Source organism: Benincasa hispida, chromosome 10, assembly GCF_027475165.1.
Source record: "Benincasa hispida cultivar pf3 chromosome 10, pf3_genome.v1.1, whole genome shotgun sequence".
Classification (NCBI taxonomy): domain Eukaryota; kingdom Viridiplantae; phylum Streptophyta; class Magnoliopsida; order Cucurbitales; family Cucurbitaceae; genus Benincasa; species Benincasa hispida.
In genome coordinates this window covers 11743209-11815297 of record NC_143487.1, presented here as the reverse complement: position 1 = coordinate 11815297, position 72089 = coordinate 11743209, and the positions used below count along the sequence as shown (strand labels likewise).

At 35.4% G+C, this 72089-nt stretch overlaps 5 protein-coding genes and 1 long non-coding RNA gene across 10 annotated transcripts; 2 read left to right on the top strand and 4 right to left on the bottom strand.

The window, feature by feature from the left end:
- Nucleotides 1-18551: 18551 nt before the first annotated feature.
- Nucleotides 18552-24482, top strand: PDIL5-1 (PDI-like 5-1). Of its 3 annotated transcripts, none has more exons than XM_039044697.2 (5): nt 18591-18935; nt 19922-19980; nt 20083-20258; nt 20783-20883; nt 24131-24482. In XM_039044697.2, the coding sequence occupies exons 1-4, from the start codon at nt 18813-18815 to the stop codon at nt 20875-20877; spliced, it is 453 nt and encodes a 150-aa protein (XP_038900625.1). In that variant the 5' UTR covers nt 18591-18812; the 3' UTR covers nt 20878-20883; nt 24131-24482. The 3 variants fall into 3 exon arrangements, with proteins under 3 accessions (XP_038900624.1, XP_038900625.1, XP_038900626.1); XM_039044698.2 differs by lacking the exon at nt 24131-24482 and adding an exon at nt 21012-21337; XM_039044696.2 differs by lacking the exon at nt 24131-24482 and having other exon boundaries at nt 18552-18935; nt 20783-21337.
- A 1151-nt stretch (nt 24483-25633) lies between these two features.
- LOC120087624 (GTP binding Elongation factor Tu family protein) lies at nt 25634-28139 on the top strand. Of its 2 annotated transcripts, none has more exons than XM_039044459.2 (3): nt 25634-25778; nt 26320-26795; nt 26896-28139. In XM_039044459.2, exons 2-3 carry the CDS (start codon nt 26334-26336, stop codon nt 27781-27783), a joined length of 1350 nt encoding a protein of 449 aa, XP_038900387.1. In that variant the 5' UTR covers nt 25634-25778; nt 26320-26333; the 3' UTR covers nt 27784-28139. The 2 variants fall into 2 exon arrangements, with proteins under 2 accessions (XP_038900387.1, XP_090162264.1); XM_090306138.1 differs by lacking the exon at nt 25634-25778 and adding an exon at nt 25988-26091.
- Nucleotides 28140-29017: 878 nt separating this feature from the next.
- On the bottom strand, nt 29018-29731 carry LOC120088666 (uncharacterized). Its single transcript, XR_005485000.2, has 2 exons — nt 29457-29731; nt 29018-29368 (listed from the first exon to the last, which is right to left on the bottom strand). It is a non-coding gene; the product is annotated as an uncharacterized LOC120088666 (long non-coding RNA).
- Nucleotides 29732-39464: 9733 nt separating this feature from the next.
- Nucleotides 39465-41740, bottom strand: PBG1 (20S proteasome beta subunit G1). Of its 2 annotated transcripts, none has more exons than XM_039044759.2 (7): nt 41491-41740; nt 41342-41406; nt 41082-41158; nt 40735-40864; nt 40414-40573; nt 40146-40331; nt 39465-39810 (listed from the first exon to the last, which is right to left on the bottom strand). In XM_039044759.2, exons 1-7 carry the CDS (start codon nt 41494-41496, stop codon nt 39697-39699), a joined length of 738 nt encoding a protein of 245 aa, XP_038900687.1. In that variant the 5' UTR covers nt 41497-41740; the 3' UTR covers nt 39465-39696. The 2 variants fall into 2 exon arrangements, with proteins under 2 accessions (XP_038900687.1, XP_090162239.1); XM_090306113.1 differs by having other exon boundaries at nt 39465-39860; nt 41491-41679.
- Nucleotides 41741-49587: 7847 nt separating this feature from the next.
- Nucleotides 49588-50067, bottom strand: LOC120088927 (uncharacterized). The gene has a single exon (XM_039046366.1). The coding sequence runs from the start codon at nt 50065-50067 to the stop codon at nt 49588-49590; it is 480 nt and encodes a 159-aa protein (XP_038902294.1).
- Nucleotides 50068-52726: 2659 nt separating this feature from the next.
- Nucleotides 52727-53167, bottom strand: LOC120088926 (uncharacterized). The gene has a single exon (XM_039046365.1). The coding sequence runs from the start codon at nt 53165-53167 to the stop codon at nt 52727-52729; it is 441 nt and encodes a 146-aa protein (XP_038902293.1).
- Between the last annotated feature and the right edge of the window lie 18922 nt (nt 53168-72089).

Below are 72089 nucleotides of genomic sequence, written 5' to 3'. Positions count from 1 at the left end.
ATTTCAGGGCTTGAACATAGTGGCCACAGCTTCTCTTTGGAAGAGAGGACTCAATCATAATAGGACTATGACTTATGTTCATTAGAGGGATCAGTGGTACTTAAGAAGTTATATGTAACTACAGAGGCATAGCAATTATTGGTCGAGCTGTATTTACGAGCGATCTGTGAAGGGTTATCACACTGTTGATTGGTTAAAATGGACACATAATATATCTGTAGTAAGGAGAGTTCAGCTATCGGTTTTTAGTAGAGTGCCTGGCGGTTAAGGAATGGTGGATCCCGTGACTAAAGAGTTTAATCAGTTATTCACGTACCGTTGAAGCTTCGAGCTATAGGTCCATAAGGTCCCATTGGTAGCTCAATGGATTCAAGCTAAGGATCAATTCTTGGTATTGATTTGAAATGTTCAAATTGACAAGAGGTAATTCAATTATATATGATATGACCGGTATGGTGTATGACATCCATCTAGTGGAGGACTAATGTAAATGAGATTTACATTAAGTGTCATAAAATAGAAAAAGAGTTATGGTTTGTATGTTTCATGAGATGAAATATTAAAACTATAGGTTATAAATATATTATGATAAGTTGGTTATCGTTTATATTTATAATAATATTAATTATTGGATAATTATCTCTTTTTCTCTAATAACCAATTGAGTAGGAGATTATTGGTGGTTTCATGGTAACCATGAGATAAAAGGAAAAATATTTTCCTAATTTTGGTAAGTTGTTAATTTGAGATTTCCAATCTCGGAAATTACTCATGGATAGTTGTCAAGTAAATCAAATTTACTAAACGACAACTTGGAGAGACTAGACGGTTGTGGAGTGTTCTTACATGATAGGTAATCAGCTAGACAATCACATAGCTTTTGATACGATTGGGCATCAACCTATATGATAGGTTGTTTCATCTCCCACTTACTCAATCGTTTACACGATTGTCCTCCTCCGATTTCTGCCTTTAACCAAGTCCACACAGAGCCCACCCTCTGCCCTCTGGATTCTCATGCAGAGAATACCGAGGTAACCTTCTTGGTGGTTCATACTCAACTCGACACAGTCGAGGTTCTGTGGAGGCCGTTCGTCGTGTTCAGGGTGTTCTTGACATTGGCGATCGATTAGTTCAAGTTCGTTGTGATCGTGTAGTGTAACGGTCGTGTTGGACGAACGTTCGTGTGTTATTGTGTTGCTGTGATCGAGCATTCGTGATTAAGGAACTTAAAGATGAGTCTTCCAAGGTTTGTTAATTCCTTCACTTGATCATGTAGTAAAGCATGTTGTAATTTCTGTTTTATGTATAACCGTATGTTTCTATTTGTGATTGTTATTGTTTCTGTTCATATTCGATTGAAATTTGAAAGATCCTTCCGCTGCTCATGGAATTTCTCATGCTGATTTCCTTCAAATGTAGGCCCATATAACCTATCTAATGATAGTTTTTTTTTGTTTATCCATACAATCCCAAGGATAATGATCCATCATCCTCAATGTACGGTAAGGAGGATAATGTTTATGCAGATGGGGTTTTTGGGAATAATGTAAGTGAGGAGAATGAGATAGAAGATGAAGAAGTATGTGTTGAAGGGGTTTTTTAGCACAGTGTAGGAGAGGATAACGTGAACCAAAAAGAGAACATAGCTGAAGCGATTCACACTATGAATGGGAATTACCAAAGAAATTGGATGATGAGTCTTATGAGTCTGATGATCTGGCTGAAGAGGATGACAGAGACGCTCGAATGAAGGGTGAGATTGTTAACCATCAATGGGAAGATACCAATCTGTACGTGGGAAATACTCATGCGGAACCTGATGCGTTATTTTATGTGATGAAATAATAGAATGAAATGCGATGATGAAAATGCGTTGAGCATCAAGTTTTCTCAGCAGAATCTAAGTATAAATTCCACTGAGTTTCTTGGTAAGTCCAGGGTCGAACTCAGGGACTAGGGAAAACGGTATGCGGTGATAATTTCTAAGAAGACTTTATGGTAACCAATCAATCAAAGAGTTGTTTTTGAGTTGTTGTTTGCGGTATAAAAAGTATGCAGCGGATTTGAGAAAAGATCGATTATACAGTAGATACACTGAGTATATGGAGGAACGGGTTGAGAAGGTCTTTAGCTAGCATTTCTCGGGAATGCGTCAAACTATGCGATCATGCTACACTCATGCTACAGTAAATCATTTTCCAATGCAAATGTGTTGCTTCTAGTTCTAGGACGCATGTGTTGAATGCAATAATGTCCATACAGCTTATTCCTAAGTCTCTACTTTTTTTCTATGCGATGATGTAAGATGCACACAAAGACAAAGTGATCACACACAATCATATCCTATCTCTAGGATGCATACGATGCGTTAATAGCAAACAGTGCTTATTCCTAAGCTTTTATCTCTTGATTATGCATTCTAATCTAACTCTCCCGAGCCTAGATTCTAACCTAACTTTTCCAAGCCTAGATTCTGCCCTTGGACTACCCTTTCGAGTATCTCTAATGGATGAATGATGCACACATAATACAAGATAATTGCATAGAATGAAGATCCCCAGTTATACTAGCTAAGTGCTTCTCAACCCATTCGACAGATTTAGCTACTTATGCATAATAAATAGAGAGTGAACAAATATAAAGAAGTAAATTCCATTTCTATAGATAAGTTTAAGTACAAAATGACAATGGAAGATAAGGATAGAGAGTCTGGTAGCAATCCCTTGCTTCCTAAGGCTTTTACACTGTCAACTCTATTTTGCTCAAAAGATATTCTTGCTTCCGCAGGAGCTAGCCCTCACTCTGATCTTGACGCTTCCGACACTCTTCTAAGTTCACCGGAACGATCTCTCAGCATAATCTCTCTTCTCTCGTTTCCGCCTTCAATAAAAAAAAACTAAGAACAAGGCTATTCTATCTAAGGAAAAATTCTCTAACTATCCGAACTTCTTTTCTGAAGGTTTCCTTCGGTATTTATAGAGCTTCGGGGTGAAAGGCGTCTTCTCTCTTATGATTGCATTGATGAGATGACATTAATTCTCTGTCTGATGTGCCGAATATTTGTCACCGAAAAGCTAAGTGTACTTGCTACAGTTGTTCGTTAGCGGCTTGTCAACTTAATTCTTACTCGACCATCATTAGTTTTCTGTCCCATCGTGATTTATTATGCTTTTCACCCAGATGCGCCCACCAAGTTGCATTGGCTCTATGTGGCAATCCTTCTTGAGCAAATGTTTGTGGGCACAAATCACCGTAAAGCCTTACGGTAACTCTGCGCTCAACCGTTGCTTTCTTGTGATCACATTTTACGCTTTGCGTCAATGCATATTCTGCACAACAATAAAAAAGTTAACTATTTTTATGCGATGAACGCATGCGACCGAAATGTTATAAACTTATTGCTTTTTGGACACAATCTTATACATTTTATCAACACAATCATGCATTGTTTAATAACTTAGTAATGTAATAACATGCATTTCTGCCCGTTATCACACCCCCAAATTTAAACAATGCTTGTCCTCAAGCATAAGCTGAAGATTTCTTTTAGAAAGTCGACCACATTTTCTTTTCCTAGATTTCTCAAGGATACTTCATTCAAATTCTATACGCCAAAATTTCCTTAATTCTTATTCAAGTCTCTTCTTAAAATATTTCTAAGACCTAGGGACCGAAAGTTTAACCTTCAAAAAGACTTTACTATATTCCATGACATCGCATGATTTATTTAAAAAAAAAAAATCACTAGGGTGTTAAATGATTTTTATCCTTGCATATTTTTTACATTATTATGCGCTGATCCAAGTGCCTCACCTTCGTTTTGGCTGGCCCCCACGTGTGTCATGCAGACATCCAACTACGAGCAAGGCGCTCTTTCTCAGACTAAACTCATACCTACTCAGCAATGGAGTTGTGTCATTTATTTATGCGTTGATCACGATTCCTACCTTCGTTTTGGCTTGCCCCCATGTGTGTCATGCAGACATCCAACTACGAGTAAGATCCGATCGCAACGTTATGATGATGATTTTTTTTAGAGGTAAAAACAGCAAGGTCGAAAATAAATACCTCACCCCCAAATTTAAAATGCAGCAATGTCCTCATTGCCAAAGGATTGAAAAAAGTCATGTGATGTTCTTAGGAAGTTTGTTAAAAGGACAGTTTGAAAGAAAACTAGCAGACCACAGACTTTTAAAAATATTTCATGAGGTTATTGTCCTAAGATTAAGTTGACTCTAATGTACATGAAAAAAATAGAAGCATGTGTTTCATCATTGAAATCATAATTGGCAAAGAGAAAGCATGCAGTGACTTACAAAATTTATCAATGTTAAATGATTGCGGTAATCAAAGAGGATGCAATGATAAAATTCTCAAAATTGCAGAATTTGTAATAAAGTCAAGGAAAAATACAATCCCCAAATTTGCGCTATCACCCGCATTATTTGTTGACGCATCCTGCTTTGGGGCGATCTTCTTTCTTTGCAATGCGGTGACGAAATGAAGTAGTTGCGTCTTCGTGTAGCGCCTCTGGAATCGTGTACCTTGATCGTTTGCGAAGAAAACATTGAGAGAGTCAAATAATAAGAAGAAGAAGTTAACAAAAAATTTTCTTGCTTTTTTTTTTTAAAGACGTATAAAAACAAAGATATGATAGCAACTAAAAGACAGGATAAAAATTCATGAAGCATTGATATAAAACAAAAAGGATATTCAAAAGAATTGCGTCCCTGATGAGGTTGAGTCGCATAGTAACTCAGGGACTGCTTATTTCAAGCTGAGCTTTTCACGTCCACGGTGGTTTTTTCTTTTTTTCTCAATCTTCCAGAATCTTAACTGCCTTAATCCGAAGCCTTTCCCCATTAATGTTCATCGCAATCTCCCTTTTGCGCATATAAGTTTAAGCGCGACCAGTTAAGAGGAATGGTCGTTCCAATATGATTGGCTCATCTTCGTCCGCTTTATAATCCAAAATGATGAAGTCTGCCGGCAAGATGAATTTATCAATCGAGATTGCAGAATCTTTCAACTCTCTCTCAGGTTGGATTCGGGATCTGTTCGCAAGTAGGAGAGTCTCCATCGTGGGCATGAGGTTGCCCATATTCAATCATTTGAAGATTGATAGCGGCATTACGTTTATACTCACCCCAAGATCGCATAGCTCTTGGCCACTGTAGACCCCTCCAATGAAGCATGGTATCATGAAGATTCTTGGGTAGCACATTTTTTGTAGGATTACCGCATTTTGCGTTACTGCCACTGTCGCGATCTTTTCTTCATCATTTTGTTTCTCTTTCAATTTTTGCGAGACTGGTGGTAGCTGGACTTCTTCTGTCTCATGTTCTAAAGGCTTGAGGGTGGACGCAACTTCGAGATTCATTTTCTCGGGCTTTTTCGAATTACAAGTCAACGAGTCCTTGGTTGTTACCGCATTCAAGTTGGTTGTGATGGGTTCCTCCCCTATTTCCGCAGTCATTTTGTCGCTTAGCAAGAAGATTGCTAAGCATTGTTCTTTCCCTGTACCCCCAGCATTGCAAGGGAGCTCCGTTGAGCTCGGCAAAGCTCCTTGCAGTCCATTTTTTAGCTCGCCCACAATTTATCCTGGCTAAATTTCGAGATTTCGGATGAACATGGCTTGATTTTGAAGCACTGATTCGTTCTTCTCAATGTATTGCTTCAGCAAGCACTCTAAGGACGAAGATTGTGGTGTCTACAAACTGCTAGCTTGGTTATGTGTTGGACCATTGGTTTGCGGGAAACATTTGGGTGGCCCTTCTTTTTGCGCCACTGGTTGAAAGCTTTGTTGTTGATTTTTCCACGCGAAATTTGGGTGGTTTTTTCACCCGGGGTTGTATGTATCAGAATAGGGATTATTCTTTATGAAGCATACTGAGTGCGGATTTTCTGGGCATCCTTCCATCGGATGGGCGTCTCCACAGATGACACAACTTGCGGTCGTTTGAACAATTGCATTGACCTGCCCCTTTTTTGCTCCCGTACTATTAATTGTGATGCCTTGAATCAAACTCATCATTGCAGTCATTTGGTTCTGAAGGGATGCGATGGCCCCGTTGTTTACGTCACTGTCTTTAATTCTTAATCTTTGATCGCTTTCTCGTTAGTCCTCGTGATTTTTGGAAATGCGATCATGTATATTTTTGGCCTCCTCATACGTTTTGTCCAGTAGACCTACTGTTGTTGCCGCATTGGCAGTGGTCTGCAAAGCAGGGTTCAGTCCTTGGTAAAAGATCTCCATCTGTAAGCAGTTTGGTAAGCTGTTATGTGGGCAGTCTCTTACCAGCCTCTTAAACCTTGTCTAAGCATCGCTGAGCGATTTGTCAGTTTCTTGTTCAAAATTGATTATTAATTTTCTTCACCTGGCATTCTTAGTTGGTGGGAAATATTTCTTCATAAACTTCTCCACCACTTGTTCCCAAGAAGTAATCTCCCCAGGTTTGAGAGAATACCCCATTTTTGTGCCTAATCACACTGAGAAAATGGAAACACAGTTAGTCGAACTTCTTCGATCGAAATATTCAGGAACACGAAAATGTTGCAGATTTCTATGAAGCTCCGGAGGTGGGCGTGCAGGTCCTCGCCACGCCTTCCTCCGAACTACCTAGCAGTCTGGATCATCTGCAGCATCACCGGTTTCATTTCGAATCGGGATCCATCAAGAGTAGGCCTCATGATTCCTAAGGAGAAATCGTAGAGGTTGGGCGATGCATAGTCCCGAATGGGCCTATTGTGATCGTTTGCCAATAGGATTGAATTTTCCATGACATTGTTTTCATTTGGTGCTCTGTTTCCAGGCTGCTCCGCCATATTATCTTTATATGGTTGTTATTGTTGTTGGCGGCTGTTTCTTAATCTTCATCGGAACATCCTCTCAATCTCTGGATTGTAATTTGCCAGAGATTGAGAGCTACAAACAAATCAGAAAAATTACCATTAGCACACTAAATTGTCGAAGTCCTCGGCAACGACGCCAAAAACTTTATGAGTTATTTTATGTGATGAAATAATGGAATGAAATGTGGTGATGAAAATGCATTGAGCAACAAGTTTTCTTAGCAGAATCCAAATATAAATTCCACTGAGTTTCCTGGTAAGTCCAGGGTCGAACTCAGGGACTAAGGAAAACAGTATGCGGTGATAATTTCTAAGAAGACTTTACAGTAACCAATCAATCAAAGAGTTATTTTTGGGTTGTTGTCTGCGGTATAAAAAGTACACGACGGATTTGAGAAAAGATTGATTATGCGGTAGATACACTGAGTATGCGGAGGAACGGGTTGAGAAGGTCTTTAGCTAGCGTTTCCCGAGAATGCGTCAAACTATGCAATCATGCTACACTTATGCGATAGCAAATCATTTTCCAATGTAAATGCGGTGCTCCTAGTTCTAGGACATATGTGTTGAATGCAATAATGTCTATAGAGCTTATTCCTAAGTCTCTACTTTTTTTCCTATGTGATGATGCAAAATGCACACAAAGACAAGGTGACCGCACACAATCATATCCCATCTTTAGGATGCATGCGATGCGTTAATAGAAAACAGTGCTTATTCATAAGCTCCTATCTCTTAACTATGCATTCTAATCTAACTCTCCCGAGACTAGATTCTAACCTGACTTTTTCAAGCCTAGATTCTGCCTTTAAACTCCCCTCCCGAGTATCTCTAATGGACGAATGATGCACATAATACAAGATAATCGCATAGAATGAAGATCCCTAGTTATACTAGTTAAGTGTTTCTCAACCCATTCGACAGATTTAGCTACTCATGCGTAATAAACAGAGAGTGAACAGATATAAAGAAGTAAATTCCATTTCTATAGATAAGTTTAAGTACAAAATGACAATGGAAGATAAGGATAGAGAGCCTGGTAGCAATCCCTTGCTTCTCAAGGCTTTTACACTGTCAACTCTATTCTATTCAAAAGATATTCCTGCTTCCGCAGGAGCTAGCCCTCTCTCTAATCTCAACGCTTCTGACAGTCTTCCAAGTACACCGGAACGATCTCTCAGCACAATCTCGCTTCTCTCGCTTTCGCCTTCAATAAAAGAAAAACTAAGAACAATGCTATTCTATCTAAAGGAAAATTCTCTAACTATCCGAACTCATTTTCTGAAGGTTGCCTTCGGTATTTATAGAGCTTCGGGGTGAAAGGCGTCTTCTCTCTCATGATTGCACTGATAGAATGACATTAATTCTCTGTCTGATGCGCCGAATATTTGTCACCGAAAAGTTGAGTGTATTTGCTACAGTAGTTCGTTAGCGGCTTATCAACTTAATTCGGACTCGACCGTCATCAGCTTTCTGTCCCATCATGATTTATTATGCTTTTCACCCAAATGCGCCCACCAAGTTGTGCTGGCTCTATGCGGAAATCCTTCTTGAGTAGATGTTTGTGGGCACAAATCACTACAAAGCCTTGCGGTAACGCTGCGCTCGACCGTTGCTTTCTTGTGATCGCATTTTACGCTTTAAGTTAACGCATATTCTGCACAATAACACAAAAGTTAACTGTTTTTATGCGATGAATGCATGCGATCGCAATGTTATAAACTTAATGCTTTTTGGACGCAATCTTATACATTTTATTAACGCAAACCTGCATTGTTTAATAACTTAGTAATATAATAACGTGTATTTCTGCCCGTTATCAGAACCTCCAAGTTCATGTCCTGAAATAACAATGTTTATATGAGGTCAGATGTTTATGTGACTTATATATTGTACACCCCACTAGCATTAGGACAAGGGAGATTGTTGGGTTAATGCCCTAAATCTCGTAGGGTTCTATAGTTTGTAATTGTACTGTACAAATATTTTATTTCTTTAATAAAATATGAGATGTTATATTTGATATTTTGTAGCATTAAAACTCACAAACCAATAAACTAACATCCAAGGTTATCCTCTGTAGCTTAAACATGTATGTGGAGACATACAGGTGGATCATGTTTAAGTTATAACCTAAATGGTCTATAGTAGATAGGTAAAGTTGGATACCTTGTCCTGATGAAATTACGAGTATGACCCATTTTGTAGATGTTACAATTGTTGTAAAGTGTTACAAATGATCTGATCCTGATCATTCATGTAGAGACATGTGACCAGGGGTATTCTATAGAAGAAGTTTGTATGAGATTAGACCACGAAATGACTAGTCTCATTAATAAACGTCTAATAGAGACTTACATTTCACCATGATGACCATAGGTGACATGACCTCAATCCTGAATGAGTTGTGAACGAGCCTTTTAAGGTAGTCTTTTGATTTGTATAGGTAAGAGTGGCCAGATTGTCAATTCAATAAGCCTACCATTTTGGGGATTCGTTTGATTGGGGAGCTAGAAACACAGCTACACAAGATGGAATTTACTCTTTCCTCGTGGTAAGGGAAAGTAGATAAATGACTCTCTTAAGGGTTGATTCTAGGGCTTGAACAATGTGACGCCACCCTCTCTCTTGGTCCGATAGGGATTTAGTCATAGTTGAACTATGATTTATTCTTCATTAGAGGGATCGGTGGTACATAAAGAGTTAGATGTAACTACAGGGAAAAACGGTAATTTTGGCCTAACTATACTTACGAGTAATTTGTGAAGGGTCATCGCACTGTTGATTGGTTATATCTAATGGACGTAGATATATATCTTTAGTGCGAAGAGTGCAGTTGTCGGTCTTTAGTGGAGTGGCCGACAGTTAATGAATGTTGAGTAAATTAATTAAAGAGTTTAATTAATTATTCGAAATTAATTATATGTGATATAATTATTTTAATTTAATTATATATAATGTAATTACTATAATGTATTTGATACATTATAATATAAAGTTTATTTGAGAGGAAATAAATATTTGAATATGATTCAAATATTAATTATGTGAATTGGATTCATAAAATTAAATTTAATATAAATGAGATGTATATTAAATATCGTTGATGAGTGAATTCTATAGGTTATATTGTATGTGATACGATATTAAACCATAGATTATATGCTATATATATATATATATTAAATTTAAATTTATTTTTTTAATATTAATTTTGAAATTTAGGGTTGGAAATAACTTCCCTCCTTTATTCTCTCTCAACCTACCTATTGTATGGGTGGTTGGGAGATTCTTCCTTCTGCTTCTTCATTTGTTTACACAGAAAGTCTTCTGGTTTTTTTTACAGAAGAATTCTATAATTGGTTTTCTCTTCCCAATCTTTCAATTTTCCTCTCAGTTCTTTCCCTTTCCAAAAACATAGAGCCCACAAAACTTTTAGATTCTCATTCCAGATAACACAGAGGAAATCAAGTAGTGGTGGCATCTGGGTTTTTAGTTCGTTGTGATTCCAGAGAAAAGGAAAATCATGAAGATTAAATCTTCAAGGATAAGTCTCCTTATTCATTTTTCTTACTTGTTTATAAACATGTTGAATTTTATATTAAATGCATAATGTTCTGTTTTTCTTCTGTAAAATTTGGGATTTGGATTCGATCCCATTTCCACTCAAGGACTTTCACCGGATCCTTCACTTACACGGTGACGATAGTTTCCACAAAACCAACGAACCGATCTGGATCGGCCTCCTTACGACGCCACTGGAATGTGCGATATAACTATTGTTGGGATTGGTGTCCTAATTCTCACAGAGTCTCGTAGTTTGTAAACATTATACACATTGTTATGCATAAAATAAGAGTTATTTTATTTTGCATTTACTCATATCCAATAAACAGAGATCTATGGTTATTGTATGTAAACTTAAGCATGTATATGAGATATACAAGTGGATCATGCCTTAAGTGATAACCTAAAAGGTTTGTAGTATAAGGATAAAGAAGGGATACCTTATCCTGGTGACACTACGGATACGGCCCGCTTTGTAGAGATTTACAAGTATTGTGAACTACTATAGATGGTCTGATCCTGACCATTCATGTGGAGACATACGAGTGGAGGTACCTTATACAAAGAGTTTGTATAAGACCGGACCACGAGATGATTAGTCTCTTTATATAACACCGTTGATACTTGAGACTTACATCTCACTTAAACAACCATAGGTGACATGACCTTAATCCTGAGTGTTTTAGGAACTCCTGCCTTTGAGGTTAGTTCTTTGATTAGTATGAGTGAGAGTGGCTAGATTTCCTACTCAACAAGCCTACCTTTTTGGGGATTTGTCTGATTAGGGAGCTAGGAACTCAGTTACACAAGATAGAATTCACTCCTTCCTCGAAGCAGGGGTAAGTAAATAGATTGCTCCCTTAAGGGTTGATTCTGGGTCTTGAACATAGTGGCCACATCCTCTCTTTAGAAGAAAGGACCCAGTCATAGTAGGAATATGACTTATGTTCATTAGATGGATCAGTGGTACTTAAAGAGTTAGATCTATTTACAGGGGCAAAATGTTAAATTGGCTGAGTTTCCTTGAGCGATCTATGAAGGGTTATCACACTGTTGATTGGTTGATATGGACATAGAAATATATCTGTAGTGAGGAGAGTGCAGTTATCGGTCTTTAGTGGAGTGCCTGGCAGTTAACGGATGGTGGATCTCGTGACTAAAGAGTTTAGTCAGTTATTCATGTACCATTGGAACTTCAAGCTATAGGTCCATCAGGCCCCCTTAGTAGCTCAATGGATTCAAGTTGAGAATCGGTTCTTGGAGTTAGTTTGAAGTGTTCAAATTAACACGAGGAAATTCAATGATATATGATATAATTGATGTGATGTATGAGATACATCAAGTGGAGGATTAATGTAATTATGATTTACATTAAGTACCATAAAATAGAAAGAGAACTATGGTTTGTATGTTTTATGAGATGAAATATTAAAACTATAGGTTATAAATATAATATGGTAAGTTGGTTATCATATTTATTTATAATAATATCAATTATTTGATAATTAAATCTTTTTCTTTAATAACCGATTGGGTGGGAGATTATTGGTGATTTTATGGTAACCGTGAGATAAAAAGGAAAAATGTTTTCCTAAATTTAGAAGTTACTTCATTCGGAAAGAACTCACGATAAATGCTATCAAGTGAAAGTATTTCACTAAGCGATAGCTCACAAAGACTAAACGATCGTGGAATTTGACTATACAATAGTTCATCAGCTGATCATAGCTAAACAATCGCGTGGCTTTGTCTATACGATAAGTTGTCATTTACTAAACGATCAGGCACATCGTCTATATGATAGACGCTTCTTATCTCCCACTTGCTTGATCATCTACACGATCATTGTTCTCTAGTCTCTTCCTCAAAGCCAAGGTCATACAGAGCCCACAACTCTTGGATTCTCACACCGATAATACCAAGGTAACCATTGTGGTGGTGTCCTCACTAAACTCGATTGGTTTCGAGGAGTCGTTTGGTCGTTCATTGGGTTCATGATCATTATGTTTGTTGTGTTCGTGCTAGTGATCGTGTTGCACCGGTCGTCGCGTTCGAGGGCTGTGTTGTTGTGGATGCTTATAGATTGATCGAGGGAGTTTGAATAATGTTTCTTCAAAGGTATGCATACTCTATCCCTTGATATTCTTTGAAAGCATGCTGTAATTTCTAGTTGTGCATGACTTGTTAGTTTCCGTTTCTTGTACTGTAATTGTTTGTGTTCAATTTCGAATGGAATTTGGAACGATCCTTCCGCTGCTCATGGAAATCCTCATGCTTGATTTCCTTAAACTAGAACATGAATAGGAACTGAAATTGGGTCATCCAATATCTCAACTTCCTCCTGTTTCACCTTCGATTGAATAGTTTCCCATTGTTCTTCCAGGGTCCTGAGGTTTTTTTTGGCATTCAACAACTATTTTCGAACGGTCCAATATGATGTATCCTACCCAAAAACTATTAGGAACGTACTACGACATTGAAAAGCACACACTGACATCGTAAAATACTAACCTCAACAACTTTGGTAATTGAGGTTATGGATGTCTTGTCCTTGCGACTAGTTGTCTTCCTCTTTTTGACCCATTCTCATCGTCCATCGTCTGTATTGTCTAAATTTCAAACCAGATTGGTCTGAATGAATAAACTTAAAATAACATCGTACATAAAACATATACAATACCAACCGATTCGGTCTCAGTAACTGAGGTACTATATGCCTTGCATCTACGTTTTGTTCTCGAGCCTTTTTTATGCGGACTAGGTACAATGATGTCGTCGGGATGAACATATGATTCATATTTTAATAGCAACATAAATTAGCAGAAATAGGAATTTGTGAGAGGGTAATCTTATTTATCTATTTTCACATACCTTTGGTTCAATAGAATCATTCTTACCGTTGCCATTGGCACCTGAAGGCACAGTTTCCATGAAACTCACATCCTGTGAGTCAACTGTAATGATCTCCTGCCTCCAAGTGCCAGTTCCAGAGGACTACAAATATCCTTAACGACAGTCTTCATTGTTTCACCATGTCATTGGGATGAACATGTGATTCTTATTTTAATAACAACTTAAATTAGCAGAAATAGGAATTTGCAAAAAAAGTAATTTGATTTATCGAGTTTCACGTACCTTTGATTCAATAGACTCATCCTTACCGTTGCCACCGACACCTGAAGGCACAGTCTCCATGACACTCACGTCCTATGAGTCAACTGTAATTATCTCATGTTCTCTGAGTGCCGGTTTTAGAGGACTACGAATAACCTTTGTTTCTTCAAGCCTTCCTTCAGAGGGATCCGGATGCAATATCCCCCCAGCTCCAGATGGGCCACCAACATCCTTAGTCACAATATGATGGAAATTGGTTTCGGGTTCTACGTCCACATCATTAGACTGCAACATCTTTTCCCTACAAGCGCGTTAAAGATACTTTAAGCAAACATACAAAATTGTAAAGAGCGTATATGTTCAATGGAAATCGTACCTTCAATAGTTTCCTTAGATATCCCATCATAGTAGAGACATGTCGTTGTACATCAGCAACCTTATAATGGAGGGCATTGAACTCAAACTTAACACTGGCCTCAAACTGATCCAGACAACCCTCCAATCGTCTTATTTCTCCCACAGCTTCAGATGTCAATTTCAAGACATCGATCTTAGACCTCAAATCGAACTTAAATATATTTATACGCGTGTAAAATCATTTGAGCTCATCTGTCACCTGGGTATCCGATATTCCACAATGCGTCGGATGTGGAGAATTGTCAATATTGATGTTTGGACAGGAGAGATCTTCTTCCCTGGTTCTGCTTATGAGGGTCATCATGTCCATGATCACCATCGTCGTTACCCTTGTTGTGACGGCCCCCACCCTTGTCGTCATGATTGTGGGCAGCATAACCATGATCGTGGGTAGTATCACCATGATCGGAGGTAGCATCACCATGATTGTGGCCAGTATCACCATGATCGTGGCCAGCATCACCCTTAGCACGACGATCGTCACCTTCATGAACAGGAAACGGTGGGTGGACACGTACTTCAGGGGCAGAAATTATGCGATGCATGTAAGCTTCCTCGTCCTTGGTTGTCTCGGTTGGTACCAGTCATACTGTTGTAACGGGGTTTCCCTATATGTAACAACTTAGGGTCATAAGCAACATAAGCAACAATAAATCAAAAAAAAAATTACATCCATTACCCGTCGTCAATTGAAAATATCTTTATGCAATAAGACGTGTATTGGGTTTTTCCTGCTTTCCCATCGAGACAAGCGTGGAATGACTATCTCACTAATACGAATTGCCACAAGGCTTCAGAGCGTAGAAATCATCCCATTCATCCACACTACAAACATAAAAGTATAATCAAATTATGAAAAACATTTGACGATAATATAAAAGGAAGTGTGCGTAGAATATGTACGTGAACTAACCTGAAAAGCGAATGACAATTCGTACAGGTTATATCTAGCTAACGTTCTGGGTTCTACTCGATTGATAGCATCGGTGAGAATTCTCTTTAGACTACTAATTGCCTTCTAAAAAATCACACTACTCCAGTTGTAGTTGCAAAAAATCTCCCAATCATCCATAATACCGAGGATGATATAGTCAAACACCTGCTTCTTCTCCCTCCCTATCATGACCAACTCTATGAAATAGGCAAGTGCCACTTTCACCACATTCTCGTCACTTTTAAAGTCCATAGCAAAAAAATGTTCCTCGGCTTGAGTCAGTTACAATCTAGGCCTATTGTTGAAGTATAGGTTTCTAAGCCTGGTAGGGTTAGGATTATTCTGCACCACTTGCTCCGTACCCTCAACCCAGTGATGAGGTCAAATTCATCCTTACCAAATGACACCTTAGAGCCAAACAAATTAAAGAAAATTACATTCGGTCTATTATCCACAACCTCATTGAGAAGTAGGTGATATATCAATTCATTGAGGGGGAGAGTACTATCTAAAATGTGTCCAAATATGGTTTGTCTAAACATGTCTAACTGGACCTTGATTAACTTCATATGGATCATCATACAGTTCTTAGCCAAAGAAGAACACGAAGAAAACGAAGTCTTAAATAATCATGCTGGCTCGATTCTCGACTCCATAATAGTTACCTATACGTGCCACAAAACATGGTACGGTGTTAAAATCCCTAGTGAAAGAAAATACTCTTAGAAAGGACGAATGTCACGAGACAAAAGACATAAATTAACTAAACTTTACGGACTATAGACTATCTTTTGTCTCATAAAGTTGAGTTCGTAAGTAAATTTTTATCTCGTGAAGTAACTTCACAAGACAAACTTATAACATTATGAGACAAATGAGATAGTCCATCGTTTGTCTCATAAAGTTATAAGTTTTTCTCGTGAAGTAACTTCTCAAGACAAACTTACAACATTACGAGACAAATGAGATAGTCTATCGTTTGTTTCGTAAAGTTGTAAGTTTGTCTCGTAAAGTTACTTCATGAGACAAAAGACATAAATGAACTCAATTTTACGAGATAAAAGACTAACTTTTGTCTCTCGTAAATTCGAGGTCATTTCTGTCTTTTATCTCATGAAGTAACTGAAGGGATCAGATCCCGCAACGGAAGCATTTCGACGAGGAACACATTTCATCCTACAGTTCGATTTTACATTAAATGAAATCGTTACACTAAATAGAATAAATAAACATGTAAATTAGCATGCTTTTAGGGAAAGGACTAGAACAATTCTTAGCTTTGTAGATTCCCTAATGTCATGAACAAGTCTCTCCAAGGTTCCAACGAACGAATCTCCAAACGGTCTTGATCACGTATAACTCCTTGAACGATCTCGAACACTACCACGAGAGAAACCTCGTTATTCTCTTAGGATTCCAATAGAGGATAAGTGGTATCCAACTATTGGGAGAGGGAGAGAAGAATAGTGTTTTTTGGATAGTAGAGAGGCTCATAGAAAATTATGCACAATAACACTAGGAAGTTGTGTATTGTCAGAGTTTCTCTACAATGAAACTGTATTTTGTGTTTTGCAAAGGGTCATAAGGAAGTCTTTGCATAGGGAAGGGTCGAGACCTTTCCCTAATATATTTTCTTTTTTGCAATTAATTAAATAATGCTTATTTAATTAATTAACCTATTTAATTAAATAACACATATTTAATTAATTTGCAATTAAATAACACTTATTTAATTTTAATTTTTACAATAAGTAAATAACCAATTATACATTAAACTCAATTTAATGTATATATTTCATATGCATCACATGCATATGTGCAATACCTCTCTATTAATTAATTCTTTATGGATCTAATTCACTTGAATTAATTAATTTGAATTTTATTCAAATATTACCTTCCAATTTAATTATAGATCATATCCATAATTAATTATATATTAATCACATTAATATATAGTTTCCTCAAATGAATTTGAACAATTCAAATTATCCCTTTTAAGTATCCTCTAGTGAGCTAACGAGGGAACATGGTGGACCTGTAGATTAGAAGCTCCAACCATATGAGATTAATTGGTTAAACTCATTAACCAAAATAATCAATATTCGTTAACTGTGGGTATACTTCACCAAAGACCACAACTGCACTTTTCTTGCTACAGATATATTTTTGTGTTCACAGATATAAACCAATACCAGCAAGTTATTCCTTCACGAGTGTTCGTAACACCAACTGGATCAAATTACCGTTTTACCTTGGGTTACCTCAGAATTCTTAAGTACCAGTACTCCTCTAATGAACAACCTGTTTATGGTCCAACCAATAAATAGAAACCCCTCTTGGGCCAATGAGAGGGTAAGACCCTTTGTTCAAGTCTCAGAGATACCACTTAAGGGAACACTCATCTACTTACCTTTAAGGTGGGAAGGAGTGAATTCCATCTTATATCATTATGTTTCCAGCTCCCCACTCGGTCTTGTCCCCGAGATGATAGACATATTTGATCGACGATCTGGTCAGCCTCACCCATACAAGTCAAAGGACAATCCCTCGTGAACAGGAGTTCATAATATACTCAAGATTAAGACTAAGTTGCCTAGGTCATCCAATTGAAAAAGGAACCTAACTAGTTAACGGTGTTACATCTAGTGGTTACTATTTCGTGGTCCAGTCTTATGCAAACTCATTGCATAGGATACCCCCACTTACATGTCATTTACACGAATGCGGTGGATCCTGTATCAAATATAAAGTAGACTATATCCATAGTATTATCATGATAAGGTACCCAACATTATCCCTATACTATGGACCCTTTAGGCTATATCTTAAACATTGATCCCTGTATGTCTCCACATATAATTCAAGACTCATAAGACAACCTTGGATGTTAGTTTATTGGATTTAGGGTTATTAAGATAAAATAAACAAATAACACAAATAATAACCTTTATTGAATTAACAACTCTTTATTGATGACGGTCAATTAATAATGTTTAATATCTACGAATTTTAGAGCATAAAACCTAACAGTAATTTCACAAGACAAACTTATAACATTACGAGACAAACGATAGAGAGCTTTCAAGTAATTTTACAAACTTCCCACTGTTGCGAATACTTTCACGAGACAAATATTGGCAATAACATCATGAGATATTTGCCTTGTGAAATTCACCCAAAAAAATGCAAAATCAAACCTAGACGAACATTTATCCCACATAGGATATTTGTCTCGTGAAGTTCTTTTAAATTCGTTAAAGTTCAAATGATGAAAAAGGATTTTGGGTTTTTCACTATCGATTCCCTACCAAAAATCACACCGACTCCCCTTTATATAAACAATACAATTGATTAATAATTTAGAAAGAAAGAAGATGGAAAAGGTACTTGTGTACTTTTGTCAAAATCTGAATCGGGTGAAGGGGAAACGGAATACGTCTAACGACCACGAAAGGTGGGTCTTATTTGTGAGAAGAGAGTCCAACAATGGTTGAAATTTTCACGGGAAGATGAATAAATTGAACTCAATGAGAAGAAGAAAAGAAGTAAAAAAAACCCTAACTTCTACGAGAAGATGAACAAATTGATTTTTATTGAAGGGTAAAATAGTATTTTCATATATTGGATCTCCTATTAAAGTCGGAAAAGATGGAAATATGTTAAAGAAACTAGATATAAAAAATGACGTTACTTTTAAATTGGAAAAAACTTTTCGAGTCAAAATCTACAATTTCCCAATTTTTTCCTTATTCTTATTCGGTCAAATATCGGGAATTTGCCACATGCCGTCCATAATGCTTTCCAGATCGACCGGGTTCATCGTTTCAATTGTATAATGCGAACTCCGGCCACCGAGGCTGGTCTCTTCTTCTTTTGAATTCAAATCACAGCAAAAGAGAAGATCCGGAGACCTCATTCAACCATGAGATTCCATATTTCGTCTGCAATTTTCCCTTCTTTGTTAATCTCTCTCCTCCTTCTAAACACAGCATCCCTCTGCAGAGCTGAAGTTTTAACCCTAACTGCCGACACGTTCTCCGACAAGGTACCATTTCAAACCCTAATTTACTCATCAAAGGTCCCCTTATGTGTTCTTTATGTGCCAAAACATGTAGGCGAAGGGAATGGGTCTTTTGGCTTTTGAACACTGTCTGACGTTGTCAAGCCTATTTTTGTAGTTTTGATTGATGTTCCTCTAAAATTGATGATTCGTCACTGAACCCAATTGTTATTTGGTCTATGAGCTCTATGCATTGCATGGATGTGACCGATTGGTTTGAGATTGAAATTGCTACTGTCCACTGGGATGCTACAATTTTTGATCCGCAAGAACGAACTGCGGCAGCACCGAGGAAAAAATGAAGATCCTATTGCCCAAATTAATTTCACTAATAAACTTTATTCTGAATTTCATCGTATGTTTCCAATCACCAGTAGAAAATAGCTTTTGGTATTGGGTTTCGGTTGGAGTATGGGCAAACGAGGAACCAACAGTTGAGAAGGAATTACATGCTCATGAAGATCAAACTAACTTGTTATGAAAACGTATTGTCTCATTTAGAGTGCAAGTGTATTGTTCAGCAGGATTCTGATTAGTTACATTTTAGTTTTGTTGTTCCTAGATTTAGTAACATTGGTGAAACTTGTTAAGACAAGGCTGCTCAGAAACTGTTGAAAGACCGTAAAATTTAAATTTGCAAATTATTTCATTTTTAGTAGGCGAGCCATTCTTAGTCTCACTTGGTTATTTCGACAGTGTCATTTCAAATTAAACTCTTGATTGATGGTAGGTAAATCAGCTTTCATCTCTGGCTTACAGTTTTCATCTTCGGCCTTCATGTTTTTATGCTGTTATGTTTCCTTTGGTTTATACCCTAACGGATTTTAATTTTACTTCTATCATCCAAGAATGCGTAATCAAAGTTTCAAAATAACAGTATCAATCTTTGAAAGGGTTAAATCTGATTAAGATTTGATGCCACTGTATGCCATTTAACATTGTTTCTCATGATAGAGAGTTGTATTTTGCAGGTAAAGGAAAAAGATACTGCATGGTTTGTCAAGTTTTGTGTTCCTTGGTGCAAGCATTGGTTGGTATCATTTCTCATTTGTAGTGTCCTGGTTATTTGTCCTGCCATTAATCCGTTGTTTAGTATTGCATAATTACTTGCAACATAAATTGTGGATTTCAGCAAGAATTTAGGATCATTATGGGAGGACCTGGGGAAGGCAATGGAAGGTGAGGATGAAATCGAGGTTGGAGAAGTTGATTGTGGTTCTAACAAACCAGTTTGTTCTAAAGTTGATATCCATTCATATCCTACATTTAAGCTTTTCTATGAAGGGGAAGAAGTTGCAAAGTATACAGGTACTTTTCCTCCCCCTGGCAGTTGCATTGCTTTATTTCGGTTATCCTCATCGTCCATGTCCAATATTGTTCTGGTTCTTTTCCCCCCCTTAATTTTGTAATTTAATGACTTGCAATTTAAATAGTGAAGCTTTTTCATCTATGCACATTCTTCACTAGTCAGCATACACAAATTAAAAAAGATCAGCTCATTGGTCTCAAAGCTCCTCACTGTATCTCCTCCCTTTAAATAATCAGGTTGAGCTTGGTTCTGAATCTTATTAAATGTTTTGAATAGACATTCTTCAACTTTAATGATTTTCAGATTAAGTTAAGTTAGATGGTATAACCTAACCTATTATATATCCACATTCCAGTTCTCTCAAGTTCTCAACCTCGTGGTTCTACTATAAATGAGTTATGTTTGTCAATATTGGAAAATTGAATGAAATGCCCCGTTGCATTTTTACATATGGAGTATGTAAGCAGTAAAAATTATTTTTGGATTAGGATGATTTACTAGCTATGCTTCTACAATGACTCAGGGCCAAGAGACGTTGAATCTCTCAAAACCTTTGTTCTTGAAGAAGCTGAAAAGGCAGCAGAAAAAGCGGAGCAGGACAGTGATAAAGAATTGTGATTATAGGTAGGACAAATTTTTAACTTATTCAGAGTAGTTCTTTGCCCCTTCCCTCGAGATTCCATTCGCTTAGTGCACCAATATTTGATAAACATATTTGATTTATACAATCAAATAGATTCTTTTCGATGCAGTGTTGGACTATATACACTTGATGCTCTTGGCATCCATAGACCATGAATCTGGTTGTTCATGAACTAGACCATTGATCATCACGGTCGTTTTTGCACTGTGATTAGAATGCTTAAATTTGGATAGATTTGGACCGCGATCTCGGTACCATTGTTTGCTCCCCCTTCTGTTTAGACTTCTCCCCCCACGTTTTTCTGACATTTATGGGTAGCTGCCTTTTGGTTGGGTTATGCCAAAGAGAGGTAACAAAATTGGATTAGAGTATTTTGTACTTAATAGGTTGATTATATATTATACCTTACATTATATGCAGACTTTTTATTTGGAACATTGGTGTTTATTTCTCTTGTTGATAGCAATATGCAAGCTGGGTACTGCCAATTCTGTGTAGTTTACTGAAATCAGAATGGGTGATTTTGAAAACCAAATCATGGTTTGGGTTGATGGTTCTGGTTCTGAAGTTTCAGATAATTTTTTTTTTCCCTCTAACTTTCGTAGAGAAAAAAAATGATAGAAAACAAGGACAAAAAAAAAACAAACCCACAAAGAAAGGGAGCTTCCTCTACAAAAATGGACTCAAACCATGCGAAATAACGCCTATTGAATAGTTACAAAAAGTGTTCAAAATTGAAACCTATAAAAAAAACATGAAAGTGAAGGAGGGACCATACTTCACTAAGGTTTCTTTCCACTTTCCTTAACACAAAACTCATAACATGGTGCACACACCAACAAGCTATAAAAAACAGTCACTCTCCTGAAAAAAAAAACGGATGGAGAAAGAAATCCTAATCATAGCACTGGTGTCTTTGTGACTAGCGTACTACTTCTTGTGAGGGATCTTTGGCACTTCAAATAATGTTTGTAAATCTCAGTATTTGTCCGTAAAATTTTATAAAGTTCCTTAACAAAACCCATTTCATATGCCAAGAAAAATTAAGATTCGGCTGAATCCTATGGAATTGGAAAGCTTTATAAACAATATAGGACAGGGCAGGCAAAGGATGGAAGCTCTGTGATTGTAGTAGGGGGAAAGAGAGTGCTCGCTGGACTAGGATTTCATTGTTGGCCATTATTTTTCAAGAGGTGTGATTTTGATGGATGGAGAACTAGATTAACGGCCTGATTTCATTGTTGGCCATTAATTTTCAACCTAGAAAGGATTAACATAGCAATCTTTTCAATAAGGTCAATAGTTACGTGATCGTAGAGTGGTAATTTTTCATTGTTCTACTCACATTGTTGTTAAGCACAACTGCATCAAAATTTACCTGAAACGAGTACAAACTTGTTTCGTAACAAAAATTGTTGCTTAGTTTTGATAGAAATTTTCTTTTTCTATGGTGGAAGATTAAATTATTACCCAATTTAAAACACATTGTTATAAACTAAAAGTTGGAAGTTAAATTATTATAAAGTTAAAAACAAAGGGACTAAATTCAAATCATACGTGTCTTTTTAGGTTTTGCTGGTTAAGGAATTCAAATTCTGTTTTATGTTTTTAAATTCATCAAGTATAGTAAATATGTGTTTGGTAGATATCTCCAATTTTGTTTTTAAAACTATTCTCAAATTGTGTCCAAACAGTGCAAATTCTAAATTTAGTCCCTAAATTGCAAACAGTTCTCAAGATTTTGGATTTTAAATTCTAAATTGTAGAATTATATTAAATAAAGATAAAAAAAAATTAGAAATAAAATATGTCTGGTCATAAAATATTTTAAATTCATTTTTTTAAAAAGAAACAAGATATGTATTATGTACAGTATTATTAATTATATAATATTATAAAATAATAATTATATAAAAAATTTAGGTTAGAAGACGCGATTGGTCTCTAAAATTTTTTGTGGAAGTAACAATTTAGTCCTTAAACTTTAGTTTGTAACGATTTAGTCTTTATACTTCCAATTTGGTAACAATTTAGTCTTTGAACTTTAGTATATAACAATTTAATTCTCATACTATCAAATTTGTAACAATTCAGACCCTAACATAAAAAGACAATCAAAATTAGATGCTATTTTTTTTATTATTATTATTTTATGATGTAGACTTTATATTTTATACAAATATTGAGTCTCTAGTCAGTTTATCAGTTTATTGATGCAAGAAATCTTATTAAACTTTAACACTAATTTCTAAAATAGGGATTAAATCATTACAAATTTTAAAGTACAAGGACTAAATTGAAATTATAGAGATTAAATCGTTATAATCTAAAGCTTAGGGACTAAATTGTTACTTCTTTGAAAGTTTAGAGAGATTTTTAACAATTTTTTTAACATAAACCATATTCATAAGTAAATTAATTATAATTTATTATCAATTAAATATTAGTGAGTAACTACAACTAATTTTATTATTTATAAATATAGTATCAAACATATTTTAAATAATTGTTCAAATTATAATATAATTTTTGAAGTTGTTACCAAACATATATCTAAAAATATAAATACAACTTTGTTTTTATTGATTCCGTTGTTTTTAGATTCTCTACCAAACCGATTAACCTTTCTTTCTTCTTGGTCTTTTCCATTTTGTTTTTTCACGTCATGTTTTTGGGTCACAAATTGCATCTTTGGGAGTAGACCGGGTAGGCAGGTTCCGGGTAAATTCCATAATGTGCTCATGGTGTCTCTGCTTTCCAAAACCCAGAACCACTACCGGATACCGGCTGCGGAATAAAATAATCCCATTCGCCATAAAACCTCAACATATCAATCTTCTTCACTGTACTCTCTGTCCCCCATACTAACTATTTGCTTATCATGCATAACCATCAAACTTTACTTTATGTTATTTTCAAATACAAGAAAATGAGTAAGTTTATTTACGAATATAATAAAACGTCAGTGTTTATTAGTGATAGCGAGGGATTGATACTAACATTTTGTTATATTTGAAAATATTTTCAACAGTTTTTCATTTAAAATAATTATCCTAGAAATAAATATATAAAAACTATTTCTACTTTTCATTCATCAATATATTTTTTGTTTATTAATTCTATAGAAAAATACTCCCACTAAATTTTCTGTAACTAAGCTCCAAGTTGGTAAATATCTATTTCTTTTTCAAATTGATAATTCAACTTTGGGTCGTACTCGTCTCACAGGTTTCAAGATTATCCTTCAATGCAACGAAATCAAGGTTCTTGAAGTTATGACTATCCGTGATGCTTTGAATAACAACCTTTCTACCAATGTTCAAAATATCATGATGAGGTATAATTGTCTAGAGGTCGTTCATCTCCTTAATGATAATGTTTGATCTCTTTGAGATCTCTTTTTTTAGTGAGTAGATCAAGTCTTTAGCAGTTGATTTGCGGTATGTTTTCTTCTCTCAAGTCTCATGTAAAGCGCTACTACAATTTTTTGGCTCATTCCCTTTCAAGAAGGGTTTTGGAAGAGCAAACTTCGTCTCTTCTTCTTTCCCCTTAATCGAAGTGGTTTGTTTTGTCACCATGAGTGGTTGTGTTTTGTTTCCTCAATTTTTTTAATGGTATGTATATATATTAAGTTAAGTTCATTTATTAACATTTCTTTATCTATCGGTGAAGAAGTTTAATGGAAATTATGAAATTAGAAAGTATTGTTTCTTAAAACACAATACCAAAAATAAAATCGTTATCAAATTGCTTATTTGATTATTCAAATCTCGATGATATCAACCAAATAAGTAGTTTTTCCTTAATGATAGATCATATCAAACAATGTTAAAATTTAAAAAACAATCTAAAATTCTCATTGCCACTAAAAAATTATAACGATAGTTTTACTATTAACATAACATTAAGAAATAAAAACTGAAGTATGTTACTTAAATTAATTAAAAATAAGTTAAAAAAACATATTTGGTCCCTAAATCGAGTAACAATTTAGTCTTCGAACTTTGGTTTGTAACGATTTAGTTCATGAACCCTCAATTTTGTAACAATTCAGTCCTTAAACTTTATTATGTAATAATTTAGTCATTATACTTTTAAATTCATATAACAATTTAATCCCTAACTTAAACAAATTTATCAAAAGTACGTGTCAATTTTTATTATTTTATGTGTAGGTTTTGTATTTTATAAAAATATCAAGTCTCTAATTAGTTTATTGGTTTATTTATGTAAGAAATTTCATTAAATCTTAACACTCATTTCTACGATAAGGAATTAAATTGTTATTAATTTTTAAAGTTGACCAAATCGTTACATGATAAAATTTAGGGATTAAATTGTTAACAACTAAAATTCAAGATTAAATTATTACTTCTACGAAAATTTAAGAATTAACGATTATTTTTAACCTTAAAAATATCAACATGTTAGGCAATTGAAAGGTAGTTTCATCCCTCAATAAAATTAATTAATATCCAATTAATAATTTAACTATTTTTCGTTTTTCTCCCTACTTCCTTTTGTGTGTATGCATGTCCCCCATGGTTGAGACAAAAAGGCTAATGATGTTTGTGACAAAAAACAGCCATACTTTTTAAGAAATAATTTACTAAAATTTTAAATAAATTGCACTTTTAAATTAATGTTAATTTCTATAAATAAAGTTCACATTTAAATTTCTATAAATAAAAAAGTTCATATTTAAAAATAGTTTTTTTTTAATCTAAAATTGGTTTTAGAAATAAATTTAAAATTTTCGGAGTAAATTAGACAATTTCTTCACCTCCGCTTTCTGCCTCATTTGTTTATCCCTCGTTTCTTGAATCGGCGGGAGCTCCCCCATTCCGGCTTCTCCATTTTTCTTCGTCTTTTTGAGGTTTGATTCTATTACAGCTTGATGGATAGTTTTTGTATAAGATTTATTTGATCTTCGTACGTGCATGACGTTTAATCCATTGTTGTATAACGGATTTGTTTCAATAGGTGGATCTATCTAGGTATTGATTCGTATCAGGAGGATTTGAATGTTATCGTCTTTGATTTAGTTTGTGGTATCTTTTAATCGTTTGTTTCGGTCTAGGAGGATTGATTTTCTGTTTCGTATTTGTGGAACTAGTCGAATGCTGCGATTACGTAGAAGAGACTATCATCAATGAATAATTCTAAGACTTTTGGATGATCTTATTAAGGTTCGTTAAGTTTCTGGGGGATTTGGTTTTCTTTTTCTTAAATGTGAAAGAGGAAATTTCATCGATAATGTGTTTACGGTTTTCATATCCTAAAAGATATACGAACTGGATTATGTTTATTTATAGATTTAATGCAAATATATCGAGGAGATATCCATTTGGATTACTTGTACAGAGGACATTGTTCGGTAAACTTACCGTTTGGTTTACCATTATTAACTCTTTCAGGCTAAAAGTTTATAATGGGGAAAGAGAAGGCCCACATTAACATTGTGGTCATTGGTCACGTTGACTCTGGGAAGTCTACCACCACGGGACACTTGATCTACAAGCTTGGTGGTATTGACAAGCGTGTCATTGAAAGGTTTGAGAAAGAAGCTGCTGAAATGAACAAGAGGTCCTTCAAGTATGCCTGGGTGTTGGACAAGCTTAAGGCTGAGCGTGAACGTGGCATTACCATTGATATTGCCTTGTGGAAGTTCGAAACCACCAAATACTATTGCACTGTTATTGATGCCCCTGGACATCGTGATTTCATTAAGAACATGATTACTGGCACCTCACAAGCTGATTGTGCTGTTCTCATTATTGACTCCACTACTGGTGGTTTTGAAGCTGGTATTTCTAAGGATGGTCAAACCCGTGAGCACGCTTTGCTTGCATTTACTCTCGGTGTCAAGCAGATGATTTGCTGCTGCAACAAGGTGAGGTTTCTGTTTCGCATATATGCTTTTTGATCATGTTTGTGACCTTGGTTTTCTTTTAGTGTTCGTTGTTAGCTTAGCTTCTGCATTCACCTTGTAGATGGATGCCACCACCCCCAAGTACTCCAAGGCAAGGTATGATGAAATTGTCAAGGAAGTTTCTTCCTACCTCAAGAAGGTTGGATACAACCCTGACAAGATCCCATTTGTCCCCATCTCTGGTTTCGAAGGAGACAACATGATTGAGAGGTCAACCAATCTTGATTGGTACAAGGGTCCAACTCTCCTTGAGGCTCTTGACTTGATCCAGGAGCCCAAGAGGCCCTCAGACAAGCCACTCCGTCTTCCACTTCAGGATGTGTACAAGATCGGTGGTATTGGAACTGTACCAGTCGGACGTGTCGAGACTGGTATCCTCAAGCCTGGAATGGTTGTCACTTTTGGCCCTTCTGGATTGACCACCGAAGTTAAGTCTGTTGAGATGCACCACGAAGCTCTCCCTGAGGCTGTTCCTGGTGACAATGTGGGATTCAACGTGAAGAATGTTGCTGTAAAGGATCTCAAGCGTGGTTTCGTTGCTTCCAACTCAAAGGATGACCCTGTCAAGGAGGCTGCCAATTTCACTTCTCAAGTCATTATCATGAACCACCCAGGACAAATTGGCAATGGTTATGCTCCAGTGCTCGATTGCCACACCTCTCACATTGCCGTGAAGTTTGCCGAGATTCTAACCAAGATAGACAGGCGATCCGGTAAGGAACTTGAGAAGGAACCCAAGTTCTTAAAGAATGGTGATGCAGGTATGATTAAGATGATTCCCACCAAGCCCATGGTAGTGGAAACTTTCTCTCAGTACCCTCCTCTTGGACGTTTTGCCGTGAGGGACATGAGACAGACTGTTGCTGTTGGCGTCATCAAGTCTGTCGAAAAGAAGGATCCGAGTGGTGCTAAGGTTACCAAGTCCGCAGTCAAGAAGGGTGGAAAGTGAACCGTACTTACAAAACCTCACACAACTCTGTCTGAGGCTTGCAAGTATAATTGTCAGAATAAAGACCTGGTAAATTTTCTTGATGCTGCTTTGTTGAGTCTTTTAATTTACATTGGTGATTATAGTTGTCGGCGTTGGTTATTAGGAACCCAGTCTCAGAATTGGGTGCTTGATAGACGGTGGCACAACTATAACTATAGTCCTTTTATCTTTGTTTGGTCTTCTGCTTTATTTGTCCTAAGTGGCTCAAAAGTTTTCGATTTCTATGTTTCTTGGGATATACATATACTACATATTAATATGAAAGACTAATGTCATTGCTTATTTTCACAATGAAGAAATTACTGTCTTTCTAATTTGTTTGATAGCATATGTTCAATTTGTTGCACTCTGACCTTTGGCCCTAAAATCGTTTAAGCTAGAATTGCTGTTCTTGTTATAAAATATTTCATACAAATTTTGAAACTCTTCGAATCTATAAAAGAAGTTTCGAGGAGATCTATCGTAAAAAATGAAGAAAATATGTGAAGAGGACCCTTGCTTAAAACTTATTCTCCTCCCTCACTTCGATGTTTTTTTGCCTCTCCTTCTACCTTGATGATTCAGAGTTGCAATCGTTCAAGTCTCCAAAATGTTTCATACATTAATTTATTCTACTTTCGAAGTTTTGTCTCTGTACTTTTCTCTAAATTTGAATTGTATATGAAATTATTTTTTTCAGAACATAATCAGGAATCATACACATATGTTTGGTAAATTGAATATTAGAAAAGTAAGTTCTACTATCTTTCGAACAAACACCTACACTCGAAAATCTGTAATTAGTCATCAAAGAGCCACATATGACATATATTTGATAAATTGAATATGGAAAAAGTCATCCATTATCTTTCAAACAAATATCTACATTCGAAAAAAAAATATATGAGTTTACTAAAAATATAAAAACAGAATGGATACGCAAATATTCTCTCCCTATTTATATAGTATAGATAAACATAAGGGAATGTGAAACGTGGTCTCATTTTGTTCAAACATTTCTACTTTCGTATCCCAACCTATCTTCTCTCCCGTCCCTTTCCCACCTCCTTCATTTATAATTTATTTTAGCTTTGTTATGCTCAATATCTCGTTTCATCTTTTAATAATAAATAAATAAAACAGTCTTATTTTGTTTGTTACAACTTACAAACTTACATCTTCATCAATTAAAATCTACTAGATGACAAACAAGTTCCTGAAATTTTGCTACATTCCATCCATAACAAGTCAAATTTTTAACCATTTAGAGCCAAATAGTTCCCAAGCCCAACTCAGATCAAACAAGAACAATACATAAAAACAAACCCAGATCAGAATTGACAAAATATATGAAAAGAAAGATCCAAACCCAACAAAACCCAGATCCTTTTTTCTAATCTAAGCAGCTTTTGCAACACAAATTAAGGTGATTTCACAGAATTCATTGACGAAATCCTCAAGATCTCCCTCTTTAATCGCTTCAAACAACCTGTTTTCCTCCATGTTTCTTGATCTTTGCATTCTCGTTCTCATGGCTTTCCTCCTTCGATCATGATCTGCCATCCTACAACTCCCAAAAAACAGAGCAACATAACAATATAGTGTTTGTATTCAGAGAAAGAGAAAAGTTAGGAAGGGTCAAGGAAACATACTCAGTAGAGAGGGAATGATTAGAGAGAGTGAAGGCTGAAACACAGAGAGGAAGACCTTGAGATCCAGTCTTGGATTGCATTTCTCTGACGAGAGCAAGAAGAAGAAGAAGAAGAAACAGAGGAGTTATAATTTCAGTTGTTTGAGGTAGAAAAAAAGAAGAACAAAAGAGAGAGAATAAAGAATCTAAAGCACGGGTTTTGGTTTTGGGGCTTTTTGAGGGGCCTTTGGTGCCTGATTAATTCTCCGTGTCTTAAAACAAAGAAAGTAGTAAAGTGAAGTGAAGAAAAAAATGGGTTGTTGGTTTAATTAAATTTAGGCTAGGAAATTTTTTTGGTTCTGGTTCTCAAACTTTGATGAAATTTGAAAGTAACCTTAGTGGGTAACAATTTTGTCTCTATATTTTCAGATTTAATCCCTATCGTGAAATATGTTATCCCTATCGTGAAATATGTTAATATGTTTTCATAAAATTTCTTACATGTATAGATTGATAAAACTGACTAGAAATTAAATTTATTTATAAATTGTAAAGATCAAGTCGTTAAGTGATGTTGACAATTGGTTTGGATGAAATATGCAAACGAGGTTCAAACTTTTGTTGACCCCATTCAAAAATCTATCTTCTGGGGGTCTATTAAAGGCTTTCTTTTGATCAACTGCAAGAGTAATCATGTTGCATCTAACTTAGTTTACCATGTTCAAGGATTCCGTTTTTTGACGATTTGGCTTGAAAAACCGCTCTTCATGGGTGGATTTTGCTTTACTTGTTGATTTGTTAGTTTTTTAAGGCCTTTTTTTAATCTTTTTGTTATACTAAAAAAAGGATAGATTAAATTGTTACCGACTAAAGTTTATGATAGGAATTAAATCGTTACAAATTGTAAAGTACAATGACTAAATCATTACTTATTATAGTTTAAGGACAAACCATTACAAAAAAATTTGATAGTACAAGATTAAATTATTATCAACTAAAGTTCATAGATTAAATTGTTACTTGTATGAAAATTTAGGAATCAAAAGTATTTTTTAACCTTAAATTTATCATAATTCACCAGCTTAAACTTTTAAGTGATGATTTAACATGATATTAGACTGAAAATGATAGAACTTTTAAGTGATGATTTAACATGATATTACTTCGAGAATAATTGACCAATACTAGAATAGTTATTGAAGTACGACCATATGTTATATTCGCGAGCGTGTAACACATAATCGAAGGAAAAGTAGCAAGCACAAACCAAAATTTGAAGGACACTACACTTATTATTCATAATTATTCATATTTATGTAACTTGTCCTTATTGCATTTACCATCATTTATCTCTCTTTACTATAGTTTGTTACCATCATTTATGTCTCTTTTTACTATAGTTTAATGAGCACTACTTAGATGTACAATTTTTGAACAATTCAATTCAATTGCGTACAAAAAGAAATATATATTTAAGAAGAAGTAAGAAATATATTTAAAAAGAAGTAAGGAGTTTATTTCATGATAAAATTAGGATTATGATATAATATTAAATTAGTTTTCATCTATCAATTTAAACTTCTGAATCAATTTATGATTTAAGATGATATCAGAGAAGATGGTCTAGTAAAATTTAATATGATATCATCTAACAAACACTTTAGTGAGATGCATAAATATAGTCATATAGGTATAGGATGCACCTAATTATTTTTCTAGTTTTATTTTTAGTGCTTTCTTTCTTTTGGTTTCAATTTTTTTTAGTGGTTGAAATTGAGTTTACAAGATATCATTTGATAATCATTTTGTTTTGATTTTCTATTTTAAAAAATTGAACTTATAATGTTTACTTCTAACCATAATTTTCTTTCTATATTAGCTAAATTTTTTTAGAATCTTGTCTATAAACGAAGTCATAATTTTTTAATCGAAAAATGTCAAGTTTTTAGAAGTGAAAAAATGGAGGTAGTTTTTCGTGAATTTGGTTTTGTTTTTTAAATTTGACTTGGAAATTAAATGTGTTTTTAAGGAAATTAAAAAACTCACGAAAAATGGTGAGGAAATAAACATATTTTTAAAAAATAGAAAAAATAAATAAATAAAATGATTACTAATCAGGATCAAAGTAATATTGACTTTTATCCCATCTAAAGGTAAACTTGGTTGCGAATCAATTTCAAATGCCTCAAGTAGTAGGTTTTTGAACTTCCGATTTTGAGTATAATCAAAGTTCTTAACTCACAAAATTTGTATCTTCTATAGAAATTTGATCTCATAGAAAGTAAAATGTTATGTAAATTCGAAAGTCAATAGACTTTAAATTTCTTTAAAGTATATGGACTAAATAATTAAATACAACCTTACAAGTTTTAAGCAGTTTCACAACTTTAAAAATGTTAGAGAAATAGAAATTTTTTAAAACACAAGCCTAAGCATAGTTATGCAAGTTCTAGTATGAACTTTGTAATTTAACCTTCATTTTTCTAGCTGAGTGAAAGTCTATAATCTTCAATAATTGATGCTAATTATTCAACATTAGATATTGTTTTGGGTAACTTTCATTCAAATGTTAATGATGGGATAAAGGATGTAAAGGGAATTGTTAGATTATCTGTATAATGTAGTTAATGGCATAGTTTAGTTATTAATTTATACTAATTAGTATTTAATTAGTGTTAAATTTTCAATCTTCTTATTTTCTTCACATGTCTATGCTTTTCTTTCAAGGTTTGGCCCTTCTAAGTTCTATAAAAAAAATTTAACTTCATATATTATTCTTTCCAATTCTTTTTTTTTTTTTGAAAAAAAGAAAGAAAGAACATTATACAGAGGTTTTTTTTTCTCCTTGTGAATTTTTGGGAATACCGACATTTGTAGAGTACTTTCATTTAAGTTTTGGTGCATTGATTTATATTTTTATTTACATACTTTTGTATTTTTAATAGGATATTGAAATCCATCGCCTTTCATACCGTTAATAAAATAGGAAGAAAATATCAAAATGAGCATAATTTAACTAACATATAAAGGTATTAGTGACTACGAGATCTATTCTTCAAATTTTTCTACCATTTATTGTAATATATATATAGAAAAGGAAAAGCTATTGAACATTGTTCTAAACTTTATGTTTTTGAGGTAGAAAATGACAAAACACAAGGGGAAAGTTATATCTAAATCATTGTTCTTTTGCCATTTCAGAATGAGTAAGAAAGAGGGGGGAAAAACAGAACAGAACAAAGACCTGAAAATAAATGAAATTTTCAATTTTTTTTTGTACATTTTTTTTTAACGAATGACCCATATAGAAATCTCATTGCGTTAATATCTAACGACCTAAATTTAGAAAACAACTAATACTAACTTCTTTTGTTTTTACCACATGTAGGAATCCCCAATTAAATAGGGAATGGAGAAGGGAGCGAGGATAATTTTTGTTCCCTCGGCTAAACGGGGACAGGGACGGAGATTTATTCCCCGACCTCATCCCGGCCCCACCCCGCTTCTTCTCCTTCTCCTTCTCCTTCTATATAAATTTATAATAATAATAATTATTATTATAATTATTATAATAGTTATAATTATTATTATTATTATTTTATCTATATACTTTTTAAAAAAAATTGTGGTATAAAAAGTTAGTTATTTTTTAATTTTCATTTCAATCTTTTCATATTTTAATACATTTCTAAATTGTTTTAACATTTAAGACTTTCTACATAAATATTGTAGTATTTAAATGGGAAGCTTGACTAGTAATATTTAAATTTTAATTTTTAGAAATTATAGGATTAAATTATATTTTCACACATATAATAGTATTATTTTTATAATAAATTTTTATACTATTTTTTTAATAAAAAATTTATTGGAAATAAATCATTTAATATATATAATTTATTTGGTTGAGAATAAATAAATTTACTAAAAATGAATATATTAAAAAAAACAAACGGAGAATTTTTTCCACGGAGAATCCAATTTCGTGGGGACAGGGAATGAAATAGAGGGCAGGAATAGGGACGAGAAAGTCTTCCCTGTTCCCACCTCGTCCCGTGGACATCTCTAGCCACATGCCACTTAGATCGCACTTGCTACTTTTTTTCATTTCTCTCGCTCATACTCCATGCTCCCCCTCCACTCGCGCTACATTCTTCCATCCCGCTCTTGCTTGCCCTTTGGCCACCGTCTGACCGTTCATCACCCACTCCAACGAATGCTCACGCTCGCACTTCAAGCCACCAACCAACTGTTCATCATCCGCTCTAACAAATCTTCACATTCGTATTTGTAGTCACCAAGAGAAATAGAGCAGAGTACGAGAAAGAGAGAGAAAATAGCGAGCGCGACTTAAGTAGTGTATGTATTCTTTTCAAAATCAGGTCATTCAACATTAGTGCAACGTAAATTTTTATATCATCTAGTAAAAAATGATAATAATAATAATACAAGTTATATTGCTGTTGTGTTCGCTGGAGCTGCTGCTGACGTACGAGGACTGACCTCAGAACATGACATTGCAAATGTAATAGGTAACCAAACAGCCGCCTTTAAAGAGATATCAAAACCCAACCACCCAAAACAAAATAATAATAGTATTAAAATAATAAGAATGAATTAAGTTGACTTTTCAAGCTACAAATAATGCATTCAGCAAATAAATATACATCAAACATTAAAATATGCAGCTGGATCCTTTCTGGATGGAAGAAGAAAGCTTTTCTCTATACAACGTAGAACCCAACAAAGAGTCTGCAACCAGAAGCAATGGAAGGTTTACTTCGCAGAAGAGATGGCGCCGACGCTTGTTCTTCTCGGTTGGAGGTCTGGTATCGGCGTCATGTCTTCTACGCAGCAAACCGCTCGATTTGAGTATAGATTGAGAAAAAAAAAAAAAAAAAAAAGGAAAGCGTTTTGTGTTCAATCTACCCTCCCATTGTGGTTCACGTGAATCTCTTGTTTGATGTATTAAAATGTTCATACAGTTGGTTAGTGAAGAGGTGAGAAGGTATGTTAACTTAAGCTTTTCGGTTTAGTGTTTCATTTAGTATCGTATTATACTAGAAATCTGAGACTATACTCTTGGGATGTAATGTACTTTTTATTTATGCAGTAGTTTAGACTCTGTTTGATAACGTTTTTGTTTTTGAAATTTACATTTGTTTTCTCTCGATTTCACAGTTGTGGTTTTCACAAACATTTGAATTACTAGTCAAATTCTAAAAATTAAAACAAGTTTTTAAAAGTCACATTTTTAGTTTTCAAAACTTTAGCTTGGTTTTACCTGGAAACTTATGGGTCAAATTAGTTTTTATAAGCTTATTTTTCAAAAACCAAATGATCATTAGAGAGAGTCTTATAAATTGGTATGGTGCTAATATCTAGATCTATATGATATCAAATATTTTAAAAGGAAGGTTAAAACTAGAAAAGTGCATTTATTCTAATCTATCCAATTAAAAATTAAGATTTTATGACAATATAAGACTGTTCTTGGAATGACTGTTCTTGGAATTACTAGCTGATACAGATAGTCTATAAGTGGTTGATTCCCAGATGTAAAGCCAACTTGAATGATGTGGAGGAGTGAAGTGAAGTAATAGTACGGTTCAAGAATGTTTTTTTTTTTAATTCAACGTGTAGAGATAGAAGGATTCAAACTTTTGATCTCTTGATCGAGTATATATGTCTAAACTAACTTAGTTATATAAAAGTTTGATAAGTATCTTTGTTTTGTGTTCATTCTTATAGCAATTAATTTAGTTTCACATGAGGTGAAGAAGTGGGAGGACTTTAATTGAAAACAAAGTGGTATTGTGTTAATTGAAATGGAGTTGAAAAGTGTTTATGAGGGAACTAGAAAATTCAAAATATCAAAGGCATTTGTTGAGTAGTTGGCTGTCATAAGATGGTAAAATTAATAGCCTGTCATAATATGGTAAAATTAATAGCCTTGGATGTGAATTCCTCCTTGTAACTGTGGGATATAAATTTGGTATACTTTTCCAATTTTTTCCTTTGAATAATTTACAGTTGTTTATAGGATTGGCAAAATTTCCCGCGAAACCCCCCTAATCGAGACGAGGAATCCTCGATTTGACCGGGGATGGGATCTAACTGGGAAATTTTTTCAGGGCCCCATTTGGGGACGGGGATGGTATCCCCATCCCGACCCCGACTCCGATTTTATATAGTTATATTTTTAATATTTTATAAATATGTATTTATAATATATAAAACAACTTTATATGTATGTTTATAATGTATACTACAGTGTTGTGAGCCAATATTGAATATATAAATTCTAAATTTAAGTCCAAAAGCCAAGCCCAAACTTAAAAAATTAAAAGAAAGAAAAAATGGAGGATCACCAGCTAAGGCCCCTAAATGACCGCTCAGTGATAAAGGAGGTAGGGGTGCAGAGACAGCCAGGAGGTTTGCCTAGAATCAGCCACCCTCAACGAGTCCATAAGAAGTGATCCCATTTTTTTCATCGGGTCCGGGTAGAGACCAAAGGTCTTGAACGACCGATCCGGCAGAACAACTCAAAAGATAAAGAAGTATCGTTAATTTCTTCATGCTCGTTCCAAGTTCGAAGTATACCAATACCTATGACAGGTATAAGGATAGAGATCGCAACAAACAACTCTCGTGGGCCCGAATAAAAAAAATAAGAATTTTGAGCATTAAAAAGCTTGTATCCATAAAACATCTGGCGTAACATAGATAATAAATAAATAGGAGTTAATATCATTTGGCATACCAAGATTAGCACGGTTAATAATATCAGCCCAGGTATTAATTACACGACCTTGACTATCAACTACAGATTGGTTGAAATTGAAACCAATAGACGCATCACGAGTTCCATACAGATTACTTCTCAATACAACTTCTTTCAAATTCATTAAAATTTCATTCACCGTGCAATGCATGCCGTTATCGATAGACAGAAGAATCATGGTATGCACTTCCGTGTACTAGCTAAAGCGTTACGTATGTCTGGTGGAGACCATATTCACGCTGGTACCGTAGTAGGTAAACTTGAAGGGGAATTCTTAATTAATAATAAGATAAATCAATTTTTGGGTTTTTGGGGGAACTCCATAGATTTAGGGAATTGGTTACTATTCCCGAATCGCACAAAAGAGATAAAAAAAAAAAACAAAATAGCTATTAAACAATGTCTTTGGTTTACTAGAGACGTTGACATCGTTTTTTAGCTCGGCGGAAACAAAATACTTTTCCTAAGGATTATTTTAAATAGAACCAAGCCAATTTTGGAGCAGCCTTGTGATAATGAAACCAACCGGCAAAAAGCATTAAGGCTGCAAAGACTAATGCACCAATTGCGGTATAATAGAGTTGTAATTCACTAGTTATTCCAGATGCTCACCACAGCTGAAAAAACCCAGAAGTTATTTTCCCTATGGGGATCTAATAAGGGATTCCTCGTGAGGAAACGGGAAATGGGGTCCCGACGGGGAATCCCCGCCCCCGTCCCCACCTTCAAATGGCGGGGACAGGGGTGGGGATGGGGGGAATTTCCCCCACGGGGCTGGGACGGGGGACCCTCTCCCGCCCCGTTGCCAACCCTAGTTGTTCATAACATCATATTTTATGATTATTAATATAAATTGAAATACAATCTAAATGTGCATTATTTGTCTTAGATTTAGAATGGTTTTTAACGTGATTTTATAAGATTTGATGTGTTTGATAGTGATTTCTAGGGTTTATGTTCGAGATTTGAATTTATAGTCAAATGAGCCAAAAAAGACCTAAATACGATCAGGGAGGTCAAAACCGAGCAATGGATCAAAGAAAGCGAAGAAAAGAGAAGAAAAAGCCCAAAAACCTTAAAACAAGGCAGAATCGGGCACTAGGCTGGTGCTGCGCTTGGCACTTTTTTCTCGAGAGGAGAGTTTTCAGGCACATTGCATAGCACCGTGGTGCTACTATTCCATATTTGAAAATTTGATCATTTTGGCAAGTTCTTGGACTCCAAGTCTGAAACCTCTATAAATTGGAAGTCTCTCAATTGTTCAAGGCATGGAATTATGGACGAAATTAGAACCTAAGGAAGCTACAAAATGAGAGAGTTTGAGGGATTATTTTGGAGGCCGTTCGAGTTTCCAATGTGAAGACCGAGATGTTCTTGATGGATTCAAAAGATGATGGAGGCTTCGATAGTAGTCTCTCTTTTGGTTCCCTTTCTTTCTTTACTATCTATGTTTGAAATTATGTATGAGAGTATGTTGTTGCAAGTTATGAGTGGCTACATTCATTAGTTTTAGAGTGTTGATAGTTAACAATAAGATTATGTTTTAGTACTTTCATGGATGTTTGTTGAATCTTATGTTTTTCGATGATATTATACTTAGTTCTTATTGATTGGCCTTCAATGAATGTTAGATTAAATATTTTAATTGATGGATTTAATGTTTAACGGAATTATATTATTGAATCATTATTAATCTCTCATGAAAATAGTTAGGTTAATAGTGAAGATTGTTTATAGCAATTTTTAATGTCTTGTTTCTTAATTTGATATCAAGAAATTAGTTATAATTAAAGTTACATGAGAATAGGTTATTTTTGGAAGAAAGTAATCTTAAGTTTCTAGACTTAAGCATATTGTTATACATATTCCATGAATAGACTAAAGTAGACCTAATGAAGTAATTAATGGATTCAACACCCTAGGACACTTAATTCTTGAATTTTCAAAACTCTTTTATTGCTTTTCTTTATTGTTTTAGACTCAACTCGATTTCGATTTCTTAGCTAAAATTGAAATAATTCTGAGGTAGATAAATAATAACTGTTTGTTTGATCCTTGAGGACGATACTCAGCTTCGTCATTTTAATTAATTTAACTTGACCATATACGCTTGCGTATTCACATCAAGTTTTTGGCACTGTTGTAGAGATAAAAATAACTGTTTTTATTTAATATTTTAAGAATAGGAGATATTATAGACTAAAGGTTATTTGTGTTCTAAACTTGGTTGGTGTTTTCTTTTGTGCATGTCTCGCATTAAGAACATTACTCTTTTTCCTTTTGATTCTAAAATTGAACGTACTTTAAAGAGAAAACTTAGGAATAAGCAAGAAGCAAGAGGAGAGATGGCCGAGAAAATGGAAAAGTCGTCGATGCGTGCACTTACACATATCAAGTTTTTGGCACGTATAAAGTTATTAATATAAACAACGATATAATAATTCATATTATTTGTCACTACGAGTATAACTCAACTAATATAAACTTGTATTATTGACTTTGAAATTGAAGTTTCACCTCCTTGCCTTACCTATTGTCAAAATAATAATAATAATTTTAAATACTACTTTGATTATTGTACTTTTGGTTTTGTTTCATTTTGGTCCCCATACTTTCAAAATGTTCATTTTCGTCCCATCATTCTCATTTTTACTTTATTTTTAAGGGATCAGAATGATTTTAAAGTTTAAAGACCAAAATGAACCCAAATCAGAAATACAACGAACATTTTGAAAGTATAAAGACTAAAATGAACCAAAGTTGAAAGCATAGAGACCAAAATGCACGTTATAAAAGATCAAATTGAACCAAAGCCAAAAGACAAGGGACCAAAATAGTATTTAAATAAATTAATTAAGGGGAAAAACGTTGAATTAAGAAGACCTTTTTTTCCAAGAGAGAACTTCAATTTTTCAAACATGGCCTGGCTAATCGTATCTCGCCCATTATGTAGATAATTGGAAACCTGTGCAAAAGTAATCGAAATCATTCTGCACTTTAGATTGTGAAGGATGAAGGATTCTAAGTACACATTTGTAAAGAGTTGAGAAATAAAGTTGAGATGAACCGTTTTCATGCAGAATATAAATCTTGCAACTAAAATCCAGAACAAGCCATCATCAAGAATTTTTTGTTTCTAAAACCAAACATATATTTAGTTTCAACTTTCAACCAGCTTCCTAGAACAAGCCAGATTTAACTTTACTTTATGTGAATCAAAGAGGTTCAGGCAATTGAGTCGGCAGATTAACAATGAAAAAGCAACCGATTGTGATTAAAAAAAGAAGTCAAGACAATCAAATCAAGCATTCACTGAGTTGGATATAACTGATAGTTTTAAGTAGAGATTCCATACAAATCCAAGATAGGAACGAGTATCTAAGACGAATCTAACTTTGATCTGTCAATTGTTTCACATCTGTTGATCTGAAGAACGATTCACAGAAATGGAATCTGAGATAAACGAGGCAGCTCCAATCTACCATGACCCCTCAGCACCAGAAGTTGGATTCTCGAAAGCAGAGTAGTTCCAGAATGTTTTCAAAGAGTAGGGTTGGGAGATTGTCACACCTTCCTCAGTTATTTTTGCAATCTGAAAATTCCAGATTCAAATGCATGAGAATACCTTCCAGCCATTCAAGTCTATAATCAGTGAACAAAACACATGTTTCAGAACTAGAAGGTAGCTATGATCAGAATTGGGTTGGGTTGGTTGAGTGATTTTGTTAGGGACAATATAAATAAAAAATAAAGGGACTCTAGTAGAATATGCTGAAAACCATAGAGATCCAACTCTTTCTGATATTAAAAGCTTGACAGTTTCCATGAAAACCAAATGTTATAGTGTTAGATGATTCTGTGAGATTTGTACTCACAAATATGTAAAGCAAACAAAGTAATGACTGTAGCTCATAGAAAAATCCAAACCTGGAGCTTGTTGACAGCAGACCTATCACGGTACAAGAGTACCCTCATGCATTTCTCCAGCAATTTCACACCTTCTTCAAAAGTCAGGTTCTCGTGCCACTCATCGCGAAGAATTGGCCGTGCAAGGTGATTGCCAAAACCAGTAGTAACATGGTCATCTTCAAAAGTTACACCAATCATATTAACCTGGAGCAAAGTCCAAATTAATAATAATAAAAAAAAAAAACATAAACTTATTTGAATGAATCGATGAGAACCAGAGATCTACCGTGCCAAGATACTTTTGCCCATTCTTCACCCCACCTAGAACAAGTGAGTTCCAAAGTGGGTTGAACTTGTTCCGCCTGTTATACATCACTCGAGTTAAGTAGCTATGGATCTCCTTTGGCCCCAAAGCATTACCATCATCCCACATGTTATCATACAACCTGCACCATTCAATACAATAACAGATTTCATTCAACTTCTGAACCAAAATAGATGCACAGTACAACTACAAGCAACTGAATTCCAATGCAGAACACCATCCATTCCCAATATGAATATATATAAAGAAGCATGACAATAAAGCAAATCATCTTAGGCTTACATGAGCTCATCAAGATTTCGCAATAACTCCTGAAAGTCACTAATTTCACCACTAGCACCAAGTAGAGAATGTTTTCCAATAGCTTTGATTCTCTCCACACTCTTATACCGCAGTGTAGAACCATAGGAGCCTGTAGTTAGTTAAAACGCCATATAAATAAGTAAATACAGACAGGATTGCCTTATAATTTGGCAATACTTACAACTGAGATTCAAAATCATATAACGAAATAAACATCACTTCCAGAAGTATTTTGCTATCAACTAATAAAAAGTGATAAACATGCTGACAGTTATCATCAATTTTCTTACGAAGACATAATAAAATGGAGGGGATTTTCCACTGACCTCCCAAATCAGCAACCATTAAAATCCCATCTTTGTATTTGATGGCAACCACGGATGTACCAGTCACATAAGGATACCTATTCAACAGCAGAAGTATCCGATTCAAAAACCTCGATTTTGCCATTCATTCACCGCTTAACTCTATATCCGAAAATCTTAGGTCTTCAAAACCCCAAAACTCCCAGCTCCAAAATACGAAACGTATAGTCTAAGACCAAAAAGTACCTACAAAATCAAACGGAAAGAGATAGATAACGTACTGGGTTCTTTGAATTGGAGCTTCCGGGAAGAGAATATTGTGGTTCGCCTGGTTGGAATCAGCGGGCTGCATTGAAAAATCGGAAGATCGATAAATGTTAGAATTGGAATGTAATAAGGAAAGGGGATGGGATTCAGCTGATGAACTTACACTCATATTCGGATCGATTAACTTCGGCCAAATGGATTGGGAACAGAATCAATGTCGAGCGTCGCAGCGAGATTTGAGTTTTTCGACCGCTTTAGTAGAGCTCTTCTTTTCCCTTCGCTCAAGAAATGATTTTGCAGGTCGTCCTCTTTTCCCCAGCTGTGACCCTAAACGCCGTCGCTTTGGGCCTTTTATTATTGCTTTATATATACACACACTTCTGATTACTTTTCAGAGTATCTAATTTTAACTTGGGTTGAAATAAAGGTTAGATTTTTGTCTATTAAATCCTTAATTAGTTATTAATTTAATTCTTGTAATTTTAAATATTAGGCAATTCTTATAAATTGAAAAGTACCCAAACTATTTACAATCTATATCAAAAAAAAAAAAAAAAAAAAAATCACACGGTAATCGACTTTTCTTTTTAAAAATTTCCTAAAATACCTTTTTAGATTTGAACTCCGTGCGCGGGCCTGCTCTTCCTCCTCCGATAGATCAGATAAAGCTATATACATATTTTTACCATTAGTTTCTTATACAATCTATCACTGTCTATCACTGATAGATCAGATAAAGCTATATGCATATTTTCACTATTAATTTCTTATACAAAGCGGATCGTATTCGTAGTGTCACCTAGATAAGATATTCAGTTTTATCCATTTACTCCAAACCATGATCCACTTGTATGTCTCTACATACATGTTTAAACAACATATGATAACCTTGGATGTTAGTTTATTGTTTTTGTGGGTTAATGCTACTAAATGTCAAATAAAATATCTCATATTTTATTAAATAAATAAAATGTTTGTACATTACAATTACAAACTACAGGATCCATGAGATTTAGGACATCAACCCCAACAGCTGAGACTTCCCCATTTCCTTTTTCTCCTTCTTTTCTTGAGGGGCTTTGTTCTGTTGGGTTGTATGTCCTAAAACTCACCGTTTGTAAAATTAAACATATTCTATTTACAATAAAAATGTTATTGAGGTTTATTCAATAAAGATGTTATTGAATATGTAAATTGCACTTGTAAAGCCTAAAATCCAATAAACTAACGAACTTCTGGCTATAGTATGAATACTTAAACTTTATGTAAAGACGTAATAGAGGATCAGGTTTGGATATATAGTCAAAACGGTCTATAAATATAAGGATAGGGTTGGGTAACTTATCCTGAGGACACTATGGATGCAGCCCGCTTTGTATTTAATACAAACAATATGATCAGGAAATCGTTCATGTGTAGACATGCGAGTGAAGACATCCTATGCAAAAGATGTTTGTATAAGATAGGACCACAAAATAGTCACTTTTTCTTTATTACTACCATTCACTGTTAACAATTATTATTTCAATCTGATGAGCTAAGGTAACTGATCTCAATCCTAAGCTAATTATGAACTCATGTTTATTCGAGATTATTCTTTAATCTGCATAGATGAGAGTGACTCAATAAGCCTCCCATTTTAGGGGTAAGACTAGGTAGATAGTTGGGGACATAGTTATTCGAGATTATCCTGGTCTTGAACAAAGAGGCCCCACCCTCTTTATGATTGAGGGAGATTCGGTTTATTGGTAGGACCATAAACCAATTGTTTATTAGTGGATCAATGGAGAATTAAGGAGCAAGATGTATTATAGGGGTAAAACGGTAATTTTGACCCAACTGTTAATATGAACAATCTGTAAAGGAATGACTTACTGATCATGATTAAATCAAGTTGACAGAAATATATCTACAGTGAGGAGAGTGCAGCTACTAGGCTTTAGTGAAGTGACCCGGTAGTTAACGAATGTTGATTAATTCGATTTAAGGAGTTTAATCAATTAATCTCGGATCGTTGGAGCTCATGATCTATAGATGAAGGGATCGAATTTCGTAGCAGAAGCGTCTTGTGTGAGAACACCTTGCATCCTGCAACTCGATTTTTACAATAAACAAAAGCGTCATAATAAACTGAATGAATAAACATGTAAATTAGCATGTTATTGGAGAAAGGATTAGAACGGTTCTTACCTTTGTAGATTTCCCAAGTGCCACGAACAATGCTCTCTAAGGTTCCAACGAAAAGGATCTCTAAATGGTCTTAATCACGAACAATTCTTTGAGCGATCTCGAATACTACCACGAGACTTACCTCGTTAATCTCTTGGATTCCAATAGAGGGATAGGTGGTATCCAACTATTGGGAGAAGGAAATGAGAATAAGGTTTTTGATAGTATAGAGGTTCAGAGAAAATTCTGCATGATAACACTAGGTAGTTGTGTATTGTCAGAGTTTTTCTATAATGAGAATTGTGTATTCAGTGCATTCCCAAAGGGCCATGGGGATGACTTTATATAAAAAAGGGTCAAGCCCCTTGCCCAATATATATTTTTCTTTTCTATAATTAATTAAATAACATTTATTTAATTAATTAGTCCATTTAATTAAAAAATACTTATTTAATTAATTAGCCTAATTAAATAACAATTATCTAATTTTAATTTGCACAAAAATTAAATACCTATTTATACATTAAACCCAATTTAATGTATATAATATATAATTAATTATCATATACATCCCATGCATTTGTGCAAACCTCTCTATTAATTAGTTCTTTGTGAATCTAATTCACTTGAATTAATTAATTTGAATCTTATTCAAATATTACTTTCTAATTTTTTTTTTATAGATTATATACATAATTAATTATATAGTAATCACATTAATATGTAGTCTCCTCAAATTAATTTGAGCAATTCAAATTATTCCTCTTAAGTATCCTCTAGTGAGTTAACGAAGGGACTTAGTGAACCTGTAGATCAGAAGTTCCAACAATATGAGATTAATTGGTTAAACTTATTAGCCAAGTTAATCAATATTCATTAGCTGTGGGTACATGATGCGGTGATTTATCATGCGATGAAAGGGTGTGTGGATGCGATGATTATGCAAGTTTTCCTAACAAAGCCCAAGTATAAGCCTTCTTAAGGTGCTGGTAAGTCCAGGGTCGAACGCAAGGATTACTCAGACAGATATGCGACAGACTCTATCTTTGATCTTATCACTATTTTAAGTTTAAGAAGTTGGATGGTGATTGACTTTGATTTCTTAAGGCGAAGGAATTAAATACAAAGCGATAGAAGAATGGTGTTGTAACAAATATGCGATAAAGGGTTGAGAAGAGGTTTTGCTAACATTTCTTAAGATATTCTACAAGTCATGCGATCATGCTATACACAAATATTAAGCACTACATTTCTCAATGCATATAGGCACATTTCCTATGTCTAAGATGCATGCGATGTGTAGGGAATGCAACAGATAGAACTTATTTCTAAGTCTCTACTCTTGCTTAGGAGATCTAATCTGACTCTTTCAAGCCTGGATTCTATGTCTTTAGACTATTCTTTCAAGTACTCAAAGTGATGAATGAAGCATACATAAGACAAGATGATCGCATGAAGTGTATAACTTAAGTCATGCTAGCTAAGTACTTCTCAACCCATTCACAAATTTAGCTACTCATGTATGGCGTGAAAAGAATGAACATAGATTGAAATGTAATTTCCATTCTTGTAAATAAAATGCTCAAGTACAAAACAATAGACGATGTAAGTGTTAAGCCAGGTAAGTAGTGTCTTGCTTCCTCTAGCGTTTACATGACTTTTAGCACTCCAAATATTTTCTAATTTGTAAACTCTTGCTCTCACAATGGTTTGGTGTGGGTTGGTGTTTCTCTTCCATGTTGTTCCAGCAGTCTCTCGACCTCCTGAAATTAATTCACCCGCGGTTTGGTAGCATTGAATGGTATTTATAAACTTTCAGAAAAAAACAGTTTTTCATTTCACTAATGATTACGTGGGTGGGCAACATTAATTTTCATATCCTGTCGTGCCGTTTGATGGTCACCGGAGGTTCAATGGATTTTCAATGATATGGTCTTCAATGGCAGCCAATTGAATTTCTGATTTGACCGTTATCGGCTTCACGTCCCATCACGTTTTATCACATTAGGTCACTGCCTTTGTGTAAGGTCATCACGAGTTCGTCTTTGAAGTACCATTGGATCCCCAACTCAGGAGATCGCGCTATCGCCTTGTTTCTGCACAAAAATATAAGATTAACTCAGTTTAATTGCTTTTATGCGATGAGAGTTAGCGATCACAATTTTGCTTTTAGTTTGATGTGTTCGATCGTAATATTTCCTATTTACTATCGCCTTCTCTCATTGTTTTAATAATTTGAGCTTTAATAACTTGTATTTCTACAAGCTATCACACCCCCAAATTTAAAACAATGTTTGTTCTCAAGCATAAACTAAAGATTTCTCAAAATTTCAATTGCCTTTATCCTGCCTAGACTTCTCATCATGCCTCATTCAAACCTCTGAACCATTGCCATTATTAATTTTTATCCTAATCTCTTCCTAAAATATAACCTTTGGGGACAACGAGCTTAATATTAAAAAAAAAAAACTTTACTCATTTCCTAGGACATCGCATGATTTATTTAAAATCTTATCAAACCGGGGTATTCAAGTGGTTTTGGTCTTCACATGATTTAAATCTTAGTTTTGTGATCTTGCACTGATCCGAGTGCCCAGCCTTCGTTTTGGCTTGCCCTCATGGGTGTCATGCGGACATCTAACTACGAGCGAGGCGCTCTTTTCAGTCAAAACTCATGCTTATCTTTTTGTTTGGCAGAGGAGTTGCGATCACTTAGTTTCTGCGTTGATCACGATTACCGCCTTCGTTTTGGCTTGCCCCCATGGGTGTCATGCAGACATCCAATTACGAGCAAGATCTGAGCTCAATGTCATATATATATATATATAGAGAGAGAGAGAGAGAGAGATTGAAACTCTATCAAGGCAGAAAATATCACCCCCTAAATTTAAAACGAATCCCTCATTGCTGAAAACGAAATAATTCATGCGATGGACTCAGAAAAATTTGTAAAAATAGTTTTGAAGTAAAGCTAGTATACCAATTTTAGAAATGTTTTGTGAATTGAATGTCCTGAAATTAATCTGGTGCTAGTTCATGCGAGAAGATAAGAGGCATATATTTCATCATTGAAGTCGTAATGGGCAAAGGATAAATGCAGGGACCAAATGTTAAAGTAATAAAAAATTTAGAATTGAGTCAATCGAGAGAGAATGCGATAATAGAATTCGGTAATATTAAATTGAAACTGAAGTACAAGAATTGAGATAAAACATTAAGGCAAGGAACCCCCAAATTTAGTTTTCGCCCGTATCATTCTGATCGCATCCTTCGTGAGAAGCTTCAGATAGGTCTAAGGCCGTGTCCAGATGGGGGGGGGAAGTGGTGGTACCACCATGAGACGTGACACGACACTTTCAAAGTAATTTACCATGTAACGAAACTAGCCGTGCTGTCTCTGAGCCATCTTCCTGATGAATTCACATGTTTGCCTCTACTGATCGCGTATAATTTTCTTGAGCTCCTTATTTTCTTTTTGTAACTTAGTTACTTGAGATTGGTTCACAAAGGTCATTGTGAAGAAACTTATACCATTCATCTTCAAAGTTGACGTCTGCGGTCACATTGGGGTGAGCTTGTGGCTGTTCGCCATCAGGCTGCCACATACCAGTCTCACCAATGCCTGAGCTATTGCCTTTTTCAATATGAGGTGATAGTTGACTTGGGTCATCAATAGAACATGGCGGGCTCTTTTGGTGCTTAAGCGATGGTTGGGGAGTTGGGTGTTGAGCGGCCAAAGGAAGGACGGCGAGAGAATCGTCAGTGGAGCTAGGGGATCGAGACTTGATAGATGGCGTATTTTCTGGAGAGGGTGGAGTGTTGAGATCGATGCCAACTCGCGTTTCTGCAATGATGGGTAGAGGAGTGGATTTTTGAACTTTAGGGGAGAGGACCAGGTTTTTATCAACCATTTGCTTCTTTTGCTAGGGGCTTTTAGTAGCTGCGGATTTGGGAGGTTGCTGCTTTTGAGGAGTCATGGATGGGCCTTCTCCTTATGGTGGCAATCTCATCAGTCTATGTAGAGACTTGTCTGTGAGCATGGCCTTGAATGCCACGTCATTTTCTTCTTCAAACCATTCTTGCACACATAGCTCTGTAATGAGCGACGGGAAGAACAGCTACCCTTTTGGTTTGGATAACAGTGTCCAAATTTGGTCGACGATCATCTTTCCAACGTTAATTAGGATGCGACGCATAATGCAATAGATCGTCATGACTCTTTCCCGTGAAATGGTGTGGTCGTGAGTTGTTGGCATCAATTTTCACTTGATGAAGTAAAGCCACACGTTGGCTTCAAGGTCAAGTCGTGAGGCGATAGCGTCTTAACTCCTTTGACAGAAATGTTCCATTGCTTTCAGGGCAATGCTACCGCCTTCAAATCCTTTTTCTACTCCTCAGTGGTGGGGTTTCCAATGATTTGGTTTCCTTCAGCGTCACCAGTGTCTTTTAAGTTGAAAATTCTATTGATCTTTGAGACGCCAAACCCGATTGAGCCATCCCCAATGTCAACCTTATAGCGCCCCGAGTGGGGTTTCCTTTCATAAAATGTAGCAACTGTGGTCGGCTTAACCGTCTTCACTCCCGTGCAAAAATCGTGCCATCCTAACGCCTCGATCGTTTGCGCGATGAAGTTAGGGAGAGGCAATGCAGATGGCAGAAAAGCCATCTCCATCAAGATCGAAGGTCTCTTCTTTAGCACCTTTTCCTCCACCAGGGGTGCCTTACCCTTGTTCTCTCTTCGCACCGTTTGTTTCTTTGGTGCCTTCTCTTTTCCTGCTGCGCTATTTCCAGTGCCTTTTTCCTTAGCCTCTTTTGCTTGCGTTCTTTGAGGCTGACGCTTAGTGTACTTTCCTTTCTTTTGGCCAGTTTCCTTTCCCTGTCACTTTTTTCCTGCATTTCTCGCTCAAATTCTATCGCGGTCCGCTCTATATTGTCCAAGGATTTTTCAGGTTGGGGTGGCGGACATTCTAACTCCTCATCGCATAGTTCATGATGAAATTTAGTTGCGGTGATGAGTGCTGACGCATCCTTTCGAAGGCTTCCCAGACCCTCACATACTTTCTTTGCTTTTTTCTGAAACTCCTTGGCCAATGCCTCAGCAGATGAGGCTGCAGCACCAGAACGACTGCTTTTCTTAGGTTTGCGATCGCTTGAGTGTGGTTGGTTGACGAATTCCTCATCAAGTTGCTCGAGTGGTTTGAGGGTTTAAAGGATATCGCCATAAACCTCGCGTTCATCTCTTCGCCTGACCTTGCTTGCAATGGAGAGGTCTTGAGGGTTTTGGCCGTGTGATGAGGATGATTGCGAAAGGGTAGTGGCTGAGAGATTAAGGTAGGAGCGAATGGATGGGCGGAAGCCACCATAGCTGGTGGCGCGTATGTGGGTGGTGGGGCGGTTGGGAAGGCAATGGGCTGCAACGAAGTCGTCGGTGAGACAACTTCGAATGTGGAACCTGGGTTGGATGAATGGGTTGAGGTAGGGGTACCCTTGCTACTTGCCATTTGGAAAGGAGGTTTCCGGAATCTAAAGGGAATGATGGTCGAAAAGGGATATGCTAATTCATCGGAGGTTAGAGGGCTCGAAAGTTTTGAGAACAGTGAAAGTAAAACGTTTGAATAATAGGAGAGGGGAGTTTAAATAGACGAAGAAGGAAAAGGGATGGGGTTTTGTGCAAACCTAATTATTACCTGACGCCACATTAAATAAGGTGACAATTTTTTACGTCTTTTCAGTTTTCAAAGGAGACGTACGATTTCCTTACCTACGATAGGCTAATATTGTAATCGCGAAGAATTGGGCTTCTTCAAATGCTCAACTGATCGCGTGTTTTTTTCTTTTAAGCCCATCGCACTAATCCATTGCGATCAAAATGACACAATCAAAAGGATAGAATGAAGTACGAAGTTGAAAAAGAGTTGATAGTCATATAAAGTAGTAAATATGCAGAAAGTAAAATAGATTCTGAAAGAAAACAAAAGGATACACAAAAGGATATACTTCGTCCCTGATGAATGTATACCGCTTAACATCACAGGGACTGAGTGTTTCTTCTCTATTCTAGCTTACCTAAGTCAATGGAGGTTTTCTCACGCTAGATATCCCCTCCATGATATAGCTTCACTCTCTGTCCATTCACTTTAAATGCGTTGGTTCCATCTTCGTTCACCATTCCATGCGGGAATACTTCCTTGATTATGAAAGGCCTGGACCAACGCAACTTTAGTTTTCCAGAAAAGAGACGCACCCTGGAGTTGAACAACAATACCCTTTGACCTACCTTGAGGTTTTTCTCACAAATATGCTTATCATGCCATCGCTTGGTGCGTTCTTTATAAATTTTGGAATTCTCATACGCTTGTAATCTCCACTCGTCCAGCTCTAGTAGTTGAAGTTTTCTCTCTTCTCCTGCAGCCTTAAGATCAAAGTTGAGTTTCTTAACTGCCCACATCGCCTTATATTCCAGTTCCAACGGTAGATAACAAGCCTTTCCAAACATCAATGCATATTGTGACATGCCTATGGGTGTCTTATAAGCAGCCCGATATGCCCATAGGGCATCATCTAGTTTCATGGCCTAATCCTTCCTCGATGGGTTCACCATCTTCTCTAAGATTGACTTGATTTCTCTGTTAGAAACCTCTGCTTGCCCATTTGTTTGAGGGTGATACGTGGTGGCGATCTTATGGTGGACACTATATTTGATCAACAGTTTACTAACAATGTGATTCACACAGTGGGTCCCTTCATCACTTATTATGGCACGTAAAGTGCCAAAACGAGTAAAAATGTTTTTCTGTAAGAACTTAGAAACTATTGCCGCATCGTTTTCAATGCATGAAACAGCTTTAATCCATTTGGATACATAGCCGACAGCCAATAAAATGTATTTATGACCATTTGATGATGGAAATGGTCCCATGAAATCTATTCCCCAAACGTCGAATAGCTCCACCTCCAGAATGATGTTCATTGGCATCACATTTTTTTTCTAAAATGCTTCCATTGTGTTGACACTTGTTGCATTTCATGGAGTATTCTCATGCGTCTTTAAACAGAGTGGGCCAGTAATACCCACATTGCAAAACTTTTGCTGTCGGGCGCTGTCTGCCAAAATGCCCTCCATAAGGTGATTCATGACATTGAAACAATATGCGATGGAATGTAGTTTCTGGAACACAAAGTCTCAATATTTGGTCTAGTCCCCTTTTGTAGAGATTTGGATCGTCCCAGTAGTCAATTTTTCATTCATGTATGAGTTTTTTGTTTGGATGGGGTGTATAGTTTTTAGGAAATTGTTTGCAGACCAAGAAGTTGACAATATCCGCATACCAGGGTAGAAGTTCTTCAATCTTGAGCAGCTGCTCATCAGGAAATGTGGCATTCACCACTGATTGGATGCGATCCACTTTTGAATTTTCTAATCGTGATAGATGGTCAATGACCTTGTTTTCTATTCCCTTTCGGTCGATTATTTCCATATCAAATTCTTGGAGTAAGAAAACCCATTGGATTAGTTTAGGCTTCGCATTTTTTTTGTCATCAAATATTTTATCACGGAGTGGTCTGTGTGGACTATCACTTTTGACCCCAACAAATAGGGTCTAAAATTTTCAATAGCAAAAATCACTGCTAAAAGTTCCTTCTTGGTAGTGGTGTAATTTTCCTGCGTGGAGTTTAGTGTCCTGATAGCATATGCGATGGGGTGTAAAATTGTCTTTACTTTTTGTGCCAAGACTGCCCCCATCACATACCCACTGGTGTCACACATCAGATCGAATGGCCTCACCCAATCAAGTACGATCAAAATTGGTGTTGTGTCAAAGCGTCTTTTAGTGTTTTGAATGCAGTGGGGCAGTGTGAATCAAAATCAAAGGGTCTATCAGCTTCTAACAACGTATTCAAAGGTCTAGCGATTTTGGAAAAGTCCTCCACAAACCTTCTGTAAAACCTTGCGTGCCCTAGGAAAATCCTTAAAGCTTTCACATTCGTTGGAGGTGGAAGTTTTTTTATAGCTTCAATTTTTGCTTTGTCCACCTCTAACCCATTCCTTGAAACCTTGTGCCCTAGCACAATTCCTTCCTCGATCATAAAGTGACACTTTTCTCAGTTCAACACCAGATTAATTTCTTCACAACTTTTCAGTATTTTCTCTAGGTTTTGCAGACAGATTTCATAGGTTTGTCCATAGACTAAAAAGTCGTCCATAAAGATTTCAATTGAGGCTTCAAGGTACTCGAAGAAGATCACCATCATACACCTTTAAAACGTACTAGGTACATTGCACAATCCAAAAGGCATGTGACAAAAGGGGAATGTTCCATATGGACATGTGAACGTGGTCTTTTCTTGATCTTCTAGTGTGATCATAATTTGGTTATAGCTTGCATACTCATCAAGGAAGAAAAAATAATCATTCCCCGCTAATTTGTTGAGCATTTGATCAATGAATGGTAGGGGAAATTATCTTTCTTTGTTGCCGCATTGAGTTTCCTGTAATCTATACAAACCCATCAACTCGTGATGGTCCTCATGGAGATCAATTCGTTGTTTGCATTAGGAACCACTGTCATCCCACCCTTTTTGGGAACGCATTGCACGGGGCTGACCCAAGTGCTATCTACGATGGGGTAGATAATGTTGGCATCTAACTATTTGATGATTTCTTTTTTGACAACCTTTTTCATCACAAGGTTCAGTCTGCGTTGAGGTTCTATTGAGCTCTTTTGATTTTCTTCAAGCCGGATTCGATTCATGCAATGCGTTGGACTAATACCTCTGATGTCTGCGAGCGTCCATCCAATCTCTTTAATATATTTTTTGAAAACACTGACCAACGCGGTTTCTTTTTCTTCAGGTAACGCAGAGGATATGATGACTGGTAAGGTTTCATTCTGGCCAAAAAATACGTACTTCAACTGGGTTGGTAGAGTTTTTAGTTCTAGTGTAGGTGGTTGCTCTAAAGAGGGCTTTTGTGCTTTTCTTTCTTCATCCAAATTCAGCGTTTTATCATTCTTCAACATCTCTGTTATCGCATGGCAAGTCTCAATGGATGCTAGAACATCCTCTCTTTCTTCATTCTCTTCCTCGGATTCCCAATTTCCAATGCAAGTTTGTTCATCATCGGAATCAGATAAGCCTTCCTCATCTGAGAACTTCATGGCCTTGATAATATTAAACCTGAGCTTCTTTCCGTTGACGCTCATTGTGATTTCTCCCTTATGCACATCTATTTAAGCATGACCAGTAGACAAGAATGGTCGTCCCAATATAATTGGAACATCTTTATCTGCCTCATAATCTAAGATAATGAAGTCTGCAGTTAGGATGAATCTGTTTTTTGTTACCAAGACATCCTTTAATTTCCCTTCAAGGTGCACCAAGGATCTATCGGCAAGTTGAAGAATCACTGTTGTGGGTGTTAGCTGTCCCACATCTAATCTTTTGAAAATTGAAAGGGGCATTAAGTTTATGCTTGCCCCGAGATCGCATAATGCTTGGCCAATATAGATTCCTTCTATTAAGCAGGGTATGAAACTGCCTGGGTCACGCATCTTTGGTAGAATTATAGTGTTGTATTCTTGTGTCAATCCCACCGTGGCGAATCTTCCTGTGTTTCTCTTCTTCGAGACGGTGTCCTTAAAAAATTCCGCATACAGAGGCATCTGCTCCATCGCTTCTATGAATGAAATATTAATGTGTAATTGTTTCAATATTTCCAAGAAGCGTTGATACTGGCTGATAGCTTGTAGAAATACAAGCTATTGTAGCCTTTTACTTAAAATTATGAGGACTAACAAGCAGAATATGCATTGATAATACTAAGAATTCATGAGAAAAGTAAAGCTTGCGTCAACCGGCACTAAAAATCTCTACAACCCTATATTATGCGTTATTCTGCGTCAAAATGTCTATTTTTGTAGCTATCGCAGGAATCGATCGCATGCGTTGATCCTAAACCATCGCAAAGTTGATCGCATGTGTTAATCTTCAAGAAGACAAGTTCATCGCATGGATGTTGCAGCTACAGAGTAATAACCGTGATAGAAGGTTGATCGCAAGGTGGGTGGAATGCATTGGTACTTCAGGAGAAACGAGCATGAACGTATACCTTGGGAGTATCAACAAGATAAGGTGATATTGATATTGCCCATACCACGACAAAGGTAGCAGTGAGTCAGAACACAATTATTAATGCTGTCGGCGTTTGAGCTCTATAAATAGCACTTGGATCTTCACTTCAAACAATCCGAGCTTCTGCCTTAAGACAGATCCTTGTGATCACATATGAGAGCATGAGCAAGATTTTCTTTGAGGATTCTCCACCTCCATGGACCATTCCAAGTGACTACCAGAGTTACTCTGGAGATAGAGCTCGAGAGAGATGACTCCACCATCCATCCATGGCACTACCAGCAGCCTTGACGCATTTCTGATGAAAAGCAAGAGATTGTTTTCATCTAGCCTTCCACTTCTCCTCTTATCTCTGTATTGTATTACATTTTGGCTTAAGACATTAATACATTTTTTAATCAATGCATCTATTAGTTCCTTTAACTTCATCTTCTTCTCCTTTATCATCGTCTACATTCATCGTTTAGTTATCAAGGGTAGTCACATACTCAATCGTGCAGCTTAGAGATAGGATGCATGTAGTAACCCATCGAGAGGTGTGCATTGCGAGAGTATAGTGAGTTAATCTTCTTTGCTTGGTGTGTTGTGGTAGCAAAACTTGTCTATGAGCCATCGCAATGCTTGTCTATGAGCTGATTAGCCACAAATAATCGCCTGAGAGGGTGGGTAGTGGAACACACTAAAGCAAAGTATGCATTGTTCCTAGAGATAGGCACGATCTTATGCTCGACGCAACCATGCATTATAGAGATAGGCATGCGGCTGGCCACCGAGAGGTGCAATGCGTTAGTGTGGTAAGCTGGGATTACTCCTGTGACCTAACATAATGAACATTATTATGCGTTAACGACTGTTGCATCTCTATCAATTCTCATAGTTAAACTTCCATTGCTCAATTTGTTTAGTTAAGAGTAGGAGTAGCACATATTCCATTAACTTCTGTCTTTTTACTTTTATTCATCGCTTCAAACACATCACTTCACAAACATTGAGTTACAAGTCCCTGTGTTCGATCTCGATCATCCCAAGAAACTTGCGTTCTCGTTATACTTGGCGCGAGAGCAAGAAAACTTGTGGCAGGAATGCATGGTCATCGCATTCGTACTTAAATGCATATTGTATCTTTTCTAGTCCAACGCATGACCATCGACACATGGAGATCAACGCATAGCATAAGACAAGCATATTTATTTTCCTTTCTCCCTTTCTTAAACACAACACTACCCTTCATTGTTATGTTTCTTTTTCAGTATTTGAGGAAATGAAGGTAGTTGTACTTCCAGTGTTTCATGGTTTGGAGGCTTAGAAGTGATCGCATCTTTTAGTTCCCTGGTTGTCTTGGACTTCTTTGATTCAGTTTGCAATAGAGACTTCTTTGATTCAATCGCAGGTTGCTCCTTTGATTCAGTCTTGCGAGGCTTCTTTCTGGCTTCTATCGCTGCTTGACAATGTTCTTTCCTGGCATTCCCTAGATTGCGTGGAAGCTCGGTTAAGCTAGGCAATGTCCCTTGGGGTCTGTTATTTAGCTCTCCCGCAATTTGTCCCATTTGAGTTTCTAAATTGCAAATGGATGTAGCTTGGTTTTGAAGGACTGTTTCATTCTTTTTGATGTATTCCTTCAACAAGTTCTCCAGGGATGATGAGGATGATGGTTGAGAACTGTTAGCTTGTTGTTGTCCATTAGATCTATGGAAGAACCCTGGTGGTCCCTCTCTCTGAGCCACAGGCTGACTGCTTTGATGTTGGTTGTTCTTCCAAGAAAAGTTGGGGTGATTTCGCCACCCCTGGTTGTAAGTGTTTGAATAAGGATTGTTTTTGACAAAGTAAAATGTTTGAGGATTTCGTGGGTATTTCTCAAAAGAATGCGATTCTTCACATAAGACACAGCCAGTGCTTGTTTGCTCTATTTCATTCATTAGCCCATTTCGAGCTCCTGAATTGTTTATTGCGATGGCTTGCAACAAGTTTATCATCGCATTCATCTGATTTTGTAATGATGAGATGGCACCATTACTTGAATTACTTTCTTTGGGCTTCGTTCTTTGATCGATTTCTTGCCAATCTTCAATGTTTTTTTGAGATGCGATCAAGAATATTCTTTGCTTCATCATATGTTTTATCCAGAAGACCTCTTGTTGCTGCGGCATTGACAGCTGTCTGCGATACAGAGTTAAGTCCATGATAGAAAATCTCCATTTGGAGGCAATCAGGTAATCCATTGTGTGGGCAGCCATGTACTAGCCTCTTAAATCTCACCCATGCGTCACTAAGTGATTCATCTTCTTCTTGTTCAAAATTGGTGATCAATCTCCTTCTTTTGGCATTTTCTGTGGATGGTCATTGACTTTGATTTCTTAAGGCGATGGAATTAAATGCAAAGCGATAGAAGAATGGTGTTGTAACAAATTTGCAATAAAAGGGTTGAAAAGAGGTTTTGCTAACATTTCTTAAGATATTTTACAAATCATGCGATCATGCTATACACAAATATTAAGCACTATATTTCTCAAGGCATATGGACACATTTCCTATGTCTAGGATGCATGCGATGTGTAGGGAATGCAGCAGATAGAACTTATTTCTAAGTCTCCTCTACTCTTGCTTATGAAATTTAATATGACCTTTTCAAGCCTAGATTCTATGTCTTTAGACTACTCTTTCAAGTACTCAAAGTGATGAATGAAGCATACATAAGACAAGATGATCGCATAAAGTGCACAACTTAAGTCATGCTAGCTAAGTACTTCTCAAATCATTCACAAATTTAGCTACTTATGTATGGCGCGAAAAGAATGAACATAGATTGAAATGTAATTTCCATTCTTGCAAATAAAATGGTGTAAGTGTTAAGCCAAGTAAGCAGTGTCTTGCTTCTTCTGGCATTTACACGAGTTTTAGCACTCCAAATATTTTCTAACTTGTAAACTCTTGCTCTCACAAGGGTTAGGTATGGGTTTGTATCTCTCTTCCGTGTTGTTCCAGCAGTCTCTCGACCTCCCGGAATTAATTCACCCTCGGTTTGGTAGCATTGAATGGTATTTATAGACTTCAAGAAAAAATAGTTCTTCATCTCACTAATGATTGGTGGATGGGCAGCATTAATTTCCATACCCTGTCGCGCCGTCTGATGCTCACCGGAGGTTCAATGGATTTGCAACGGTATGGTTTTCAACGGCCGCCAACTGAATTTCTGATTTGACCGCTATCGGCTTCACGTCCCATCACGTTTTATCACATTAGGTCATCGCCTTTATGTAAGGACATCACACGTCTGTCTTTGAAGTACCATTGGATCGCCAACTTAGGAAATCGTGCTTTGTTCCTGCACAGAAATACAAGATTAACTCAGTTTAATTGCTTTTATGCGATGAGAGTTAGCGATCGCAATTTTGCTTTTAGTTTGGTGCGTTCAATCGTAATATTGCCTATTTACTATCGGCTTCTCTCATTGTTTTAATAATTTGAGCTTTAATAACTTGTATTTCTACAAATTATCAATACATTCCATTAAAGACCCACAGTTGCACTCTTAGTCAAAATACCATTTTACCTTTGGGTTACCTCTGACTTCTTAAGTTCCAATGCTCCTCTAATGAACAACTTGTTTATGGTCCAACCAATCAACAAAAACCCCTCTTGGGCCAATGAGAGGATAGGGCCCTTTGTTCAAGTCCCGGAGACATCACTTAAAGGAACACTCATCTACTTACCCTTAAGGCGGGAAGAAGTGAATTTCATCTTGTATTATTATGTTCCCAACTCCCCATTCAATCTTGTCCCTAAAATGGTAGACATATTGGGTTAGCGATTTGATCACCCTCACCCATACAAGTCAAAGAAAAATCCCTCATGAACAGGAGTTCATAATATACTCAGGATTAAGACTGAATCCCCTAGGTCATTCTATTGAAATAGAAACCTAACTAGTCAACGATATTACATCTAGTGGTTACTACTATTTCGTGGTTTAGTCTTATGCAAACTCATTGCATAGGATACCCCCACTCGCGTGTCACCTACACGAACGCGTTGGATCATTACATTTGTATCAAATACAAAGTGGGTCATATCCACAGTGCTACTAGGATAAGGTATCCAGTCTTATCCCTATACTATAGACCCTTTAGGTTGTATCTTGAACATTGATCCATGTATGTCTCTACATACAGTTCAAAACTCATAATGTAGCATTGGATGCTAGTTTATTGGATTTAGGGTTATTATGACAAAATAGACAATAATACAAACAATAAAATTTATTGATTTAACATCCATAACTCTTTATTGATGATGGTCAATTAATAGCACTTACTATCTACGAGTTTTTGGGCATAATATCCAACAGTAGGTCCATTAGGTCTCCCTTGTAGCTCACAAATGGATTAAACCTTAGAATAGTGTGATGGAAAAATTTGAAACATTCAAATTCAAATTAAGAGAATTATTAATTATATGTGATATAATTAAACGTTTAATTATCAAATTAAACGAAATTGAAGAATATAGACAAAAAAAAAAACTTGAGCTGGTGAGATGAGCGCATGCAAGATCTAAATTTTTTAGAGATATTATTTCTCTCTAGTTCTTGACGCAAAAACCAGAAAAATTCTCCAATACCCTTGATTCAACGTCATTTTGGAATTCACCTTCCAATCTAAGGTCCTAAAGAATAGTAGGAAAGATCAAGTAACAGTCTTCAAGCATTGGAGTGAAGAATTCAACCGGATTTGCAATTGGAAGAGGATTCTTCAAAGGTAATTTCTGAAACCCTACTTCTAAGTTGATGAACATGCTTGCTTGATTGCTAAAATTTTAATAGAATTAGAGTGCTTAAGATCCAAATTGCTTCCGCTTGTTGATTGCAACACCAACAACTGGTGTTAGAGTATGTTTTAAGCACTCAATTTACATTAATTTTAGCATATAGTGGGTGATTATTCATATGATGGATGAATATGTTCTAAAAATGGATAATTTAGGTATTGACATCTAAATTCTATTCCGGTTTGTAATAATTATTGTAATTGTCCGATATTTTATGGGCTTTAATATGTCTTGAAGGGTCTGTAAATTTACTAGAGTTAATAGAGTTGATTTTAGGTCGTAATTATTCGGTTCTAGTGAAGAGAACAACTTGTTTTTTCTGAAGTTTTTTGCTCAAAGACCCGAGAAGTTCCTCCTAGACCCGGTCCATGACCATCGACCCATTTTGTGAAGTTCCAGCTGTCTCGTGAGGTTGCGCTTTAGCCGTTTCGTGAAGCTTTAGCCATCTCGTGAAATTACGCTTCAACTGTCCCGTGAAGCTTCAGCCATCTCATGAAGTTCCAGTTGTCTCGTGCACTTCAACCATCCTGTAAGCTCCAGTCATCCCATTGTTGGAATGTATCAGCAATTAGCGGAAGCAACAAGGATCAATAAGTACTCTAATTCATTAATTTTGGCATAAACTAAAGCATGCTCATACTAAAACAAGAGGGTTTCAAGTCATACCTTTGTAGAACTTCTTCAAATCTCGATTTCAACTGCAAACTTCTCCAAATCTTATTGTAGACCACCTCAAGATCTTCCCCACTATTCTCTTGAAGCTTTAGATTGAGTTGTAGAACTCAAAATAATCTTGAATTAAGGAAACTTGGAGAAGAGCTCACTGCATCAACCCACTTGAAGAACACCTTCTTCAACACGAATTTTTTAGCAAAAATTCTATAGATGTGTCATAATTCTGCTCCAATCTTCTTCATATATTGCATGACCTTCATGCAAAGAAGATGATTGCATGAGACGCAGCTCATGCTTGGAGTTATTGAAGCCAAATGGGTGGGTTTTGTGTGAACAAGTTGAAGGTGTAATGGAAAAAACTATTTTTCCATTTGTGTTTTTCAAACATTTTCAAATTTTCCAAAATGATTTCAAAAATCAATTTGATTTCTAAAATTGAAAATATTATTAAGTTTACAAAATTAATTTTCTCAATAAAATTAATAAGTAATTATTTAAACAATATAAATAATCTTAATTAATTTAATATCAAATATTAAATTAATTTTACACAAATTCACCTTCATATATTTAAATCATATTTAAATATTAATTCTTCAATTCTGTTTAATTCTTAAAATTAAACGTGCAATTATATCTCATATAATTATTAATTCCTTTAATTCTAATTTGAACGTTTCAAATTAACTTATCACGCTACTCTAAACTAATCCATTTACGAGCTAGTAGGAGGACATTACGGACCTACAGATCATGGGCTCCAACGATCCGAGATTAATTGACTAAACTCATTACACCGAATTAACCCCATTCGTTAACTAATGGGTCACTCCACTATAGCCCATAGTTGAACTCCCCTCACTGTAGATATATTATGTCCACTCGATATAACCATCATTAGTAAGTTAACCCTTCACATGTTGTTCGTAATAACGGCTGGGTAAAATGTCTATTTTACCCCCGAGATTACCTCTTGTTCCTTAAGTCCCACTGATCCTCTAATGAACAATTGATTTGTGATCCAATCAACAAACTGAGTCCCTCTCGGGCCAATGAAAGGGTGGAGCCCCTTGTTTAAGACCCGGAATCAGCACTTAAGAGAACAACCTCTCTACTATCCCTAAAAGCGGGTAGGAGTGAATTCTTTCTTGCACCATATGTCCCCAGTTATCTACCCTACCCCTAAAATGGAGATTTTTTTAGTCGGTGTCGTTGAGCCAACCTTCACCTACGCAAATTTAAGGATAATCCCAAATAAACGGGAGTTCACAGTTAGCTTAGGATTAAGGTCAAGTTACCTAGGTGCTTTGAAATAGTCAGTCTTAAACAGTAAACAACGTTATAAAGTAAAAGTGACTGATTTTGTGGTCCGATTTTCTACAAACCTTTTTGCACAGGACAACCCCACTCCTCATGTCATAACATGTACGAATTAAGATCACTTCATTTGTAGCACTTTACAACTCTTTGTAACAACTACAAAGTAGGCCGCATCCAATAGTGTTACCAGAATAAGGCACCCAACCTTATTCATATACTATAGATCATTTTGACTTTTTCCTCGAACCTAATCTATTGTTATATCTCCACATAAAGTTCAAGTACTCATGTAATAGTCATGGTTCTTTTAGATTTATTGGATTTCTAATAAGCAATACATATATTCAATAACAACTTATTGAATTTTGAGAATAAATTTTATTGTTTACAAACCACGAGTTTTAGGACATAAAAACCCAACACCCATGCACTCCAGCCATCTTGTGAAGCTCCAGCCATCTCATGACTCATCAGCTCTCGCGCACCAGCTGCACCATCCAAATCGCCCGCTTGACTGAAGTTAACTTAGCCAATTCAAATGGTCTGGACCGATTCGGTTCGACTAGTTTGATCGATTTTTGGAGTTTTGGAGTCGGTTCAAGGGGTTTTCAAGCGATTCAAAGTGTTCGGAGGCGGTTTGAGGCAATTTATTGTTTATTATTGTAATAAATTTAGTTATTTTCTAGCTTAGGATGCCAAAATCGATTCATTTTTAGTGTGGTTTATTTAATTGCGCATTATGAATGTATAAATTAAATAGTTTATCTTGTATGTGCATAAAGCATGCCATGTAGATTTAAAATCTCACCATAAGAAGCATGCATTGAAAGTATGTCATAATTAGTTATAATATATAGTATGCATGTGTTAGGGTTTCATGTGTTTAATATAAAATGTTATATTAAATTGTGAAATGGCCTGATGTTGTTATGGATTGGAAGCATGTATATATTTTATAAAGTGTTATAAAATAAATTAGACATTTAAAATCTATAACAAATATAAAATACATGCTCACCTAGGGTTAACAAATAACAACTTATTTTAAATAGTTAAAATAGGTCGTTGTCTTGTAAAACTTTGGTTACAAACTCACATAGGCTAAAATCCTATCTAAGACTGAATGTACTTAAGTTGACAGTTTATGGAACACCTACTACTTGAGGATTTTAGCTGGTTCTTGAGCATTGTTAACCCTGTTTTATAAGCATGCGTGAGCGATTTGAGGTAATAAAATGGTTTATCACTTAGATATTGCAGGTTAAATCCAAATAAAACATCATACTTGGATAAACACCTAGACTTAGGTTGTTTATTAGCCAGAATATACCTAATTAAATATTTACCCAAAATAAATAGAACACTTCAGTGAGAGATTAATAATATATATGATATATTATTTTTTAGCTCTCACGTCCTTAAGAATTCACACCGTGAGATTCATGCTCGACTTCGTGTCACTCTCGGAGTGACCTCCATTCAGAAAGTGTTTGCATGGGTCAATAGCAAGGTGAAGAGGGGAAGTAGTTCATAGTAAGTGGGTGGAGGATATGTGTCAACGTGTCTTGCGGTCTCTTCCATTAGTTTGGACTGTGAGATTCCTATGCTGTGCTTGCTTTTCGTTTTTAGGTGACATAAGCTAGTCATCTTTTCAACGACTATCCACTAGGAGGGTTGTAACATGAGATTCAGAACAACTCAAACTTCAAAAATGGATAGGATCTTTTTGGATCATTCCCAACCTTGGACTCTCCAGTTCGGAAGCATTGTTAGGGATGATCTCTAAGGTCTAAAAATGGAGGGTTATATTTACAAGAGTTACTAAGTGTTAAGTAAGTTTTTGACCAAACTAAATAACTATAGGAATAAGAGTTATTCTGGAGTTAGAATTTAGTTAAGAATGTCTTGCTTTAGTGAAGGAATATTTGAATGCCCCTCAGTAGCATCTATTCTGACTCATTAAAGTATCGTTGCAAATAAATAATGAAATATGGGTATGTTATTACCTTTGCTAAAATTTGATTGGGTTTAAAAGAAATTTACTGATTGGAATTTGTTTATATTTTCAGCATGTCAAATTCTTCCAAATTACTGGCTCTCGATATTTTAACGGTCATAATTTTTCAACATAGAAATCAGATATAAACGCAATACTAGCAATTGATGGTTTAAGATTTGTTTTAACAGAGGAATGTCCTCCCCCTCCCAGCTCATCTACAAACCAAAGAGTTTGGAATGCATATGACAGATGGATTAGGGCAAATCAAAAGACTCAAATCCATATCTTAGCAAACATACCCGATATACTAGCTAAGAAATTCAAGAACATGGTTTATGCTAAAGAAATCATAGATTTATTACAAACGTTGTTTGGACAAACAGTTAGGAACGATATTTTCGAAGAAGTTTATAACTATGGCATAAAGGATAGAACCTTTATTAATGAACATGTTCTAGATATGTTAAAAGTAATAAACATGAGTGTCATAGATGAGGAAACTAAGAAAGCACAACAAAGTAAATATAATTTACTTGTCATTGAGACATGTTTAGTGGATAATGATAAATTAACTTAGATATTAGATTCAGGTACTGCTAATTATATTTGTGCTTTCGCTTAGGAAATTAGTTCGTGGAGGCAGCTTGCAAAAGGCGAAACAACCTTTAAAGTAGGGACCGAAGAGGTTGTCTCAGCTAAAGCAGTGAGAGATATAAAGTTATTTATTGAAGATAGATTCATTTTACTTGAAAAATATTTATTACATTCCTGGCGGGAGGAGGAATTTGAAATCTATCTCTTGTTTGTTAGAACAAAAGTATAAAGTCTCTTTTGAATTTAACGAAGTGTTCATTATTTCAAAAGGTATTAAAATATGTTCTGCAAAATTGAAACATAACTTATATGTGTTAAAACCAACTAAGGTAAAAGTTGTTTCGAATATAGAGATGTTTAAAACAACTAAAACGAAAAATTTCTCCTAATGCTTATCTTTGGAATTTAAGACTTGCCACATTAGTCTCAATAGGATTGGGAGATTGGTTAAGAGTGGACTCCTAAATCAGTTAGAATACAACTTTCTACCACCATGTGAATTATGTCTTGCGGGTAAAATGACCAAAAGATCTTTTACTAGAAAAGGTCTTAAAGCCAAAGAACCATTGGAACTTGTACATTCTGACCTCTGTGGTCGAATGAATGTTAAAGCACGAGAAGGGTATGAATATTTTATCAATTTTATCAATGATTATTATAGATATGGCTATATTTACTTGATACATCATAAATCCAAAACCCTTGAAAAGTTCAAGGAATATAAGGCAGATGTTGAGAACCAATTAGGTAAAAAGATCAAAACACTTCGATCAGATCGAGGTGGCGAGTATATGGACCTAAAATTCCAAGATTATTTAATAGAACACAGAATTCAATATCAACTCACAGCAACTGGTACACCTCAACAAAATGGTGTAGCGGAAAGGAGAAATAAAACCCTGTTGAACATGTTTCATTTGATGATGTGTTATGTTCAGTTGCCTAATTCTTTCTAAGGACATACAATAGAGACTAATGTGTATATTTTGAACATGGTTCCCTCAAGAAGTGTTTCAGAAATACCTTATGAGTTATGGAGAGGGCGTAAAGGTAGTTTACATCACTTTTAGAATCTGTAGATGTCTAGCACATATACTGGTACATAACCCCAAAAAACTAGAATGTCGTTCAAAAGTATGCCTCTTGTAGGCTACCCCAAAGAAACAAAAAGGTGGTTTATTTTATGATCCTTAAAATAATAAAGTATTTATATCGACAAATGTAACCTTATTAGAGGAGGACTACATAAAGAATCATCAACCTAGTATTATGTGAAATAACCACAGAAGCTACAGACAAATCAACAAGGGTTGTTGATCAGGCTGAACCTTCATCAAGAGTTGTTGATGAAATTAGTTCTTCACATCCTTCTCAACAGTTAAGAGTGCCTCAACGTAGTGGGAGAGTTGTTCAACAGCCTAATCATTACACGGGTTTAACATAAACTCAGGTCATCATACCTGATTATGGCTTAGAAGATCCATTAACTTTTAAATGGGTAATGGAATATGTGGATCGAGACCGATGGATAAAAGCCATGAACCTCGAAATGGAGTCTATGTACTTCAATTCTATTTGGAAACTTGTAGATCAACCAGATGGGGTAATACCTATTGGTTCAAATGGATCTACAAGAGAAAACGAGACCAGCTTGGTAAGGTACAAACCTACAAAACTAGACTCGTGGCAAAAGGGTTTTCCCAAAGAGAGGGGGTGACCTATGAAGAAACCTTTTATCTAGTTGTCATGATTAAGTCAATTAGAATACTCTTATCCATTGTTGCCTTTTACGATTATGAAATCTGGCAAATGGACGTCAAGATGACCTTTCTGAATGGTTATCTTGAAGAAAATATCTATATGTCTCAACTAGAGGGGTTTATACAATAGGGTCAAGAGCAAAAGATTTGCAAGTTTAAAAGATCCATTTATGGGTTGAAACAAGCATCTCGATCCTGGAATATGAGATTTGACACTACGATCAAATCTTATTGACTTTGAACAGAACTTTTACAAACCCTGCGTTTACAAGAAGATTGTCAATAAGACTATGTCTTTTCTGGTTTTATATGTTGATGATATTCTACTCATCGAAAATGAAGTAAAATTTTCAGCTGACATTAAGAGATGGTTGGCATCACAATTCCAAATGAAATATTTGAGAGATGCACAGTATGTTCTTGGAATCCAAATAGTTCGGAATTGCAAGAACAGAACACTAATGTTATCTCATGCATCTTATATAGACAAGATGTTATCTAGATATACAATGCAAAATCCCAAGAGAGGTATGTTACCTTTCAGACATAAAATTCATTTGTCTAAGGAACAATGTCCTAAGACACCTCAAGAGATTGAGGTTATGAAACAAATTTCCTATGCATCAACAGTTGGAAGTTTAATGTATGTCATGTTATGTACCACGCCCATACATATGCTATGCAGTTGGAATAGTCAGTAGATATCAGTCTAATATAGGATATGATCATTAAACTGTCGTTAAAAATATCCTCAAGTATCTTTAGAGAACGAGGGACTATATGCTCGTGTATGGTGCTAATGATCTAATCTTTATAGGATACATTGATTCTGATTTTCATATCGATTTAAATTATAGGAAATCAACTTCGAGATCGATATTCACTCTGAATGGAGGAGCTATAGTATGAAGGAGTATAAAGCAAAGTTGTATTGTTGACTCCACCATGGAAGCAGGGTATGTAGTTACATGTAAAACAACCAAGGAAGTAGTATGACTTAGAAAGTTCTTGACCAATTTGGAAGTAATTCCAAATATGCACGTGTCAACCCTCTATGGCGATAACAGTGGAGTAGTTGCAAATTCCAAAGAACCAATAAGTCATAAGCACGGAAAACACATCGGGTGCAAGTACCATCTCATCAGGGAGATAGTACACCAAGGAGACGTGATCATCACGCAAATAGCCTTAGAAGACAATTTAGCTTATTCATTCATAAAGGCCCTCACGACTAAAGTGTTTGAGGGTCACCTAGTTGGACCATGCTTACGAGATAGATAAAACTAGGGCAAGTGGGAGAATTATTGGGTATCTGTGCCCTAGTTTATTGTGTTCTCTCATACTCAATATTGTATATGTAAACCCACTAGAGTTTTAGTCCAGGTGGGAGTTTGTTGGGTTGCATGTTCTAAAACTCGCATTTTGTAAAATTAAATATGTACTATTTACAATAAAGATGTTATTGAGGTTTATTCAATAGAGATATTATTGAATATTTAAATTGCACATGTAAAGCCTAAAGTCCAATAAACTAACGAACCTCTGACTATAGTGTGAAAACTTAAACTTTGTGTAGAGATATAAAAGAGGATCGGGTTTGGGTATATAGCCAAAATGATCTATAAGTATAAGAATAGGCTTGGGTAACTTATCCTAGGGATATTATGGATGTGGCCATCTTTGTATTTAATATAAACGATGTGATCCCAAAATTATTCATTTCTAGACATGCGAGTCAGGGCATCTTATGCAAAAGATGTTTCCATAAAATTGAACCACAAAATAGTCACTTTTTCTTTATAATTATCATTTACTGTTAAAAATGACTACTTCAATATTGTGACCTAAGGTAACTCCATCTCAATCATGAGCTAACTATGAACTCTTGTTTATTCGGGATTATCCTTTAATCTGCATAGGTGAAAGTGGCTCAATAGCGCCGCTCAATAAGCCTTCCATTTTAGGGGTAAGATCGGATAGATAGTTGGGGAGATAGTCCTACAAGATGGAATTCACCCTTACTCATTTTAGGGTTAGTAGATAGGTTGTTCCCTTAAGTACTGACCCCTAGTCTTCAACAATGGGCCTCACCCTCTCTATGACTGGGAGGGATTCGGTTTATTGGTAGGACCATAAACCAACTATTCATTAGTGGATCAGTGGAGACTTAAGAAACAAGATGTAGTGCAGGGGTAAAATGGTAATTTTGACCCAACTATTAATACAAACAACCTGTGAAGGATCGACTTACTAATCATGGTTAAATCAAATGGACAGAAATATATCTACAGTTAGAAAAGTACAACTACTGGGCTTTAGTAGAGTGACCCAGTAGTTAACGAATGTTGATTAATTCGGTTTAAAGAGTTCAGCCAATTAATCTTGGATCGTTGGAGCTCATGATTTGTAGTTCCATTAGGTCCCCTACTAGCTCACAAACAGATTAAACCTTAGAATAATGTGATGTGAAAATTTGAAACATTCACATTCAAATTAAGGGAATTATTAATTATATGTGATATAATTAAACGTTTAATTATCAAATTAAATGAAATTGGAGAATGAATACTATTTAAATATGATTTAAATATTAATTACACGAATAAGGATTCATGTTTGAGGAATTAGTGTTTAATTAATTTAATATTTGATATTAAATTAATATAATTAATTAAAATATTTAATTAATTATTAAAAATTAAATTTATACAAAATTAATTATGGAATTAATTTTTTTAAAAACTAATGAATTTTATATAATATTAATTATTAAATTAATATTTTATAAAATTGTTTTTCTTTATAATTTTTTAAATTTGATTTCAAAATTTGAAATTGATTTTTTTTCTATTAAAAATCAATTTAAATTAAAGAAAAACTCTAAGTGAGTTTTTCCCACTTTTAACACTCACATTTCCACCCAAAATTGTTGTAGCTTGAGTGTCATCCTCTTGGGTAATTGGATTACATGATGGAGGAAGACAAAAACAAAACTTGAGCAGATGATATGAGGGCATGCAAGATCTGAATTTTTTAGAAAAAAAAATGTTTATCTCTAGTTCTTGATAAAAAAAAAACCAGACAATTCTCTAATACCCTTTATTCAACCTCATTTTGGAATCCACCTTCCGATTTAAGGTCTTAGAGAATAGTAGGGAAGATCAAGTGGTAGTCTTCAAGCATTGGAGTAAAGAATTCAACCAAATTTGCAGTTGGAGGAGGATTCTTCAAAGGTACTTTTTGAAACCCTACTTCTAAGTTGATGAACATGTTTGCTTGATTGCTAAATTAATGAAATTAGAGTGCTTAAGATCCAAATTGCTTCCGCTTGTTGATTGTCAACATCAACATGTTCATTGTCTTTGTTGTTGGTTTCCTTTATCTCTTCGGTTTCTCATTCACAACTTTGCTATCATCACCTTATACTTTTGGTCTAAACTTTCTACGTCTCCCTTTTCCTCCAACAACCTAAAATAACTGTAATAAGAAAGAATGTTAGTGATATAAATATTAGAATGGGAAAACTATCTATCATGATATCAATAACTATTTACATCTACGTAGCGAGAAATATATGAACATAATATTAACAAACAATTTGATTTATCAAAAAATCTCTCACTATCTACCATTGATAAATAGTGACAGTGGTTTATCACTGTCTAATAGACAGTGATAAACCACTATCGCTCTATCTATCATGATATGAACATGTACAAATATCTAGCAAACTATCACTAGTAAATATTTAGCTTATTTTCACTTGGTTGTTTTCTTTTCTTTTCAATTCTTTTATTCTTTTCATTGTCATTTTCTTCATTAGTCGCTTCCTCAATACAATCTCCTCTTTCTTCTTGCTCAACAACATTCTCTTCTTCCTCAACGGGCTGCAATAAAGTATTTTGAAGTAATAATACAGTGTTAGACATTGATAATATTCTATAAATATCATTGATTATATTTACATTTTTTCTCATTATTAAAATTTGATCTTCTCTCTTTTTTTTCCTTCTTTATCAGATATCTCTAGATCAGATTCTTCGAATTCTTCAAGCTCAACTTCCTGCAAGAGATCCAAAATTCTAAAATACTTAAGAAGACAATCTATCACTTTCTTTCATAGTGTCTATATATTTACCATATTCTTCTCAACATTATCAGTTTTTTTTCCATATGTTCAACATCTTTAAATTCATGTTGCTGCAATAATATAATATGTTATTATTTCATAAAAATCAAAGGAAGTTATAGAAGTATATCATTGTCTTTCAGTAATAGACACTGATAGAATTCTATCAATGTTTATCACTGATAGTAGGGTTGTATGTTGGTCGGTCGGTGCCAGTTTTTGGAGGAAATTGGTACCGAAAATCGACCAGTCAGTTTGTATGCTTTTGGAATCGGTTTGCAGAAATTGTATCTTGGAAACCGACTGACGGTCGATCGGTCAGTTTGGTGGTTTTTTTTCTTTTTTTCTCCCTCTCTCCTTCCTCCTCTCTTATCTAAATTATAATGATTTCGTTTTATTTTAAATTTGTTGAAAATTGAAATGGTGTTTGGTATAGTAATGTTTGGTGTTGGTCATTTGATTAGAAACTTCAAATTTGGACCAAATCTTCCTTATTTTGTTAGATGTGGACCACAACTAGACTATACATCTAATCTAGGGCTGCCAAGTGCCATTAGAAGTTATTTTAAAATCAATATTTTAAACAAAAACATTGGAAAAGAATCATACATGTTACATATTACATAAGTACAAAATAAGTCATAGACTCATACAAATACATTTAAGTCATGTTCTCAATTTCTTTTTCTTGTACATATTGTATAAGTCAAAGTCTAAAAGACATAACATCCAGTCACCAAACAAGATAGGAAATACATATTACATACTACAACATATTAGATATGACATAAGTCCAAAATAACATAACAGATACACACCACATAATATAAGTCCAAATGAAAAAAGGAAATACATAACAAGTCCAAATTAAAAAGAAAAAATACATAACAAGTCCAAATTAAAAATGAAATACCTAACAAGTCCGAATTAAAATTCAATCTAAGAAGTCAAAGTCGAAAAAAGTCTTCAAAATCTTCATGTCTTTTTCCTCATCCATGATCATTCTGAATCCTACAAAATTAACAAATGTACAAAAATAATAATAATAAGTCAATATCGTTTATGATTTCTCAATTCTTACCTTAATAATGGTAAAAAAAAAAAAAAAAAAAGAAGTAAAACTAATACAATACCTTCTTTAACCGTTGAGTCTTCCTTGAATTGTTTGTAAAGATCAATATCTATCTATTTAGAATAAAGCCAATTTTGAGTACATATAAGAGCCTCAACTGTTCTAGGAGCCAATGAAGAACGTGATGAGTCAACTATACGTCCTTCAATACTAAAAGTGGACTCAGATGCTATCGTCGATACTGGGATTGTCAATATATCTTTACTTAGTGCACTAAGAATCTCAAACCGATGACTATTATGAAGTATATCAAAGGTTGAGGTTGTATCATTCTTAACAAGAGCTTCAAGAAAATACACATCAAGTTCATTCGACTTATCAAACTGGGTTGCGTCAACGCTTGAGAATCTTGAAGCAAATCAATACTTTTTCTCTACACCCATTGTTTGAACCGGAACCCCATCCATAGCCATATTAGCAAACGCACTATCATTCCCACAAAAAAAAAAAAAGAACTATATGCATTGAAGAGCCTTCTCAAAACATCCTCCACTTTATTTGTCATATTTTTAGCTTCAATTGACACTAACAACTTGTTGAATGTTTCGTTTTATGACCAAAAACTCATGGTTTGTAAACAATAAACTCATTCTGTAAATCAATAAAGTTGTTATTGAAGTTAGATTCAATAACGTTGTATTGAATATATGAATTGCTTATTTTGTTTTAGAAATGGATCCAATAAACTAAAAGATCCATGACTATTACATGAGGACTTGAACTTTATGTGGAGACATAAGAGTAGATCAGGTTCCAGTTAATAGTCTAAATGATCTATAGTATATAAATAAGATTGGATGCCTTATACTGTTAACACTATCGGATGCGACCCACTCTGTAGTTGTTACAAGAAGTTGTAAAGTACTATAGACGAAGTGATTCTGATTTGTACATGTAGTGCTATGAGAATTGTGGCCATCCTTTGTAATGAGTTTGTGCAAGATTGAACCAAGAAATAAGTCACTCTTACTTTATAACGATGTTTACTGTTTAAGACTGACTAATTCAAAACGACGACCTAGGTAATTGGACCTTATTCTTGAGCTAACTAGGAACTCCTATTTATTCGGGATTATCCTTAGATTTGCATAGGTGAGGGTTGACTCAACAGTGCCGGCTCAATAAGTCTCCCATTTCAGGGATCAGATCAGGTAGATAGTTGGGGACATAGAGGGCAAGATGTAATTCACTCCTACCCGCTTTTAGGAATAGTAGAGAGGTTGTTCCCTTAAGTGATGACTCCGGGTCTTGACCAAGGGGCCCCACCCTCTCATTGGCCCGAGAGGGACTCGGTGTGATGATCGGATCACAGACCAATTGTTCATTAGAGAATCAGTGAGACTTAAGGAATAAGAGGTAATCTCGAGGGGTAAAACAACCTTTTGACGCAATTGTTATTACGAACAACCTGTAAAGGGCTAACTTACTAATCATGGTTATATCAAGTGAACACAATATATCTACGGGGAGGGGAGTGCAACTACGAGCTTTAGTGGAGTGACCCAGTAGTTAACGAATGGGGATTAATTCGGTATAAAGAGTTTAGCCAATTAATCTCAGATCGTTGGAGCCCATGATCTGTAGGTCCACTAGGTCCTCCTACTAGCTCATAAATGGATTAGCATTAGAGTAGTGTAATAAGTTGATTTGAAATGTTCAAATTTTAATTAAGAGAATTAGTAATTATATGAGATATAATTACACGTTTAATTTTGGAATTAAACGAAATTGGAGAGTCGATTAATATTTAAATATGATTTAAATATTAAATTCATGAATAGAGGTTCATGATAGTGGAATTGGTGATTAATTAATTTGATATTTGATATTAAATTAATTAGAATTAATTAAATTATTTAATTAATTATTAATTATTAATTTTATTAGAAAAATTAATTATTGAATTATTTTTTGTAAAATTAATAAAAATTCAATTTTAATTAAAGAATTAAAATTGAAAATTTAATTTTTTTTAATTTTAATTTTGGAAAAGTTTCAAAATTGAAATAAAATTTAAAAAATTAGAAAA

What these genes read in the sequence shown, in the direction of transcription:
- PDIL5-1 (XM_039044697.2), top strand. Translation starts at nt 18,813, where the DNA reads ATGAGATTCCATATTTCGTCTGCAATTTTCCCTTCTTTGTTAATCTCT. An exon ending in GTTCCTTGGTGCAAGCATTG is followed by an intron (nt 19,981 to 20,082) that starts GTTGGTATCATT and finishes TGTGGATTTCAG; the next exon opens with CAAGAATTTAGGATCATTAT. An exon ending in AGAAGTTGCAAAGTATACAG is followed by an intron (nt 20,259 to 20,782) that starts GTACTTTTCCTC and finishes ACAATGACTCAG; the next exon opens with GGCCAAGAGACGTTGAATCT.
- LOC120087624 (XM_039044459.2), top strand. Translation starts at nt 26,334, where the DNA reads ATGGGGAAAGAGAAGGCCCACATTAACATTGTGGTCATTGGTCACGTT. An exon ending in TGATTTGCTGCTGCAACAAG is followed by an intron (nt 26,796 to 26,895) that starts GTGAGGTTTCTG and finishes TTCACCTTGTAG; the next exon opens with ATGGATGCCACCACCCCCAA.
- PBG1 (XM_039044759.2), bottom strand. An exon ending in GCTCCAATTCAAAGAACCCA is followed by an intron (nt 41,159 to 41,341) that starts GTACGTTATCTA and finishes GCTGTTGAATAG; the next exon opens with GTATCCTTATGTGACTGGTA. An exon ending in GGCAAAAGTATCTTGGCACG is followed by an intron (nt 40,332 to 40,413) that starts GTAGATCTCTGG and finishes ACTTTGCTCCAG; the next exon opens with GTTAATATGATTGGTGTAAC.
- LOC120088927 (XM_039046366.1), bottom strand. Translation starts at nt 50,067, where the DNA reads ATGAAACTAGATGATGCCCTATGGGCATATCGGGCTGCTTATAAGACA.
- LOC120088926 (XM_039046365.1), bottom strand. Translation starts at nt 53,167, where the DNA reads ATGGAGCAGATGCCTCTGTATGCGGAATTTTTTAAGGACACCGTCTCG.